Source organism: Nelumbo nucifera, chromosome 4, assembly GCF_055504915.1.
Source record: "Nelumbo nucifera cultivar China Antique chromosome 4, China Antique-T2T, whole genome shotgun sequence".
Taxonomy (NCBI): Eukaryota; Viridiplantae; Streptophyta; class Magnoliopsida; order Proteales; family Nelumbonaceae; genus Nelumbo; species Nelumbo nucifera.
Window position 1 is genome coordinate 16,930,598 of NC_142652.1, and position 72,089 is coordinate 17,002,686.

General features: G+C 38.1%; 2 protein-coding genes, 1 non-coding gene and 1 pseudogene across 10 annotated transcripts; 3 read left to right on the plus strand and 1 right to left on the minus strand.

Annotated features, from left to right (window-relative positions):
• Positions 1-309: 309 nt before the first annotated feature.
• MEE12 (maternal effect embryo arrest 12) lies at positions 310-24,082 on the plus strand. 7 transcript variants are annotated; one of them, XM_088903458.1, is made up of 8 exons: positions 310-1,081; positions 1,968-2,804; positions 2,946-3,079; positions 13,056-13,885; positions 15,377-15,555; positions 17,815-18,036; positions 19,175-19,505; positions 20,592-21,255. In XM_088903458.1, exons 1-4 carry the CDS (start codon positions 454-456, stop codon positions 13,674-13,676), a joined length of 2,220 nt encoding a protein of 739 aa, XP_088759584.1. In that variant the 5' UTR covers positions 310-453; the 3' UTR covers positions 13,677-13,885; positions 15,377-15,555; positions 17,815-18,036; positions 19,175-19,505; positions 20,592-21,255. The 7 variants fall into 7 exon arrangements, with proteins under 7 accessions (XP_088759584.1, XP_088759585.1, XP_010258359.1 ...); XM_088903459.1 differs by lacking the exons at positions 15,377-15,555; positions 17,815-18,036; positions 20,592-21,255 and adding exons at positions 23,336-23,603; positions 23,697-24,082; XM_010260057.3 differs by lacking the exon at positions 15,377-15,555.
• A 1,641-nt stretch (positions 24,083-25,723) lies between these two features.
• Positions 25,724-29,772, plus strand: LOC104598134 (alpha/beta-Hydrolases superfamily protein). Of its 2 annotated transcripts, none has more exons than XM_010260054.3 (4): positions 25,724-26,305; positions 26,867-27,182; positions 28,639-28,762; positions 29,088-29,772. In XM_010260054.3, the coding sequence occupies exons 1-4, from the start codon at positions 26,129-26,131 to the stop codon at positions 29,554-29,556; spliced, it is 1,086 nt and encodes a 361-aa protein (XP_010258356.1). In that variant the 5' UTR covers positions 25,724-26,128; the 3' UTR covers positions 29,557-29,772. The 2 variants fall into 2 exon arrangements, with proteins under 2 accessions (XP_010258356.1, XP_010258355.1); XM_010260053.3 differs by having other exon boundaries at positions 25,732-26,305; positions 28,603-28,762.
• A 1,415-nt stretch (positions 29,773-31,187) lies between these two features.
• Positions 31,188-31,268, plus strand: TRNAL-CAG (transfer RNA leucine (anticodon CAG)). Its single transcript has one exon. It is a non-coding gene; the product is annotated as a tRNA-Leu (tRNA).
• Positions 31,269-39,730: 8,462 nt separating this feature from the next.
• Positions 39,731-40,534, minus strand: LOC148792044 (putative histone H2A.3 pseudogene; annotated as a pseudogene).
• Positions 40,535-72,089: the final 31,555 nt, after the last annotated feature.

Genomic DNA, 72,089 nt, shown 5'->3' on the forward strand with positions numbered 1-72,089 from the left:
TATAAAGGCAAGGTTAAATTTAACAAAAATTTAAATTCAGAATACGTTATATCGGGCCTACAATAGCTTGTTGCACTTGCACCCAATGAGAAGTTGAGTTCAGATCTGGCCTATCTAGTAAATGGGCTTCAAAGTTAGGAACAAAGCTAAAAACACCCAAGCTCAGCCCACCATGGCCCATGGAACCTCTCTAATCCCGTGGAGCAGGGATTTCTTTCTCGTATACGAATACGAGACGCGATTGGAGTTTATGACCAACGAGGATACGGCGGGGAATACCTAAATAAATAAATAAATAAAACTGAACTGAAGTCTGAAGGCGCCTTGGAGAAGTAGAGTTTCGAGAGCGAGGCGGAGGAGTAGGAGTAGCAGTAGAGTAGAAGTGGAGTTTTAAATACTTCGATCGGAGTTGGAGAAGTAGGGAATAATTAACTTGGAGCTACAGATTGATTGATGGCGGAGGCCTTGATGTGCCACGCTTGTGGCAACGTGGGGTTAGACAGCTGCAATGACGGTTTCTATTACTGCCTCCGATGTGGCTCTCAAGCCGAAGACATCGTAGAGACAGGCGTCGCCGACGAAGACTTCTTGGACAAAGGCGATGCTCGTGGTGCTATTTACACAGCTGGTCACCGTCGCCATAAATTCCAACGTCAGACGGTTATCAAAGTTGAACCCTTGTCTCAGTCTCAACCCCCTTATTATCAAACCCCACACACTCAACAGTCCCAGTTTTGGAAATCTCTAGGCCTATCTGAAGAACACCCTATCCATAAGGCTGTTATCAAGAAGGAAGAACCGGATTATGAAGAAATGAGGCCCTCTGTGCCCAACGACTTTGCTTCCACTTCTAGAGGCTTGAGTCCGGAGGATTATTACTCTCAGGTTAGGGTTAGGTATGTTATGGGAATTCAGCTTATGATTCAATTCCAATGTCAGGCTCTAGTCGAGAAATTCGGTGTCAGTCCCTTGATATGCAGCTTGTCTGGTGTGATTTGGCTGCGTTTAGTTGCTGTATCTCGGGTTTTCGATGATGGGTGGGCTGATGAGGCCATGCTGGATTCTGAGGTTCAGGCAGAAGGCAATTAGTACTTTCTATATCTCCTATTTTCTTATCTTTTAAGTATATATGCATTTTTGATTTCGATTTATTCATCCACATATCTTACTATAACATTTACGTCTTCAAATAGTATTGGGCCGATTGTGATTATAATGATGATTATGGGTCTAAATGCCAGTTTGGAGTATCTATTGCCCATAACTATTTAATGAAAATTAATGTTACTAGGTACAAACCTGAGGCACATTTTGAATTTTGATGGATGGCAATACAAAAGATAACTTTATAAAAAAAAGACAACTTTTAGGATTCTGTGCTTGCCTTTTAAATTCCTCATTCCCTCTGATTTTTGATGTATTCATATTCTGTTATAGCCCAAAATACAATAGGCATATATTTCATAGCATGAATCTGATTTGTTCTTTGATGTATGTTTTTGTTATATCCATTCCAGCATGATGTTATATCAATTATTTTTGGAACTGAACTGGTTTCTTGCTAATTACCTTGTCATACTTATTTGCCCAAATTGGGAGTCAAATAATGACTCCAAGAAAATGTTTGAGGGAACTGGAATTCATGTAGAAACTTGTAAAGACTTGTTGGAAGTATTTTTTGACTATGATATTGATGACATAGTGCATCCACCTGATTTAGTTCATTGATCAGTGGGTTGATGTGTTATAGCATTTGCAATTTTGATGTCTTATGATAGAGTCCAGCGTAAGCTCCAAAAAATAAAAGAAAAGAAATTTGTCCATTTATGTGTATCATGGATGTGCTTTTGTTACTCTCTCTCTCTCTCTCTTCTCTATTTTATATACTATACCTCTTCTCCCCAAGCTATATATTGTGCTTCTAAGGTTCTTCCAATTACTCAATCCCTTTTCTAAATTGGTGGCAGCAGAACCAGAAGTTCACAAGCCTCGTGCTAAATACAGTGCGGAACCTCATAATATTCATGGTCAAAGGGCAGTAATAATATGGATTAAATCTTTGAAAAAGAAGATACCACTGTCTTGTTCTCTAGCAGTTTCTTATCTGGCTTGCCATATTGCCAGGGAGGCTATCCTACCAACAGACATATTGAGATGGACTTTAGAGGGGAAGCTTCCATATCTTGCTGCTTTTGTGGACATTGAAAAATTATTTGGACAACCATCAAGTGCATGCCCAGTAAGTTCCAGATTGATGTTTAGACCTTCTCGAGCTGTTGGATTGCAGAAACTAGAATCAATGGCAGCTTCTATTGCTCAGTCTATAGGCCTTCAAATGCCTCCAGTTAACTTCTATGCAATAGCTTACCGTTATCTCAATGAGCTCTCTCTTCCTGTGGAAAAGATTCTTCCTCATGCATCTCGCATTTATGAGTGGTTGATGCCTCCGGAATTATGGTTATCGGCAAATGAATTCAGACTTCCAACTCGTGTTTGTGTAATGTCTATAATAATGGTGGCAATAAGGATTTTATATAACATCAATGGCTTTGGGATTTGGGAAGCAAGTTTATCCAGTTCTGGTTGTTCCTCTTCCTCGTGCAACCAGGAGGGAAGATTTAAACCCATTTGCAAGTCTGCAAAGAGGAGTGACAATAAAAATGAGTGTTCTCCTTCTAGTGATTCACTTAAAATAGGTGAAGAACAGCTCAGAAGCCCATCACGTTTTCAGAAATCTGAAATGGAGTTGGCAGAATTCCTACATGATCTTGAAACAACATATGACAAGATTTGTTACTCACATGGTAGGTCTTTGCAGTGTAGTTTTGAAAAGTTGAACCTAGATCTGTGTTGGTGTTTATGTATTAAAAAAATTCTCAACCTTTGAAGGGGCAGTGTTTTGATTCTGAAGATGCTGTTTGCTACTTCCTTCTTATTGTTGACAGAGTACACAAAAGACTTGCAGACGTATCTCAGATATTGTAAGGATGTTGTCTTTGCTGGGCTAGAACCAACCATTGAGGATAATGAGGAAGAGAAGATAATAGAGCAGCTGTGGGATTTCTATGAGAAGCAAGAGGTGATTTATACTTACAGCAATTAGCTTTTTAATGGTGGATTCTTTTAACTGTCATGCTTTTGATGAATGGGGTTGTGGAAAATTTCATGATCTTTTAAGTTGGGATCTGCTAAGGCTGTGTTTGATTTGGTAGAAAATAAAAGAGAAGCAGAAAGTTGAGGGTAAGTTCTTGAGGAGTGTGAAAGTTTCTAAGAATTTTTCCTCAACTTTCTGTTTCTCTCTTGTTTTCTATCAAACCAAACATAGCGTTGAGATTTTCTAAAATAATTGACTGGCTGCTGGACCTCTTGTTATTGGACCAGTACTGTATTGCCCGGTAAATTAATTTAAATTTATTGCATAATAAAAGTTAAACAGATTACTGTAGTTTGTAACTATTCTTCTAAGCTCAAAACATGATTACCCCTTAATGCTAGCTAGTCAAAATGAGAAATTAGGAGACATGAGATATTTGGAACAATGTTTTAAAATGCGTAGGTGTGATGTGAAGCATTCCACTACCTAGAGGCGTGAGGCATAGTTTAGAATGCAAGAGGTGTAAGCCTCTTTAGCACAAGGATGTGTAAGCCTCCTTAAGATGAGGATGAGGAAGAAGAGGAAGAAAGAAGCAGAGGAAGAAAGAATTCTAGTTCTTTTTTTCCCTTCAACGAAAGATATCTTGTATTAAGAAGAACAAGGATGCACAACACCTATTCATCAAAAAAAAAAAAAAGGATGCACAACACCTTCATTTCCCTTACCTTTTGTTGTCTTTCTTTTCTTTTTTTTTTTCTTTCTTTCTATATGAGGCATATGCCTCAGTGGCATTCAGGCATCAATGCCCCTAGCATATGCTTCAGGGCATTATGAGTGTGCTTTGCCTTTAAAAAGCATTGATTTAAAATGTTCTGCTTACCTGTGTCAGTATGGTATGAGTGCTGGGCACCAGATGTCTATGCAGGGTGTAATTTTTGAGTGTCTTGTTGTACTATTGTTTATTTTATTAACCTTGTACAATAACCTTATATGCTTTATGTTTGTATCTGTATATAAGTGAAATTGTCGTAAAGTCAGCTATGCTGTATGGAGCAGAGTGTTGGACAGTCAAGAAACAACATGTCAAAAAAAATGAGTGTGGCAGAAATGTGTATTTTGAAATGGATGAGTGGAAAAAGAAATTAGAAAGGATAGAGTTATAAATGAAATCATTCAGAGGAACCTAGGAGTAGCTTCAAGAAGTAATGAAATGAGAGAAAGTGGACTAAGATGGTTTGGTTATGTGTATATAAGGCCTTGTCAACACCATAAGAAGAAGTGATCTGTTGCAAGTTGAATGGGCTAAAGAGGTAGGTGTAGATCAAAAAGGACATGGACTGAAGTAGAAAGAAATGATTTAAGTGCTAATAATTTAACAATGGATATGACATTAAACAGAATGAAATGGCGAAACAAGATTCATCATTCATGTAGCCAACCCCATATAGTTGGGATAAGTTTCGGATGATGATGGTTATAAATTTCTTTATATTGGCCTGTGATGGAAACTATGTTTTAAATTATTAGGTGTGAGGCAAAGCACTATCACCTCTAGATGCATGAGGTGTAAAGCTCATGAGTCAAGAAACATCATCTTTCTATTGAAACATTAAATAAAATGGAAGAAGTTCTGTAAATGTTCAATAAGGATATTTCTATGTTGGAAAGATACTTTTTGATCAGTACCATGTTGGAAAGATGCTTTTTGATTGGTACCATATTCAAAAGATATAGATAAAAGAGACCTATGTAGAAATAACCAGAAATCGACCCAGGTGGAAGTAGAAATAAGAGAGAAGAAAGAGAAAGAATAGAGAAGAAACTAGGGATGGAGAGCAAGAGAGATTGTACAACTGGCTCAACTGCTGCCCTCTTTCATTGATTTAATAATGGAATGATAAAGTTACAACTTAAACCCTCTTATGTTATGTAATGAAAGAAATAAAGAAGAAAAGTCACATATAACCCTGCTGACCAAACAAATGAGGACAAAGGATTTCTAACAGATTACCAGCAAATTATTACAAAAATGGAAAGTTATGCTTCAATCAAAATTAACTTTTTTCTGTTTGTTTACATATTATGATATGATGTTCTACTCTTCATGAAGAAATATGAATGAAACCCTTCATTGCCTATTAGGAAAGCTGTTAAAATAAAATTAGACCTCAATAGGGTTGTAAAAACCCTACATTTATAAGCATTATAAATAAAGCATTTGTCTAAACCAATAGAGCATATAAAATGTAATATTTAATATGTTTCAATTAATGTATGTGACATATTCATGAAAGAAAAGTGCTTCAACATGATATGTTAAAGATATTTCTATATATTAAGGGGCTGAATGTAACAGAAACAAAGTTCACCAACTAGTGAAAACCAAGTAATAGGTTATTAGTGGCATGTGATGTAAGAAACTAAATGCCAAATCTTTTCCACAGAATCCTAATACTCTAAGCCAGGCAATATTTTATTGTCATGGGCAGTAATTAAAACCACACAAGAAATATTAACTATAAAAGCCTCCAAAGATCAACCTCATATTTCAAACATTAGCCTTTTTCTCTCAGCATATGTGCTTTGAAGGAGCAAGACTGAACAAAATATGTTTATGGCTAGAAAATTCATTTGAAGTTATAATGCAATAACATAAGATATTGGCATTTGATGCAAATTATTAGGTGGTTGATTTGGTAATAGACATCCTAATGTAGCATAGGTGTAGTGTCTGTTGAAAACAGAACTGTGGTTGGTGTGGAAAGATTTTAAGGATGAAGTAGTAGGGTTTTTGTATGCTGTCTATAAACCATAGAGAAGTAAATCTGATAAGAAACTTGATTAAAGAAGTAAAAAAAGTGAGAAAGGAAGAAGAAAACAACAGAATAGAAGAAGGGGTGGAGAAGAAGAAGAGGGTTCAATAATCACCTCTCTCCCCTCACTAATCCTTTTATTAATCTTCACTAATGTGGTTAATTAGAAACCAGCCCTTAAGTGGGGTGTCCAGCTAAGAATAAACTTAAAATAACTTAAAAGAAGTTAACATGCCCATTAACATACAAAATAAATAACCTACTATTGAAACATAAAATAGACACTAGGGCCCATTCGGCCCAATCTCTCTACACTCCCCCTCAAATTGAGCGTAGATGTCAATCATGCCCAACTTGCTTATATAGTGTGTCAGCTTTCCTTTTGGAATACCTTTAGTCAAGTCATCAACCAACAACTCTTCTGAAGAAATAAATGGCAAGCAAACCTCTCCTGAAGCAATTCCTTCCCGTATAAAATGTCTATCAACCTCTATGTGCTTAGTTTTGTCATGTTGAACAGGATTATGTGCAATGTTGATAGCATCTTGGTTGTCACAGTAGAGCATCATTGACTTTTCATAGACAACACTGAACTTTTCTAGAAGTGATCTCAGGCACAGTAATTCCGACACTCCATGTGCCATTTCCCTGGAGTGCCTTTCAAATAACACAAAACTCTTTTTGTAGCAGCTAAATGTGTCTTTGGGAGAATGCATAAACTGATTAATAACACTCATTGCATAGGAAATATCTGACAGAGTCATGCAAAGATATAACAATTTTCCAAGTAGTCTCTGAAACACTCCCCTATCAGGCAACAGTTCACCATTAGTGGTAGAGAGCTTATGATTGGGATATATAGGGGTGGAAGCTGGTTTAACACCAAGTTTATTAGTCTTTGCAAGGAGGTCAAGAACATACTTGCGTTGAGAAATGAAGATACCATCATTGGATCAAACAACTTCATTTCCCAAGAAATATCTGAGATCCCTCAAATCCTTGATTTCAAATTCAAAGTTAAGAAATATTTTGAGCTTAATCACTTCCTGGGTGTCATTACTCGTGACCACAATGTCATCAACATAAACAATAAAAAAAGTCACCAAAGAGTTACTTCTTTTTAGAAACAAAGTATGGCCAGATTGGGTATGTGTCACCAAAGGATACAAGAGCAGCTCTGAATCTCTCAAACCAGACTCGAGGAGACTATTTGAGACCATAACTAGGTTTTTGCAGTTTACACACCTTTCCTTGCATTTCCTTTCCATACACCCCTGAAGGCAAATACATATAGACCTCTTCATGGAGGTCTCTATTCAAAAAGGCATTTTTAACATCAAACTGGTGAAGGGGCCGGGCCAATCAAAAGTAGCAGCTAGAGACAACAAAACTCAAATTGAAGTCATCTTGGCCACAAGAGCAAAGGTTTCAAGGTAGTCAATACCATACATCTGAGTGTAGCCTTTAGCAACCAATCAAGCCTTAAACCTCTCAAATAGTGCCATCAGAATGGTACTTAATGGTGAACACCCATTTACAACCCACTAGTTCATTCTTTTCAAGCAAATACACAATATCCCAGGTATGGTTCTTATTGCCAAGCATCAAGTTCAGTCATCATAGCATCCCTCCATTCAGGTTTGGATAGGGCTTCTGGTACAGACCTGGGAATCAAATGGGTAAAAACAGAGGCAAGAAAAAGAGTAATAGGTAGGGGATAGAAGGCTATAGGGCAGGTGTTTGGAGATATAATGTGTTGTACACTTTCACTTGCCTTTTTGAAGGGAAGTAGGAAGGTCAAGGTCTGGGAAGGTAGGTGGGTTAGAGGAGGGTTGACCTGTTACCTCAATAGTGATGGGAGGTGCAAGAAGTTCTACGGAAGGAGTGGAAACAACTTGCCCATGCCTGAATATTTGCCGTTAGTACTACCTTTGGAGCACAGGATGTGAAGGAAATGTAGGAGGATGAGCTGGAGGAGGAGGGGGAGCAAGAACATGTGGTGGAGACACAGTGGAAGGGGATGCATCAGAAGAAAATGATTCAGTAGGAGACTCAAAAGGAATTGGAAGAGGAACAGTTGGAGACATAGCAAATGGCTCTTCAGGGTGCTCCCCCTTGGGAGAAATACCAAAGAAAGGAATGGACTCAACAAATGTGACATCCCTAGAGACAAAGCGGGTGCCACGAGCCGGATCAAAACAAAAATATCCCTTTTGTGTGGAGGCATATCCTAGAAAGACACACTTATGTGCCTTAGGCTTAAATTTGTGTCTCTGATGATTATGAACATGTACATAGCAAGTGCACCCAAAGGCTCAGAGAGGAAGAGAAAAGAGATCCCCATCCGGAAAGAAAAGGTTAAACGGGGTTTTGAAACCCAGAATCTAAGAAGGCATATGGTTAATCAAGAAGGTGGCAATAAGGACAACATCCCCTCAAAATTTAATAAGAACATGAGATACAGAAAGGAGGCATCGAGCAACCTCAACCACATGGCGGTTCTTCCTTTCCGCCACTCCATTCTGTTATGGAGTGTAGGAACAGGAACTCTGATGAATAATCCCAAAGGTCTCAAAGTAGGATGAAAGATTATTCTCAAAATATTCGTTAGCATTATCAGATCGGAATATTTTGATCCGTGTATTAAACTAGGTAAGGATAAGCTCATGAAAAATTTTCATAATAGTTGGTACTTCATCCTGGGATCTAATGAGATAAATCCAAGTATAGCGAGAATAATCATCAATAAAGAGAATAAAATATCTGTAACCCCCCCATAGTAGGCAAATGATATGGCCCCCACACATCAGAGTGCACAATATGAAAAAGAGAAATGGATATTTTATTGCTTACTGAATAAGATTGTCTACAATGCTTTGCAAGTTCACAAGACTCACAATGAAGACTCGAAAAAGACACTCCCTTAAACATATCAGGAAACAAATGACTCAAGGTTGAAAAAGGTAAATGACCAAACCGCAAATGATATTACATGACTTTATCAATAGACTCTGACACAAGAGACTCCAAAGCTACTCCATTAGGTGGTCTAAGACTCTTATCAGGTGTGCCCAACAAGTATATTCCATTCGCCTCATGGTTACTCCCAATCGTCCTCTAAAATTTTAGGTCCTAAAAAACACAATGGGTAAGAAAAAAGGTTATGCTACAGTTCATGGATTTAGTCATGTTACTAATAGATAAAAGATTGGTATTAAGCGTGGGGACATGAAGAGTAGAGGATAAGACAAGTGCGTCAGAGGTGTTGGTATCTCCTTTTCCAGAGATGGGAGCAAGAGACCCCTCAGCAAGAGATATCTTCTCTCTACTAGAGAGGAGCTGATAGGAACAAAAGAGGTTAGATAAACTGGTCATATGGTCTGATGCATCGGAATCAATAATCTAAGGGATTTTATGATTATTTGAAATAGAAGCATGATTTGCAAAAGCACAAGTACCTGAGTGAGCAAATGCAAATGATGAAGTGCTACCAGAAGGGTTGGATGCTGTTACAGTGGTTTCCAAGTGATTTAGTAACCTCTCATACTTCTCAAACTTTGCTTTTATTGCTGCTAGCTGCTCCATAGCTAACTTTTCTTCACTCTCTTGTTCCTTCCTTAAGGTACTGTGGCAACATTAGTATTCTTAGGCTTTCCTGTCTGACCATTCTTCTTAAAATTGTTGTTATTATTGTTATTCCGAAACCTGTTCGAGAGAAGTTCATGATGGAGTTTCCAACAAGTGTCCTTAGTATGCCTTGGTTTCTTGCAGTATTCACATATTACTTCTTTGTCTTCGATTGGACCTTTCGGCTTTATTCCAACATGTGCAAAATGCTTTGTAGGTGGACTCTATAATTGCACATGTCGCCTACTCTCTTCACTGCTTACCATAGCATATGCCTAAGCAAGAGTGATTTCATTCTTTGCTAGAATATTTTGTCTAGTAATGTCGAACTTAGGGTTGAGTCCTGTAAGAAACTCAAACACCCTGTTTCGTTCCACTAGGTTCCTAAAAGTCTCTGCATCATCAATACTCTCCCAAACAACTATCTTCATAACATCAATTTCCTGCCATAGTGATTTTAGCATGGAATAGTAGATCGCTACACTCTTCTCCCCCTGTCTTAGATTTTTCACATCGCTTTTCAGCTTATAGACTCTTGCCACATTCAACTTCTATTAATATGTTTCTGTAACACTAACCCAAATTTCCTTGGCTGAAGACATCCAAAGATAATGCTGACTTATATGGGGCTGCGTAGAATTAACCAACCATTCAATAACAGTGTAGTTCTCCTGCATCCATTTCTCATATATAGGGTCTGTTTCTATTGGTTTTACCTTACTGCATGTGAGATATCCTACTACAGACATGAATCTGTATAGACAGTGCCCAAGCTAGACAATTGGTGCCATCTAGCTTGATTGTGGTCACTCTAGTAAAAAAGGAATCTACCAGGCCAACCTCGGATACCATCATCTGCTTCGATTCACTTTCGGAATGCTCCATTGATCAAACGAAAATAAAAAGAACCAGTTTTCCAGTCTATATAAAACTTAACTGAGGTCAATACAATACTCGGAGACTTGAAAACTAGGGTTTCACTGCACTTGGCTGTCGGGGAGGAAGAGAGAAGAGGTAACTGCTCCTACCATAGCTTTCAAACCACCTACAAGTCTCAGCTGCACACTTCTAGAGATCAAACTACACTCTACACCTCCCAAGTCCCAAGCGCCACACCCAAATCTTCTCCTTGACCTATAACTTGAAAGCTCTCTAGTTGGCTAGGGTTTTGGGCAGAAAAGTACAGTTCCATTTCTTGGCAGTTTTCGGCCAGATTCTAACTCTCCAAACCCTCTACCAACTAGGCAAAAATATTCTTTGATCTATCAGGAACTTATCTCTCCATACACACTCTTAATCAAAGGGTGTATGGGAAAAGTGAAAAGAAAAAAGAGGGAAAACCTGCTCTGATATCAAGAAGTAAATCTGATAAGAAACTTAGTTAAAGAAGTAAAAAAGTGAGAAAGGAAGAAGAAAAAAGGCAGAATAGAAGAAGGGGATGGAGAAGAAGAAGGGGAAGAAGAAGAGGGTTCAATAATCACCTCTCTCCCCTCACTAATCCTTTTATTAATCTTCACTAATGTGGTTAATTACAAATCAGCCCTTAAGTGGGGCGTCCAGCTAAGCATAAACTTAAAATAACTTAAAAGAAGTTAACAGGCCTATAAGACAGGCTCATTAGCATACAAAATAAATTACCTACTACTAAAACATAAAATAGAGACTAGGGCCCATTCGGCCTAGTCTGTCTACACATAGCAGCAGGAATACAAGCTCTGGACGAAGAGCTACATATGTAAATGTTGCATTCTAGAAATTAGAACACGAGAAACATAAGAGAGAAGAGAATCAAAATTAGGCTATTGCAACAGAAAGCATCAGAGAAAATAGAAGAGTAGAATTAGCAAATGAGACAAAGAATAGAAGAAGAGAAAGGAGGGGAGAGAAAGAAGGTCCTTTACAGATCACACAGGAAAACACAAAAATTAAGTTGTATGCTGGATTATGTAGTTCTTTTATCATATCATTCATGATATATAAGTACTTCTTGTTGTGTGTTTTACTGAGCTACCTTCTACTTTAGAATGCATAAGTACTTATTGTATACAGACTTTATATTTAGCATTGTTGTCAATAGTGCCTTGGTGCAAATGCGAAGTGTTGGCCTGCAATGGTGCTAGACAACGATAATGAAGGAACTTCAATATGGTTCTTGCTATTGGTTCCATGGTGAGTGTCATGATAATCATAAATAGTGACTATTGTAAGTGCCATATTGAAGTCCAGAAAAAGGTGTTTTTCATGTCTATACAGACAAGTTATTTGTATTGTTTGTATACAAAGAGAAAACGTTGGCTTTCCATGTTTGACAGCCTGTGCTGTTCATAGGCTCTCAATGTCACATTTTAGTCCACACAACTATGCCTCCAGAACTGTTACTGTTCCATGGAGTCTGTATGGACTAGCATGATGTCGCAGGAAGAGACCTGTGTACAGAAATTCAGGTGGTATTCATCAAAATTCATGGAGGGGTTTTGATTGGTCAAAGCCCTTCCAATATCATGCCTTTCTGTCACCATATATTTGCCCTACTGTCAAAAATAGACTGATAGGCCCTCAACTAACCATTCAGGCCTACGACAGGGGACCCAGGCCCAAGACACTCAGCGACCAGGCCCTGCACAAGAGAAGCACCTGATCACCCATGTGCAACCTCCACTGAGGTTCGTTTACATGAGGAGGTCACGCCCCTCCAGTTAGTTATCAGTCGCAGTCGAGTCCATGTGCATGAGAGGTGGAGGGGAGAGTATAAATAATTGTAAGCCCCTTCTATTCGGCAAGAAAGAAAACCCTATTATTCTCCTTCCTTCTCCTCATCTTCTTCTTCCCTTCTCTTCTTCCTCTCTTCTTCTACTCTGTTTCAGGAGGGTGAGCTCCCTCGAACCAGCTCAGAATTTCAGAATTCCAAACGGATCTATCATAGACAGCCAATTTTTTTTCCATATACAAATAATGTTTACAGTTCACTTTTTTTCATACATGTAACCTTGCATTGTCTTGAGTCTCTTAACACAGAATTATGTATGTGTGTGTATAAACCATTGGTATTGTCTTTACAAAACTATCATTGTATATGCCCTCTGACTGTTTTTCTGTTGTTGTCCTCCTTTCCTTTTCTATGCAAAAGGGCATCCCCAATAATTCTTCTTATTGTCTATTTTTTTAGTTTTTTATTTATTGTTTTTTTGGTTGATGTAAACTGCAAGGCTATTTTTTTTGGGTTCTGAAACACCATATCTCTTTCTCTCTCTGCAGCTAATTGCTTTATTCTTTACATTTTTAATGTCTATAATTTGATTTTTTTTTTACATTTTTTGTCTTTAAACATTTGCTTATGTGAGTGTCTGTGTATCAGTGCAATGCTTCAATGTGCTAAGCACCAATTTGGCACCATGGTAATAGGGGGCCCTATTTCTGTAGTGGTGCCATTGCCATTAATAACTACCTTGACCGTTAGGTATATTTGCTAACGATATAAATATGTTAATACTGGGTGCTTAAAAGTCTGTTCACAATTGTAGGATTCTGAACCATCAAAGGTAGCAGGGATAGGATGCTGTAATGGCTTGAACCATAAAAGATCTAAAGATGGAGCTGTGAGTAGTCTGCCTACAGAAAACAAGAAGCGTAGGGAAGAGGTGTGCATTAGCAGCATATCCATAGGTAACAAGAGACCTGGAGATGAAGGTTGTACTGGTGAAATATCTTCAGATAACGGAATCTCTGATGTGGACACTTTTACAAAGTGGAGTTTGGATGCCAATGATTGTTCTCTTAGTTCACAAGAGCAAAGTTCAGTACCTGAGGGTAGTTCTTCGGCTGAGACCCTTAAAGACAAAGCCCTTAGACAATTGAAAATAAATATGGAAGAAAATAGGTTCTATTACATTCCCCCAAGGGTCAACCCCAAGAGATTTGATTATATCCATTATGTTCGGAAGAATGATGGTGGGTCTCGGACTTATGTTGCACATGCAGATTATTACATCTTGCTTCGTGCCTGTGCAAGGCTTGCTCAAGTTGACCTTCGGAATATGCATGCTGGGGTACTAAAGCTGGAGAGAAGACTGGCTTGGGTTGAACATAGGATCGGCCACTGCTTGCAATTGTGGTCCTCAATGAAAGAGTCCTTAGATGGATGAATTCAAACATTAAGGGGTCTTGCACATTGAGATTATTACATGTTTCCTTTGTCTTTTCATGAAGATAAGTTTACATTTGGAATATGCGTGCCGAATTGTTGAATGTCAGGACAAGGCTGGCTTGGGTTGAGAACATCATTCATCCTTGTTGTGGTTGGGGGTACCTAATGTTTCTTGTGACTTTAGTGGGGATGTGAAGCTTCACCAAGGTATTGATTCATTTGTTTTTTAGATTCTATATTTGCAATTGAAAACTTTTTTTATTATATCTTATTAGCATCTAATTTTGCCCATTTTTCTTACAAAAGGAAGAAAACATATATGAAATGACATGCTTAATTTACTGGTTTCTCCTAGACTCCTACCAAAAAAAGTTACTGGTCTCATTTATGCATAAGAGCTTGATATTCTTGATTGTTGTTTGCTTCCACAAGACATATCATGCTCTATTACAGATTTAGTTGTAAAAAATCACAAACTGAATAGTTAACCATTGCCACAATTTCATTGTTGTCAACACCATGCAATTGTCAATCCCAACTCCCAAATCCCAGTGTTAACCTCAAGTTTGTTATTCTCATCCAAGTATGAGAAAACCTTACCTTGACCACTGGTAAAGAGATAAAGAAATGGAACCCTATATGATCTGCATCGAAGGATGGAACCGTGGAAGGATGATGCCATTGATGCTTTTGAGGTTCAAAAATAAGAAAACTACTTTATATTTCTTACTTCATTTACTTTTCTCCATGGTTTTCATTATAATCTGTGTTGGATGGACTCTTCCTACTGGTTGTAAATGTTCATGTCTGATGGCCTCCAACATTTCATGGATTCTTTAGGCACATTTCTATGTAATTACATTTTCCCTTTGTTAATTTGACACAAAAATAACAGCTAGTTTAACTGTTTTTTTTATCCTTTTGTATGGGCATAAGATGTTAGTACTCAAAATATGTTTCTTTGGCTGTACTCAAAATATGTTAAGTATTTTAATAGCATGTACATTAATTTAATGTTAAGGAAAGGCCATTGGCCAATGTTGGTACCAACTACTTGGGATCTTGGGCAGGGTAGACTACTATGGTCCTAACCTTTGACATTTTGTTTTGGTACAAAGTGGCCACCCTCAGACTCGAATCCATGTTCTCATGCATGCCATCCCGAGATTTTCCATTACACCAAGTAATTTTTTTGAAGATAAATAAAGAAAAATTTTTTATTAAAAAGAAGCAAGTACAACAAAACTAGGTGACAGGATGGAAATCGGCTTCAGTGCTCACAAGACTGCTCACACTGTCTGCACAGCCTTTTACAGCCCTACATTGGGAATATCTCTGTACATTTATGTTTTTTTTTTCATGGGGAGATATTCCCAATGCAAGGCTGTGCGAACGGTGTGAGCACAGGTCTTGTGAGCACTGAAGTCAATTTTGACAAGATGTCACCCCCACCAGAAACAAAGAGAGACAATACATAAGCCACCAAAAACACAACTTTCAGGATAAAAAAATAGACATTAGAATGCCTTTTATGAATTCAGAGAAGTCCGGAAATCAGCACCAAAATCTTCTTTCTTCAGCCCAAGAAATTTTGGAAGCAGCAACACCCAACCAATAACTGTCGAACTGATGACAGCTACCACCTCTTCCATTTTTTTCTTTTTCTCCTAAAAAATTCTTCTGTTTCTTTCCTTCCAGGTCTCCCAACAAACAGCAAAGGGAATACAGGCCCATAAAATCTTAGTTTTAACACCATCTTGGATTCTTGGCTAGCAGCTAAAGTTATCAACCGGGTCTGACATAGAGCACCTATTCACCTTGAACAGCTTGAAGAAATATGACCAGACTGAAGTTGTAAAGCTGCATTGAAGCAATAGGTGAAGAACATTTTCATCTCCAGCAAAACACAGCACACACCTACTTGGAAACCGATAACCTCTGAGCTTAATGTTGTCCTGAGTTAAAATGCACCCTCTAGCAATCAGCGAAGCAAAGGCTTCAGCCCTTGGAGGCACTGGTTTCCCCCAGACACCCCTAACTGATCAGCCTCCACCTGATTTCTGATCAGAGCCATACACATTGACTTGACTGTGAACTTCCCATCCTTACACTCTTTCCATAATCTGCTATCTGCAGCTGAGGGATTGATTTCCAAGGCCTGAAGCTTTGCCAACAGCTCCAAACACTCCACCTCCCAGTCAAAAAGGAGTCTTCTGAAGTTTGGATTCCAAACCACAACACCACAAATTACTTCATAGTATCCTGAAATAGGCACTTCCTTCTTGCCCAGATTGTATAACTTTGGGCAGATTTCACAGAATTTCCCAACCCCGACCAACCATCTTCCTAAAACCTTATAAACCATTCCCTACTTTCCATGTATAAAAAGGAATCATCAAAGAGTTAAATCTCATGATCCCTTTCCATACACTAACACCATACGAGTGTCTCACTTCCTTTGAATTCCACTCAAAGTTCACCACCCCATACTTACACACCACCACTCTCCTCCAAAGGGCCTCCCTTTCTCTCCCAAACCTCCAAATCCACTTCCCCAATAAAGCTTTGTTGAGTAATCCTACCCTTCTCACCCCTACACCTCCATCTTTTTTAGATCTGCACACCACGTCCCATTTAACCAAGTGAAACTTCTCTCTCTCAGCCCTAACATTCCACAAAAATTCCTCTGAATGCTCTCAATCTCTCCCACCGCAACAGCTGGAGCCTTTAGTAAAGATAGTAAAATGGCAGGTTTGAGAGAACACTTTTTATCAAGGTTATTTTCCCCGCACAGGACAGGAATTTCCCCTTCCAGCCCGCCAATCTTTGATCAATTCTGTCTAAAACAGGTTGCCAGGTAGATGCAGAAGCAGCCCTATCCCCAATTGGAATTCCAAGATAAGAAAAAGGAAATTCCCCAACCAGACACCCCATGGCCCTAGCACAATCTTCAGGCACCGGCTGCTCTATATCTCCCACCCCTATCCTTGTGCTCTTACTTAAATTAATCTTAAGTCCAGACAGTAATTGGAAACACTTGAGATTACTTCTTAGAGAATAGGCCTGCTCAACTGATGCACCCATGAATATTAAGGTGTCATCAGCATATTGCAAGTGCGAGATGGATGATCAAATCTTCACTTCCAACCCTGAACCCAAAAATCAGCCCCACTTCCCTTCCCTTTTATCAATCAACTTGCTCAAAACTTCCACCACCAACACAAACAGAAAAGGGGAGAGGGGATCCCCTTGCCTTAAACCCCTTGAAGAACCGAAGAACTCATTTGTTTAATATTCCCAAAGTCAATTTTTTGTCGTGCTGAGTCAGACTACTGAAAATGTGTCTGGTTCTGGTTCTCACATCCTGTTTAGGCTGACTAAGAAGTTTTTCTATCATTGTAAGTGCCATTTCCTTTTCATTCAAATTTGGTAAAATGTGTAAGGTGTAAGTCAAGTAAAGTAAATTAATATACATATTTAAAAGGTAAATCACTGTTTGTAAAACCGACCTAAAACTAGAACTGCTTTTCTGTTTGGGTGGTGGTTTAGTGGTTTAATTGTATTGCATCAAATGTGTTCATTCATTCATCCTATTTTCTAATGTTGTTCATTCTTTAGCAAAGGCAATTAAAATTATAAAATCATCTTTTTTGTGTAAGGATTAAGAATTTAAGACGCTAACACGAACTTATTTGAGCTCGCCTCAAGGGGCTTGGCCGGGGCTCCGGAGCCCCTGGCCCAGCTGCTAGGTTCAAAAAAAGAACAAAAAGTGCAAAATTTAAAAAAAAAAGGTGCATGCCTGGTCTGAAGCGCAAGGCATACCAGGCGTATGCCTTTTGAAAGTGCTGCGCCTTGGGCCTAGGCAAGTTGCATAAAACAATTCAGTAGTGAACTGGACCTTGAATTCAGGTGAGATGATGGGTTGACTGGTCCAACTGGCAGGTTCATCTGGGCTTTCCCATATTAATCAATAAAATTATATTTTTAAAAATTAAAATTTTATCTAAGTATTTATTTAAAATTGTAGAATATATATACACTATAAATATTATTTGTAATATATATATATATAGTAAAGAAGATATATGCAACCATTAGAACTAATGGAATTGGGACTCCAATGGAATTGTTGGCAGGTGATCTGGACTCCAATGGATTTGGGATCTTCTTCCAACAAAACACGTTCCAACCCTCTACCAACTTGATCTAACACCAGACATCTCACCATGAGACTAGGACCCGCCATTATGAGATGTGCGGTGTGAGATCATATTGGTAGAGAGTTGGTATGTGTTTTGTTGGCAGGTAATCCGGATTCCAAGCAATGACAGGACCTTGAGTTGACTGCTACACTAACGGTACATTTTCACTTGACCTATTTCTAGTCTCTGAAATTTGAAAACACTATTATGTTTGGTTTTTTGGACGTGATGGGCAAGACTCCCGAGGTTAAAGATTTCCTTTCTGGGGCTGATCTATTTTCCTTCTTTTCCATTGCCTTTTATAAGGTGTACATTGTGCATGATAAAAACTAATTTTCAACCATTTCTAATAATTAGCCATTTTGATTCCTCAGCATCATTTCTTCTAGGGAAGCCTTGGCTATCTCTTGTTTGGTGGTTAATTGGGTTATTAGTATGTTCCTTCAGTGTCTACTGTGGCCCCTTCCTTGCCCCCAAACCTGCTTGATACCCACCTTAGCATAACTAGAAAGATGGTTAATGAAAGACATTTGAAGGGAAAGGAGAACCACCATCAAATTAAACAATAATGAATGATCATAGTCTCTTTACATGAATTACTGACCCCTTTATAGGTCATTCCTTCAACCTGCTAAGTGGGCATTGAGTTTTTCTTGCAGAGTGGCCTTCATCTCCTTATGGCTAAGCAAGAGTTCTTCCTAATTCCTATGACACCTTGACCTATCCACTATTCCACATTTCCACTATCTCAACCAATAATCCTTATTTGACACATAAACTCAATTCTAAAACAGACATTGACACAAACTCTATAACTCTAGTTAGAACAACTACCATCTTGCATGTATATGTGTTGGTTGCATGTTAACATGGAGCCCATGATGCTAGTTATTACTTACAAGTTATTTTCTGTTCTGCTCCTCAATGGACTTGAGGGTTCTCACCTTATTTGCTTTATATCTTCAATCCACTCAAATTGACATAGCTCTGCAGAACTGTGTACCATTTCCAACCAACTAAGTACTGGATAAATGGTAATTAATCCTACTACACCTTTGTGAACCTCATACTGTTCTTGTCTCATTGTTTGTCATTGTACATGCTGTGATTGTTGAATGGTCAAATGGGGACAAAATTCTGCATATTGCATATTGTGTATAACTATTTTGCTTTCTAGGTTTTGAACCATCATCAAGTCTTTGTGTAGGTATTATTTAAACTGAGTTGTGAGGGAAATTATAGTTCAAACATAACAGTATAAGTTATAAAGAATTACTCTGTGTACCTTTTGCAGGATCAATATATATAAGGAAATTTATCATCAGTTCTACCAACACAACCCATTTGGTGCAGTTTGGTGTTAATTTGAATGGGCACACACCAGTTGGCTGATCTCATCAAATGAATTCATTATGATCCTACTTTTTATCTGTCTTGTCATTCAATATTATTGGTTGCTAATCTGGTTCTGCTGTTGTCATCCCTGAGAAGAAACCTGCCATAACTGGCATAGATCTGTTAAATGACAGGTTCAGAATTTTCATTGCTCAAAATCTCTCTGATCCATATGAAGCCACTGGAAGACATATGGTTCCCATCAATGGCATCAATACAATCTCATTCAGGTAAATCAAAACCGAATCAATTCATGAACATCTTTGTTTCTTCCATTTGTTGGACAATTACTGATTGGATTATTTGGACAAAAACCTACAAAAAACCAATGTGGAACTTAGCAAGTCAATTAAGTGGCCTTGTTATTATTCCAGCCTGTACGTTTTTGGTGTTCTGGGGCAAAAAGAACAACTATTCATCATGCCCGGAACATCAGAAGCATTACTGGCAGAGTTACCAGATAATGTCTTAGTGATTCAGTGTGAACCAGTGCACACCGAAACAAAAAATTGGTTGACTTGGCTAGGACCAGGATTTAAGAAATGACAAATGAGTCAGTGACTCACCTGGTCTGACATCAGTCTTCCAGTGAAATACTGCAGGTTCTATTTCACAGGATTCGGAGGCAGGTTTCGCTTGATAATCATTGAAATTGAACATCCATGATGAGACCAAATAGTTTTGCCTAATAAGTAACTTAAGGGAAGATGGTGCTTAAATTTCAGGGTTGCAGTCTCAACCCTCAGGCTCAGTTTGGGAAGAGTGCAAATACAAGGTTTAGAAATACTATATATAGGGTTTTCCAGTGTACATATTTGTATTTGTACTCTTTCCAAACTGAGCATCAGTTTGGGAAATACAATATATATATATATATATATATATATATATATATATTCCCAAACTGTTCCCAATTCTCTGTCACTCTGCTACAACTAGCCAGATAACTAGCCACTATTTATATTCTCTGATATATATTCTCAAACTGATCCCAATTCTCTGGCACTCTGCTACAACTAGCCAGATAACTAGCCACTATCAGTTGAAGTTTGGAGTGTACTTAAATGCAGGTGCCCACTTTCAGATGCTTCTTGATACAATTAGTTCAAGGAAATTTTGACATTTAAGTACAATAAGTTTCATTTCATTTGTTGGTCTTTAAAGATCCTTATATTGTTGATTACAATGATGGTTTCTTATGCACTTGACCAATATGCTAAAAGTCTTAGGATTGTTGGAATGTGTAAAGCCAAGCTAATTAGACTGAAATATATACCATACCTCCATAGCTGAAAGCCCCACTCTTACTCTGGCAGTTTTAAGGGTCATTTGGGAGGGCTGATCTGAGGAATCCGCTAAGCTGGTTCAGCTGCTTTGTAGCAGTCCATATAAGCTATTCAAAGAGGCTTTGGATTGACGTTGGGTATGCTTCTAATGATCTTGCTTAACTTCTAGCACTGGGTTACAGGTACATCATCCTGGATTCCGACTCTATCAATGGTTACTGCCATCAAGGAGCTGAGATGTTTATCATGGAGAAGTGAATACTTGTTTATATATTAGATCGTGACTGGGTTGTTCAAGTGTAGCATTGTTATGAAGGATGTGCTGGTATACCAGCTAATATGGCTATAGGTCAAGTAGGTAGTTTAAGACTTCAAGTACTATGCTTCTCTTCCTAGTGATGCCGTTCAGAATCTTATGTATGACTGGGGAAATGGTTTTGTAGTTCTTATCTGTTGTTAGTTATCTTCTGAATATTATAAAAAAGAAGAGACTAAAGCGGACAGCCCTTCAAATTGCCTATTGGCAGCCATTTGTCTTATTCTGAAATTTTCACCATATAGTGCTCGTTTGGAAGGGCTTTCATGCAATGGTTTCTTTCTTCACACATGTTCTGGACTCAAATATGTGTATTTTCACATATAGTCACCATATAGTGCCTGTAAAGCTCAAATATGTGTATTTTCTGCTAAGAAATCGACTTTCCTGTGAAGCTAGTTTTAGTGGTTTCTTCAAATCGGCTTAATCAATGTTCAAAGCTTAAGCCCTCTCAAACCTGCTTATAGGCTGTCTGTGTGGGGGCCACCTCAGAAAGCCAAGGGCACTTTGGTTGAATGGTTGCAAGTAGTTCTTTCTCTGGGGGTCTCACTCTAATAGATACCCATCCGACAATGGACCTTTTCCTTTCCCTTTGGTGGCTCTCACTTAGGTTCGAATCACAAAAATGATGATTGTCAATACCTAAAGTTTGATACCATTTGTTCTATACTGGGCCAATACGTCAACAGTTCAAGAACCATTGGGACACGTAAAGCCAAGTTGTTCAGGCGTTAAGCATCTTTAAGATCATACATGCTTTCTGAAAATAATTTTTATTTTTAAAGAGGCAAGCTTTTTAAATTACCCCTACTGTTTAGTAATTGAATTCTTACTGTTTAATTATTGTTTTAAACCATTCTTACTGTTTTTAATAATTGATTAGCTCTACCCTGTCGTTAACATTCATACACACGTGGAATCATGTGACATAATTTTTTTAAAACCTAATATTACCCTTTGTCCTTTTGTAAGTCGGGTAAAAGCAATATTTTCGAACCATCGTTGACCTGGATGGTTGGACTGTTCGGACTGGAAACCGTTCAGGCGACTGGTTCCGTTTTACTTCAAATCCGATCTCTGGTAAAAAACCATTAAATTAGTCAACAAACTGTTGACCCAGATGGTTTGACCGTTGAACTGTTTGACCTGGAGAATGGTTTGTGGTTTATTAACCTGTAACAAGAAAATGAAAAGGGAAGATCTCTCAGATCTGAGATCTACTGAGAGGAATGTGTGAGACAGAGAGATCTCACATTTAGATATCTGGGAGAGAAGTTTAGAGTCTTTAGACTCTAGATGACAGATCTGAGAGAGAGAGAGAGAGAGAGATTTAAACAGAGAAATCTCAGATCTATTCCCGTTTTTCACCATCGTCGCTGCTATTGCAGCCATCGCCATCGCCTCTGTAAGTCACTGCCGCCGTCGCCGTCGCCGCTGCAGCCTTCAAGCCCTCCTCTTCCTTCTTTTTCTTCTAAACTCTTTTAGCCGACAACTTCTCAAATACCTCTCATTCCATTTTTATTTTCTCTTTATATTTATATGCATCTTACCCTAATATTCTAATCTAATATGTAAAATGATATATCACTGTTAAAATACTCAAATCGTCCGAACTGTTTGACCCGGATGGTTGAACTGCTGACCTGGAAACCAGTGACTAGAACGGTTCCGTTTCTGGGTGGGATTTTAAAACCTTGGGTAAAAGTCGCCGTTTGTGAGCGGGATTTTTACACTGGTTTTCAGATCCAATGTTTCTATAAGCTTAGCAGGGTTCCAGGAAGTGCTGAATTTCTTTCTGTTTATCTTTTTTTCAAGGTAATTCAGTGCTTTATGTTTCTTTGCTTTTAACTAAAATCCTGCATCTCTTTCTCTCTGGCAAAGCAACTGTCATTCTTGCACATGGGTATGGAGGACATCAGTCTGTTTGGGACAGAATTCATACCTGGCTCAACGTTGCCGTGTCTTAGTCTTCGATCGGTGCTTTTCCGGCGCCGTGATCCATCTGAACCTCTTCGACCCGCTCCTCTGGTACTCTGATGATTGGGTTCTCTCTCTCTGTGACAATGGAGGACCAGGAGGAGGAGACAGGTCGAAGCTGTAGCTCAGCCTGGGCCTGGGGTTTAGCCGTTCGCCTCCACTCCTGGAGGGTTTGGTGACGATGCCACCCAGAAGAGAAAATGTTGAAAGCAAGAGCTAAAAGGGAATATTGACTTAAATTGTTTTTCAGCAACTCTGATATTTGAGCTTCTGCATCAGATCTTTCTAAACCATCTCTTTGGATCAGTTTCACTGAAGGTCTTCCATTGCTTTATTAGTTTTCTTGATTTTCTCCGAGTCCACCATTACAGGGGGAAGTAATAGCCCAGATCATCTCTCCCATTGACCAACAAGTTTTCAGAATTAAAATTAGAGAAATCTTTTAGCTCTTTGGTTATTAATGTTTAATGGTTTTCTGCAGACAATGATGCTGAATGACAGAATCCAGAACCTCAATACTCTCCAGTCTGTTTTGAGTAAGGTAGAGGAATATATCTACACAGTTGCTCCAGATATGCCATATTCAGAGAGCTTGATCACAAGTTCCAGGAGCTTGGTCTGGAGTGGAGAAGGGGTGGGGTGACACTGCTGAACGTGTATTAGAGATGATAAACCAAGAAAATCCCTGTGGTCTTCAATGTTGTTATCCTTTCACCCCATGGTTACTTTGCCCAGAACGTGGAGGTCAGGTATGTTCATATAAGAGAAACATAGTTCAGTCCTTTGTTGCTTGCAGTTACAGGTCTGAGTTAATAATCCTGCTTATTAAAATTCCTCTGCAGATTGTGTATATTTTGGATCAAGTTCGTGCCTTGGAGAGTGAGATGCTTTAACGCATATGACAGCAAACTTGATATAATCCCTTGAATCTTAGAAAACGGTGATTCATTGCTCTTGCATTCGCTCTCTATTTTTTCCCTCTCGACTTCTTCGTCTTTGACAACAACCGGAAGAAACTCTTAGAGAAAGGTGATTCGAAGATTTGGAGGGTATGCGTCTCTCTCTAGCCTGTCTCTTTCGAGGGGAGAATGAACAGTGTTTTTCATGGAAGTGATTAAGGGCAAAAGGGACATTTTATCATTTTTGTTACGTGATTGTGGGAAACAATAAAGATGGTTTAAGATAATACTTAAACAATAAGGCTGAGTTTGGAAGGAGTACAGTGCAAAACCTTATATTTTGTATTATTTTGTGTTCTACATATTTGCATTTGTACTCTTTCCAAACAGAACTTAAGGCTCAGTTTGGAAGGAGTACAAATACAAATGTGTACAGTGCAAATATATACAAAATACAAGGTTTTGCACTCTACAAATTTGCATTTGTACTCCTTCCAAACTGAGCCTAAGGTACAACTTATCAGTTAACTAGCTAAAACTGCTAAACAGTAGGGGTAGTTTAAAAAATTTGCCCTTCTAAAAATCACCCTGCAGTCTTTTATTGTTCCTATTTCCTGATCTCAAAATATTTTTTTTCTTTGATAATCTAAAACGTTATAGTAATTAATAAACAATAAAAATAGTTCCATATGAAAGTATCTTCCTTGAAAACTTTCAAATTGTTGAAAATAATTTAAGTTTGAACCTGTGGGATTTGACTCCGGATCTCCTGCCCACAAGAAATCTGCCCACATCTACCCACAATACACTACCCTTGTGAATTGGGAACATTTCCCCCTACATAATACTATGTAAGAGGATGAATTGTTCTCCATGTGTGACTGCCATGTTATGTGGGTAGACGTGGGCAGGAGATCCGGACTTTGGAATTCAACCATCTCATTAGGGTACGGGGAAGGGTAAACTAAAACAGTGGTTTTTGAAAACGGACTTAAATATATTAGATTCCCAAATTCAGAATCTGAAACCCCATAGAGGTCTATGATTTTGTTCTAACAGCAACTGATTGGTGGTGCAACTCGCATCGGATGGGGCATTAGAATGAAATTTGTAGTTAACCATATCTTGTACCCCACATGCACATTTCAGTGCATTGGGAACATCTCCGGTACTTGGGAGATGTTCCCAATACACGGTTGGGATGTGTTGTGGGATGTTTTTGGGGAGCATTTTGTGGGGCATAGATGTGAATTGGTTTATAACTTTGTAGAGAGTAGAGATGATTCCGGTGAGGAGTTCAAATCACCTACTAACAAAATATGTTCCAACCCTATACCAACAAGATCTTACACTGACCATAAAAACAAGTAGTATGATCTAAGATGTTGGGTGGGAGCAAGGTTTAGCTTAGGGATGACTATTTCTACCATACTCAGTGGGTATATCTGCCCCTACCTTCCTTGATGGACGGGTTTGTTGCTTACATGATGGGTTTTAGGTTGGGTACGGGTTTTGAGATTCTACAACCGGTACGAGTACAGGTAGAGTATGGTATTTGGCTAAATCCAATCCTCCATGACTTACATATTGTTAGAAAGCATACAAGTTTTATGTAATAGGTGTTGAATTTAATAATATTTTGAATTTTATGTGAAGGATAATTGATAATTTATGGATTTCCAACATGTCTTACTCAAATAATTAGAAATCTTGATGTTTATTTGTGTTATTTTACTTAGTTATTGCTTATATATGACAAGAAATAATAAGAAATTAGATGTGAGTTTTAAATCCAACCCACCCCTACTTGAATGTGGGGAGGGTAGGGTTGGAGAGAGTTTATGAGGGTTTGGATTCTCAAAATCCAACCCACTATGGATTTTGCTATTTTGGGGCAGAAACGGATTAGGAAGTTTAGGGAGGCAAGTGGAGTTTGAAATTTACAAAACCGTCTCCCCACCTACTTTGTTGGCATCCCTAGTTTGGTTGAATGTTTTAACTGTGTAGCAGGCTGTGGAACCAATGATAAGGTTCGTCCTGCACCTATAGCTCATGAATGTATTACTGTTGTCGAAGCGTTCAAGTAATCCGAATTCGGGTGGATATGTCACAACAGCCGACCCGACCGTCAATTGTTAACGGTACCGCTCGGAAATGTCAAACAGTACCCATTTTTTCCTCTGGCGCACGTTAGCCACAGTCTTTGAATTGGTGGTTATGGACTTTGTGGGTTTAGGTGGAGAAGGCTCCTCCCGACGTCCAGGCGTGGAAAAATATCAGCAGAAATATAAGAAATAAAAAAAAATGCATTCAAAGCCTGACTGACACTTCTTCAGCGCTGACCCTAACCCTAGATCCGCTCCCCTTCCACAGCTATGGCATCCTCTGCAACATTATACCTCTCCCCATCCACTACCCGCTTTTCCAGTAAAAATTATCCATCTTCTCTTTCTCGGTTTCCACAGTTCCGACAATTCTTAGCAATCAAAGCCTCAGCCACTTTATATGATTCCAAGGTTTCCACCGCCGATAAATCCTCGATCCCATTGAAGGTATGACAGACTCGTCTTCTTAATTGTCTTGCTAGTTGGTCTCCCTGATTTCTTCTTTCATATGTTTTTATGAAATACAAATGCTTTGCTGATTTTCTTTTCCCATGGTATGATGGTATCGTTTTAAATTCAGAATTGACACTTTATGAATTGTCGGAACACTTAAACCCCTACTACCGGAAACAAGATTGAACCTTTCTTGCTAAATTTTTAGTCAATTATCCGTCAATTGTGCTTGAAAGTAGCTCTCCATAGAAAAGATTTAGAACATGATCTTAGTCAAAAGAACTAGGCCGACATTTTTATGTGTTCTAGAACTTGAATCCACTTAATGAAATAACACCCCCCTCCCTACAAGCTAGTAAAACTCAAATTAACACTCCACAGGTTTTTACAAATAAGATGTCAACTAAACCAGTTTCAGGATTTTACCTGGTTATGAATGCCATGCTAATCTTTTTTTCCCTTTCTGTTTCTTTTCTTATACTAACTCTATTATGAATAAGCTTTATCAGGCAACAAATGGTTGTCTTACTTCTTATTGCTTGTGGTTTTTCTCAGACCGGTATTTGGCAGTGGAAGTTCAACGACAATTCTGTTAAAATTTATTATGAAGAACATAATAGGGAGAATTCGGAGCCTTGTAAGAATATCCTTATGATACCCACCATTTCTGATGTCAGTACTGTTGAAGAATGGAGATCAGTGGCAAAAGATATTGTTGCCAGAAATGGGAAAGTTAATTGGCGGGCTACCATCGTTGATTGGCCTGGTCTCGGTTACTCTGATAGGCCAAAGTTCGAATACAATGCAGATGTCATGGAGAAATTCCTGGTTGAGTTTATGAATGCACCTGATAGTCCAATAAGCTACTCAGGTACATTGTCTCTTATTGTGTCAACTATACATTGATGATAATTCTGAATGGCTTCAATGTTGCTGTTTTCTAATAAGTTCTTTCAATTGGCATATTCTGAATACTTTTCAAATTAGCACTCTATAGCATAGAAGGTGTTTGTCTTTGACCAATCTGTCTTGTTAGAGGGATTTTGTTTTGTTTTGTTGTTTTCTTTGATAAACATGTCAAGGATTCAATGGGATTTTGTTATAAGTCTGTATGAGGAATCCTTCTACTATTTTGGCACAAGGACTTTATTGGCTAATTTAGTAAACTAATATCCAAGCAGAGAATAGCGTTAGCCATACCTCCATTTATTGTTCAGAAATTTGTTATTGTCATCCAGATACCTGAGAGTCTTGACTCAGCTGCACCAACTACTTACTCATTGAGCCAATGGAACTACAAATGACTATTTAAGTATGGTAAAAAACCATGTCTGGACTCTGGATCTGTTTGATTTCATAAAAGACATGCTATTGTTGAATCACCAGGGCTTTTCTTTGATTCCAAGTTCAGATTTGAAATCATCTATGTGAATTGCAAATAACATGCATTCCTTACTTCCCTGATAAGTCAATTAGACCTTGCTTGCTTGAAAATCCTGTAATCATTAACAGGGTGTTAGGAAGTAATTGTTTGTGTTTGTAGTTTCAAGGTCATTCTTTCTTATGAGAGATTTTAACCCAGTTTAGTGTGCTTTAATGTTTAAACATGTTCTGGACTCTGGAGTTTATTTTCTTTGTATATTTTTTCCTTGTAGCAAAAACTGTTTACAGATTTTAGATGATGCCAGTGGCTTGGCAATTTATAATTCGAACTTTTACTTTTCTTGTGCATCTTATATTCTTGTTGTTGGGGCCCTGTTTCTCTTTGTATCTCTTAACCTTTTGGAAGAATTCATGAAGACTGTTGGATAGTGGGGTGGAAGTGGAAAATCCACACAGATTCTGTTTGTGATAAAGGGAATGAATGACTAGCCCCCCCCCCCCCCCCCCCCCCCCCCCCCCCCCCCCCCCCCTTATCAGTCAATCATTGAACTGACAAGAAACATGGCTAAAATTCCACCATTCTCTGAAAACCACTTGGCTCTTTTTTCAGAGCTAAATGGGAAAAGTAGATCCCATGAATTTTCTACCACATGTTTTTCACTTCTGCCCCAATCAAAACAAAATTTAATAGACCTAAAAGGAGGTATTTAGTTGTCACTTTTTTTTTTTTTTCCTTTTTATACATTCTATACTCTTGTTGCATTTTATTGTCTTTGTTAGAACACATGTACATGTCTTATTAATGCAGTTTCTCCTCCTCTTCCTCCCACCAAAAGAAAACAAAAACAAATGAGAAAAAAAGGTAATAACTCTAATGTGTCACTAATGTATCATTTTATGTATACCAGATAATGAATTAGTAATTTTCGGTGGTGGGCATGCAGCCACAATAGTCCTTCGAGCTGCAAAAAGGAATTTAGTGAAGCCATCAGCTGTTGCTGCTGTTGCACCGACCTGGGCTGGTCCTCTTCCTATAGTCTTTGGTCGAGATTCCAATATGGAATCAAGGTAATATGAACTACATCTCCCTTTCTTGAAGGATGGCTTGTGAGGTGGATTTGAAATGTTAATGAATGTTTCCCATCCATTACATGCTTCTTGTTCTTCTTTCCCCAGGGTTATTGGGGGAATAAAGAGTGGCCATAAATAGGAAAGAAAGAGAGAAAATTATACTGCTTGGAACATCATTTAGTAGGAAACCGAACATGAGCTGATCCTAATCAATGATTATTTCATTATTTTGGATATTTAAAACACTGTATTTATTTAGATTCTCCCAAGGAAAGATAAATTCCGAACAGTGAGCACCATTTTCCTTTGTTGCGGTCTACAGGTATGGGCTATTGCGGGACACGCTAAGGGCCCCTGCAGTAGGTTGGATGATGTACAATGTGCTTGTCAGCAATGAGAAAGCTATTCAATCCCAGTACGAATCACACGTCTATGCTGATTCCAAGAACGTGACCCCGGGTATCATTGAGAGTAGGTATGCATTGACAAAAAGGAAAGGAGCACGCTATGTGCCCGCTGCCTTCTTAACAGGACTGCTTGACCCCGTGAAATCCCGGGAAGAATTCCTGGAAATCTTTGCAGCTTTAGAGGGGAAGATTCCGATACTAGTCATGTCAACTGCAAACTCGCCCAAGAGATCAAAAGCTGAAATGGATGCTCTCAAGGGAGCCAAAGGAGTCAGCAAATTTGTTGAGGTGCCGGGGGCTCTTCTCCCACAAGAAGAATTTCCTTCTAGTGTTGCAGAGGAGCTTTACAGATTCTTGCAGGAGAACTTTGAGACACAGTGCTAACAGTGTTGTTGCTTGGCTTTCTTGTTTGTAAGAGATGAAAGTAACGACACTGTTGATAATGGCATACGTTCCATAAAACAAATTTAAGTTGATACTATCTCTACCTTTTTTTTCCGCGTGTGTTTGTGCTGTTATAAAGGACTCCGAGGATTTTTTGTAAGTTTTCAAGAACCAAATGATTAAAAAAAAAAATGCATGTAGATCTTTTTTTTTTAATTTTTTGGTAAGCAAGAAACTTAATTAAACAAGAACCAAGCAACCAGGACAACAGTATGCAATAAGAAAGACAGATAAAAGCTACAACACCTAAAAAAGAGACACAAAACACCTAAACAACAAAGTCGCCCGAATCTGGAAATATGGTAGCCCATAAGTTAGTTAGGAAAGGGCTGAAGGAATCTAGGTTTTTTAGCTAACCAAGATTTGGTTAGTTCTGAACTGCTGTTTTTCTTTTTCTTCTGTTTATCTGGGATTGCTTTTTAATAAAAAAAAAAAAAAAAAAAGTCGCCCGAATCAACTAAAACCTTCTGAACCCAGCTGGAAATCTGGGAGAAGAAAAGTTCATTTGATATGGGATCCTTGACAAGTTGACAGCAAAACCATGGGCACCCGCAGCCTTGTTTTGAGTTCTGCAATGAGTGAGGGTTTTAAGTTGAGTCTAGTCTACCTTTTTGCATCTTTGATAAAAAAAACAGCTCAGAAGTCAGAGGGCACTTCGAAACTTAAGCTTGCAATTGTTGTGACTAGATTTTTACAATCACTCTCAACTTCAACTTGAATCTGGGCCGCTTCTACAGACCTCAAATGCTTAATGCCTTCCAAAAGAGCTAACGTTCTCAGCATGTAAAGGCGATTTTGCGTGGAACCTACCACAGGAACCAGCAATGCATCTTCCCCTGCAATTTCTGATGACCACACCGAAAGAAACTTTATTTCTGCCAAAACAACCTCCATCAATATTTACCTTTATCCACCCTGAGCCCGGAGGAGATAAAAAAAGATACCACTGCATCACTTCTTTTAGATGTCAGACATGCCTGTGGATTGACCGGCAAGCATGTCAACCTCTTCTGCACTTCTCTGTTACTACAATTTATAGAAACAAGAGGGTCTAAGTCAAGGATTAGGATAGTATAGGAATCGGTTCTGATCCCTAACTTACCACCAAACCATATGCTTTTTGCAAAGGAAATTGTTTCATCTTTCTCTGTGGATTAACCGCTGAAGCTCTATTTACACACTTCCATTCCAAAAGGACTTGACTTTCTACTCTACGGGTAGCTTCCAGATAGTGTGCTAGATTTTTTTTTTTTTCTAGAGGACTTAACTTTCCATCTATATTAATGCATCTTATATTCTTAAACAAGAAGCTGAATTGGAAATTGGAATTCAAACCGGTAAGGTCATGCATTATGTGACTTGACCGCATGAAACTGTTTTGTATGAAGCAATCAATGATGGGTGAGGCCATGCTCACCGCATACTTCCGTAGTTCTTAAACTTAAACTATAACCTTCGGTTAGTTGGCACTTCGGCAGCGCTGTTACTGGCCAGCGATCATCTGTTTTGTTGTTATTCATTGTGTTACAGTATTTAACAAAAAGCTTGTTTTGTCAATTCCAACAAGCACAGTCAAGATGGCCGAGTTGGTCTAAGGCGCCAGTTTCAGGTACTGGTCCGAAAGGGCATGGGTTCGAATCCCATTCTTGACAATTTTTGATATATTTACAAGTTTTATTTCCTTGGTTAAGAATACGTTATTCATTCAACAAAACAGCCACTAATCCAACAAAAAGATAACTGAAAAGTGAAAACCATTCCCCACTACCCAGAAACCCCTGTAGCAAGGGCGTACCATACACTTCAAATGTGAATTCAAAGCAGTAGTTTCCAAATAATATTAATTTTAATATTTTGTTATTTAATGTTAGATTTTTATTATTTGAATAATATTTAGATTGAATAATCCAGAAAATTATTATTTATATTGTTTGTACATAATTTCGTCATGAATTTTATAAAAAATATATAATTATTAATAATATGAATATTATTAAATCGATTATAATTATTTTTTGTCTTTTTAATAAATATTTTAAAGTTATTATATAATTTTGTTAGAATATCTAAAAGATTCTCAAATTTTTAAATTCAAACTTTCTTTACATTGACTTGGTTGGCAAAATAACTTGCATTGAACTGAATCAATCCTTGAACACTCCTAATTTCAGTTAAATTTATAGTCTAATATCTAATAAATAACAATAGTGTAATCTCCGATAATTATTAAAAATTTATAGCAGAAGTACAAAATCGTTGAAACTAAATTTATAATGAAAATATAATAGATATCTAATAAAAATACAATAATTACAAAAATATAATAAATACTAAAAATATACTAAATTAGTCAATAAATAGTGTAGTCTCAAATAATAGTTTAATCTCTAATAAATATTAATCTATAAATTATAAAAAATTATATAGTTACTAAAAATAAATTTATAACAAAGATACAATAAATATGATAAATTAAATTTCAAAAGAAAAATAATAGTTGTTTAATCTCCAATAATTATTGAGAATTTTCTATTAAATAACAAAACAAAAATAGATTTATAAATAAATATTGAAAACATATTTGGATTAAGATACAATAAATAATTACTGAAAGTAAAATAAATATTAATTTTAGAATATATAAATATATAATGAATATACACTATCATTGTAAAATTATTACTAATAAATATAATTTTATTAAAAGTTATTTTCTATAATTATTATTTGATATAAGTGAAATTAGTTATTTACAATATTATTTAGTTATTGAAAATTTTAAAATATTAATTATTTATTGAATTTAATAACCATAAAATTATATTTGTACTATTATTACATAATTCATTATTAATTTTGTAAAACATTAAATTATTATTAATATGAATAATATGAAATCTATAATAATTATTTTTTACTTTTAGGAAATTTCTTAAATTTATTACATAATTTTGTTATTCTAACTACTTAAAATTTAGTCATGTTAAATATTTTGTTATTTAAATATTTAAATAATATGTAATTTATTTAAAACTTTTTGTTATTTGAGTTTTCTTTATTTTAATGTTATTTATGTAATATTAAATATTTTTATATAATTATTTAGCTATTTTTAATGTTTTGTTATTTAAAATATTTAGTTATTGAAATATTGAAATAATGTTTCATTTTTAATGCTAAATTTTTATTATTTGAATAACATTTAAATTGAATAATTCCTAAAATTATAATTTATATTGTTACTACATAATTTCTTGATGAATTTTGTATAAATATAGAATTATCAATAATATGAATATTAAATTTATTATAGTTGATTTTTTGTTTTGAATAAATATTTTAAAGTTAGTATATAATTTTGATATAATATTTAAATAATTCTGACATTTTTTAATTGAAACTTTCTTTAGATAGATATAGATAAAAAATAGGGAGATGATAGATAGGAATTAGAGATAGTTTAGGAGAGAATCTCTCTACTAAATTAGAGATAATTTAAGAGATAAATAGGAATTAGAGACGATTTAGGAGGAAGTGGGGGAAAGTGGTGCCACTTGTCTAAACATTAGAAAAGCAAATCCCTTTTTCTTTATGGTTGTTAGAAATAGTTAATCATATGTGATTTACTTATTGGTTTAATAAGTAATTATATGGAATTAAAAAATAAAAAAATAAAAAAATAAAAAAATAAAAAAATAGAAAATTAGGAAGGGGGTTTGGAGCAAGGAGATTGCATGGGGACATAGATAGATATACATTAAATGTGTTCCTTATACGTTTCAAATCGTCAAATGAATCTAACCACCATAATTTGTAGTTCAATATGGTCTAGACTTAAAATGGTTTGGTTTGGTTTCCTGAATTTTAGAAATTAAATCAAACAATGAACCTTAAACCAATATCTATCTTTATAGCGAGATGGTCCATGCCACCCCCACCTTGCATTCTTCTTGACTCTCCTCTCCACTTCCCATTAAGCCATGTCACCATTCCCAACCCAACTACCTAAAAATATTCCTAGAATCTCTCTCCTAATGTTACCCCATCAATTCCTAAAATCTCTCTCCCAATCTATATCTATTCTTTCTCATTTAAAATATTCATATTAATTGATAAAGTAGAGAATGACCCCATACTAAGTATGGGGTAACTAAATGTATGTATAATTTAGTTTGAAGTTTGCTATTTAGTTATTAGAAATTAAATAAAAAAAACTAATATGGGTCTTGCATCTTTGTAATGATAATACCTATTTTATTTGAAAATCATTATTAATTTATGTTTTTTTAATTTTATTTAAGATATTAAATGAGATCTTGTTCGTAAACAATAACCCACTTTATTTGGTATTTACTATTTATCTAATAAATCTATTTTGAGTTGTTTATTTTTAAAAGTTAAATTAGGTTGCTTCCTAAAAGTTAAATCAAGTTTGTAATTAATAAAGTATTTTCTTTTTGAAAAAAATCATTTAAAAATAAACGTGGGTTTATAGTAATCTTTTAATGGGTCTCACCATTTGTATTTAATAAACTATGGTTAAATATGCATTAAGCTAATAAATAACTGTATATTGAGAATGTTTAGAAGTGAAGCTACCCACTTTTTGAATCCAATTTCTTGAATTAATAGGATGCCGTGTATTTGAATGGTGGTAGTGGGCTGTTGGTTTTAATAGCAACTTCTCAAAAAATGCCACGTGTCTAGCTTCCCAGAAAAATGAGAAGGCCACATGTCTAAATGGTGGGGGTTATAGCCTAGTAGTGGGCTGTGGGTTTTAGTAGGAATTTCTCAAAAATTTCCACGTGCCTAGCTTTTCAAAAAAAATCAGAAGGCCATTTGTCTGAATGGTGATGTGGGTTGTGGATTTTAATAACAACTTTTCAAAAAATACCATGTGTCCAGATTTTCAGAAAATTGAGAATGCCATGTGTGAATGGTGGGAGCTGTAGCTTGAAGACCTTTCTTTAATATATATATAATTAATATTTAATTTAATCTATATTCAATAAATATTAAATAGTGTTATTCCCAACTGCAACATTACTTGACCGGATGGCATATTTTAAATGCGCTGGGCAGGTTGACTCATGTTTTAGCCCAACAAAACTAGTCCTAGTGACTGAGAAGTGGCAAATTGTTAACTCCATACAGATTTTTTGGTTCTTGACATCTTGTGGTCCAACACCAAGCCGTTCGTCATGCAGGCATTTTACTTCAAACTCTTGGTAATGGATTCATTATTCTGAGGTGGAGGTGTAGAACCACTATGGCCTACCATCCATGAAATAATTGACGATTTCCCTTGTATCATGGTTTGTGAAAAAAATCGATTAAGCATTTTTTTAAACTCAAAATGCTAGAAACATAGTTTTTAACGAGGTTTTTATGGTAAACAAGTGGAGTATTTTTGGGCCACAAACGCATGGCTAGAGCCCATATGCCCTTTTTTTAATTTATTTTTTGGTAATCAAGTAAAAGCCTATATTAGGGATGGGCTGCCCACAGAGCGTGCCCCACAGCCCATCCCACTGGTGCATTGGGAACTTGTCAGTTGAAGGGGGCATGGGCTGTGGGCAGCCCATCCCTTCTCCATATTACCGCAAACAAACAGAAAAGACCTGCAGGCCCAGATACAAAAACTCTCACTGAAAAAGCACACATCAGGGAGCAAATAAAATGCTCATAAATCAATTGTAAAATAGTTTCGGAAAGTGCCGTGAAGAGGTCACTTGGGTCCTTTTGAGTTCACTTCTGGTCTCCCGTCCCGTGGATCTAAACTTCATTTGTATGATTAACAGGTGGGGTAGAATGTACTGACCACAATATCATGATTTGAGACCTAAAGTAACTTCTGGGCTCGAAATATATATAAAGAGAGAGAGGAATATCATGATTTGAGAGAGAGTCCGGATCTTCTGCCCACGTTAATCGCAGGAAGGGTAATTTATTATGAATAGGCATCTGCAGGGTTATACTGGGGAGTCTTTTGAAAGGTACCATTGTCTTCACCAATCGCAAAGTTGATAATAACGATAAGTCCGGATGTACTGGCCACAACAATCGCTTGGTGAATGTGTTATAGTCAACAGATACGAACTCATGATGATACGATATGATATGATATATGATAAATCCCCGTCTATCATGATCCATGACACAGTACCATCTGAGTTTGAGCAGTTGCATCGCCGTGGTCTGGTCGTAGTTGTATTTAAACTGATTTCGGGCTTAGGCCGCCGGTTATGACTTCTTTTTATTTATTTATTTTTTCTGGCGGGACTTTTGCTTCAGCGTTCCATCTCTTTTGATGTCAGACTTTCGGCGTAGTTCTCTTTCGTACACGCATAAGACGCAGGGGTCCCAGTTTGCTTTGCTTTACTTTACTCCTCTCTCTTTCTCACTCAGTCACTCTCCATCGAAATTGAAGATGGACAGATTTAACCTTTTACGACAAAAAAAAAAAAAAACTAAAAATAGCTATTAAGTTTGGAACTTTGGACTTTGGTTTTTGGATGGGTGGGCCCTCCCCTCGTTTATCAATATGGGAAGAAGGAGAAGGAAGACTTGAAAGTCGTCTTAAGCTTTGCACCACTTCATCCATAACTTTAGCCACGTGTGACCCATACTTACAGTGCCGTACTTAGTTGTGTAATAAAGAGCAGACGGAATCAGACAGTGCGTTGGCCTCCGGCATCCTCCGTAGGTTTCAAATTCAAAACTACCAAACGATAATTATGGTTTATGGGTCCCTCCTCAATAGCCTATCCAAAACAAAACAAATAAAAAGTCCTAGATTGAGGTCCACGAATCGTTGCAGGTCAGGTCTTTCTTCTGTGTAGTCTAGTCTAGACTCTAGACTCTAGTAGTGCGTAGCGGAAGACGTACGAAAATGCCAATTTCCTGACTCTTTCCTGCATGCCTCACTCTCATTTGTTAATTCGGGAAAAATGAATGGATTGAGCTTCAATTGCCACTTGGCAGCCCCATGGTTGAAGGTTGATTCATTCGTAGTTTGTGATTCTTTGTTGCTTGATGAATACAACTGTACCCCACAGTCAATTCAGCATTCAAATAATAACAATCCGTTGTTTTAATGTTGTGGACTTGTGGATAAGTTCCATCAATTTCACAACATTGACTTGACAAGTTAGGGATTTCAATATGCTTAATTAAAAAAAAAAAAAGAATGCACACAAATAGTAATGGTTTTAATACTGGGTGATTTTTTAGGACAAATTTCTTAAATAACCCTTAAGTTTTAGAAAATTGATTTATTCATCCTATTATTTTAAAAATGTTAAAATTACTTTTAAATTTGTTTTGATAATTGATTAAATCTTCTTTTATCGTTAACATCTTTATCAGAAAGATAAAAAGATTATTTTATCTTTTAATTTTCTTTAAATTTTCAAAATGAAACATATATACAACCTTCCGCTATAATACTCATTTACTAAATAAAAAAATGAAATATTCATTTACTGAATTAAAAAGAAGCCTATGAAAATGATGGCTTTAGCAACACGGTTCTCAAAGCCTTTGTGAAATTCTTTCGTCACTTGCATATTTAGCAATACGCAGGAAGATAGTGACAAGCCCGAACCTCGGATAGACCCAACGGCACGCTTGTTGGGACTTGGAGGAATAGAAAGATTCAACTTTAATCAATGTCAATGGTACATGATAAGGGTGATTTGGCCCCACCTAGTAAGGAAGGGATACATGGATGTGGATGTGATTTGCCAATAGGATAATAATTCAGCAAGAAGAGCCATTTCATTGCCCATGTGCCAAGGTGACACATGTTTGATTTTAGATGCTTCCCAACGGATTCTGAACACCTCGGGATCATGCCGCGAAATCGAAAGCTTCATCCTCATCCCACCCGGATCGGAAGGTAGTGATAGACTTCATTGACTACTACGTTACTTCCCTTTCGGGGCGGACGGATCCTAACCACGCGGGCCGAGGATCCTGGAGTTGTTTCGTGAGTCTCAGCTTTGTAAGGACTTCAAACCCCAAGATCAAGGTACGTGCAATTATTTGCTCACTAGTACACTTACCATTCAACTTTCAGCTCACAATACTAACTTAAGCATCGGAGTGACCTCGCCGAGTTAACTCCCCTGGGTTCTCTGAGTTTCACTGTTTTGCAGACCGAACCAGCTCGCTACGCAGCCAAGTTCCAAATCATCATCCAATTAGGAGCATCCAGATCGCACACCATCAATATAAATGATAGACCTGTTCATCAAATCCAGCTAGGTTTAGTCTGTTCTTAGATTTCCTTTTTGTCATTTCCTACGCATTTTTTTTAATATTTTCGTTGAGGGGTTGATGAAATTGCATCTTGTGGAGTCTATTTGCGGCTGAGATCTTGGTTCTAGGGCTAGGGCTTTCTACCGGTATTCCTCAAAGAGAAGATGAGTGTCTCCACTGTAGATGCAGCCGGTGAAACCAGCCCACTTGCTTCAGATGTTGAAAATGGCGTCGGAAAGGCAGAAAACTCAAATGTCCTAGTTCAATACATAGGTTCTTCAAAGAGATTTGATCAATTCCTGGCTGCTTGGGGGCGTTGTCACACAAGGTTTCCACGCTTCTATATCGGCGATCTAGACACACCAAGACGATGCCGAGACTCACAATTATTGCAACAACTTGCCTTCTTTGGCCTTCAACTAAATGAAAGTTGTCTTCTATTTTAGTTTTAGGAACCCGCCTTTAACCTTCAATTTCTTGTATTCAATGTGGGTGTTAACTTTTATCTTGAAAACTTGAATAATAATGGATAGCAAAGTTGACCTCAAAAGGGTAATATTGAATTTTAAAAAATTTTGTATAACATGGTGTCACATGTGAACGAATTGTAACGGACGTTAACGGCAGAGGAGGATTAGTCAATTGTTAGAAAACTTAAGGCTCAGTTTGGAAGGAGTACAAATGCAAATTTATACAATGCAAAACCTTATATTTTGTATTAATTTTGTATGTATTTGCACTATACATATTTGTATTTGTACTCCCCTAAGGATATTTTAAGTCAATTTCAAAACAGTAGGGATCAATAAATCAATTTCTTATCATTTTTTTAATCACCCACTTAATTGACATTAGATAAATTTGTTTAAAAGGCCAGCGGTTAGAATATTAAAGATAAGAGGAACAGATCCCACGTTGCCAGGGCTAGGTCAAAATTGGATTGGATATCTAAATTTGATTAGATTATTAAAAGGTTAAATCTCTTAAACTATCCCTACTGTTCACAAAATTGACAAATTATATCCTTACTGTTTACCTATTATCTTAAGCTACCCTTAAATTTTCTAACAATTGACACACTGTCAAAACACTAGCGAAAAAAATGAAATATCTATTTACCCGTCGTTATTCATCAAATTTTCAAAATAAAACTCAATGAACAAATAAACCCAAAATCATATCTTGGAGGCAGCTACATTTCCCGGCCAAAATCATATTGTGGCGAGAGCCAACGTATCCAATTTGGAAGATGATGCCAGGGTTTGTGTTGCTAAGAAGACATGATGAAAATAGTAGGTCGACTAGAGCAATGATGAAAACAGAAACAAGGTTTTCCTCTATAAATGGCTGGATCGAAATCTTCTCCTCTCTTTCCTGCAATGTGCTTCACCGGCACTGTCTATATTGACTTGACTGGAGGAAGCATTCAACGCTCTAGTGTTGGAGGCATACACGATGACGGAGGCATTGCATTTGATGGATACAAATTCATTTCCTGAGGACAGTGCGCACAAGCCGGGGTCAGTTGGGAAGCCAGTAGGGCAAGAGATGGTGATATTGGATGGATACAAATCCATTGCTTGAGGACGGTGTGCACTGTTAGCGTATTTCATCAAAACTTGTATCATTATCTCCTTACTTCTAGGAGATACTTAGCTGTACCTATCTTATCTCCTTCTCTCTTATTTCTTTCCTTCTTGTATTCTACTTTTGGTCGCCGACCTAGTTTCCTGATTGTATCTCGCTCTGTTATAAATAGAGCTGCAACTTATTGAATAATACACAATACAAAAATTATTATCTTCTCCATTCGTCCTTCCTGGTTTCCTATCATGGTATCAAAGCCTCTGCTTCAGAAGCTCATCCGCCCAACCAACTGGAGCCCCACGTCATTCTGAATCGAGCACTCGACGAGCGTCTGCTCCCACTGGAGCTGCCTCCTCGAATCCCCGGAGTTGACGTGTAAGACAATTGTGTTCCCACCGGAAGCTTCATCATCGGCTTTGCCGCTAGCAGAGACACCTTTGGAAGATCTCTCCCGATCTTCTTCGGCAACAACAAATTGTGGATGATAGGCATCACACCACCATTTGCGATCGTGACCGTACCAAGCAATTTGCTGAGTTCTTCGTTGTTCCTCACCGCTAATTGAATGTACCTTGGCACGATCCTTGTCTTCTTGTTATCCCTCGCTGCGTTCCCAGCTAATTCCAACACCTCATTGCAAGACACTCAAGAACGACGGCGAGACATACTGGAGCACCGGCACCGACTCTCTGTGTATTTACGGGCTTTTAGAAACCTGGCGATCCTTCCAATGGGAAACTAAAGCCCGGCCTTGCTGCTCCTGGATACTGCCACCGACTCTCTCTGCGTATTTACCGCCTTTCAGAAACCTGGCGATCCTTCCAACGGGAAACTGAAGCCCGACCTTGTTCCTCCTGGATACTGCCTTCTTTGAAGCTCCAGCGCCTGAACTTCTTGACAAGTAACTAAGCAAAGCTCCGAGAGGGATTGATAGCTCGGGATTTTGAAGTGAGAAATAAGGAAAGGTGGTGATCTCATTCGCATACGAGACCTGCTGCGCTTAAAGGTACAGAACCTTCGTCAGCGTCTGCGTGCACCAGAATTGAGGCTGCCCCAACGAAGAAGACATTAGGGACTCTGCAAAGTTTTTTTTTTAAGGTTAGTATTTTCCCGTAATTCGTGTTGCTCCAAAGATCTGTGTTTCTCCTCATGGATTCATCCGAAGCTGCACAACATATCTCTCATCCCATCACCGTTACCTTCGATGGCTCAAACTATGATTTATGCCCAAGAGATGTGCAGTTTTCTCAAGGGACGCCTTCTATGGCGATATGTGACCGGTGAGATTCCCAAACCTACTAAAACTGTTGATGAAACAGAAGATGAATTTGCTGGGGACGAGAAAAATCATCAAATATTGACATGGTTTCGCAATACTTGTATTGCAAGCATCAAGTTAGAATTTCGCAGATATGATTCTCCTAAAGAGGTATGGGATTTCTTACAAGGCCGTTATTCTATTTCTGATGATGTGCATCAATTTCAGCTTTATAGGCGTCTTCACCGTATGAAGCAGCAACCTGAATAGACCATCCACAGTTATGTCTCTGAATTACAAGTTCTTTGGGATTAATTAGCACAGTGTGAACCTGAATGAGATAGTACTTCTACAGCTACTACTTATTCCAAGCTTCGCGATTGCCAACATGTTTGGCATCTTCTGATGACTCTCAGGGATGAGTATGAACCTATTAATGGTACTCTACTTCATCGTAGCCCATTGCCTTCTCTTGAAGTTGTGATCAAAGATTTGCGTTCTGAAGAAACTCGTCTAAGAACACTTCGAGATGAGCGATCCTTATTATCTACTGATGTTGTTCTTGCTACTCCGGGTACATCTGTTGCTCCTTCAACTAAATCTTCAAAACAGACCTTCTGCAATTACTGCAAGAAGACTGGTCATACTATTTCTGAGTGCCACCGCTTGCAAGCCAAAAAGGCGTCTGGACAGAAGTTTTCATCCATGGGTTCTCAGGCTTCGAGTTCTACTGCAGCTGTTGCCACAGAGAATTCTTCTGATAACACAACTCCAAAATTTCCTCTTAGAGAACTCCAAGCTCTTCTTTACCAACTCCAACCTAATTCTGGTATGCCTTCTAACTTAGTCTTGTCCATCACTCAAGTACTACCTCATCATGGTATTTTGATTCTGCCTGTTGCAATCATATGACATCAAATTCATCACTGTTTACTTCCAAGTCACATTCTTCTATTGCACTAATTGCTCATACTGCCGATAATTCCACCTTAACTGTCAAAAGTGTAGGCACTGTTTCATCATCTCGTTTATCACTCCCTAACACTTTTTTGGTACCTCATTATCTCTAAATATTATATTTGTTAGACAATTATGTGAACTTGGTTTTGAAATACATTTCTCAAGTCATGGTTGTACTGTGTAGGATCCACGGACAGGGAAGATCGTTGGGACAGGCCGTAAGGTTGGGAGACTGTTTGAGCTATCATTTCTTCAATTACTATCTCTTGCTGCTGCTGTCATCTCTAGTGTCTGGCATTCACGCCTTGGTCACATTTCTACCTCTAGATTAGGATCTTTAATTTCTAATGGATGTTTGGGTCTTATTAAAACAACACACTTTGATTGTGTTTCATGTCCTCTTTCAAAACATCATGCTTTGCCTTTTATTATAAGTGATTTTGTTTCTTCTGCACCTTTTGATCTTATCCATTCTGATATTTGGGGCCCATCGCCTCATAATACCATGGGTGGTTCGCATTATTTTGTGATATTCATTGATGATTTCTCTCGATATACATGAATTTATCTCATGCGTAATAAATCTGAATTACCTGCAATTTATATTCAACTTGTCGCCATGATCAAAACTCAGTTTTCCTCTATCATCAAAATTTTTCGCATTGATAATGCCATGGAATATAGAGATTCTATCCTTACCCAATTTCTTTAACAAAATGGAACTATCATTCATAGATCTTGTCTCGGTACCTCTCAACAAAATGGGCGTGCAGAACGAAAACATAGGCATATTCTTGATACTGTTCGACCTCTTTTAATCTCTTTCTCCTGTCCCGAACGTTTTTGGGGGGAAGCAGCCATCACCGCTGTTTATACCATTAATCGCATTCCTTCTCCTGTTCTTGGTAACATTTCTCCTTATGAACGATTGTATGGCCATTGCCTTGATTACTTGTCTCTTCGTGTACTTGGTTGTGCTTGTTTTGTTCTATTACAACCTCATGAACATACCAAATTGGAACCAAAAGCATGTCTATATTGTTTTCTCGGGTATGGTATTGAACATAAAGGATATCGGTGTTGGGATCCTCTTTCCCAACTACTTCACATATCTCGTCATGTTACCTTCTGGGAACACAAAATGTTCTCCAGTCTCTCCCCGTTTCAGGTTACCACGACATCTTCACATTTTTTTACTGATCCTATTATCTCGCTTTTTCCTGATGATTTACTTGCAGGTCCGACTACTTCTTCATCTAATAGCTCTAAAAGTACTGTAAAACCTATAGCCTCTCTTGATGCATCTACTTTGGCTATGGATCCTCTAGCTCTACCATCTTTTGAGCCCTTGATTCCCCCTGATGAATTAGACCCTGCTCATTCTGGTGCTTCACTTTGTCACTCTGGTAGGGTTACTAAACCTTCGGTTCTTCTTCGTGATTTTCATTGTTATTCTACCATTGTATCTTTATACGAGCCTTGTACCTATCGCGAGGCTAGTACTGACCCTCTATGGCAGAAAGCAATGGCAAAAGAAATTTAAGCTCTTACAAGCACTTATACTTGGGATTTTGTTGACCGGCCTCCAGATAAATCCGGGATTGGCTGCAAATGGGTCTACAAAATCAAGACTCGGGCAGATGGTTCAGTTGAAAGATATAAAGCTAGATTGGTAGCTAAAGGATTCACACAGGAGTATGGCATTGACTATGAGGAGACTTTTGCCCCTATAGCCCATCTCACTTTTGTTCGTAGTCTTATTGCGATTGGTGTAGCTAAGCACTGGCAGCTATTTCAGATGAATGTTAAGAATGCTTTTCTCAATGGTGAACTTTCTGAAGAGATCTATATGCAGCCCCCTCCTGGTTATGATCATCTCCCTAATCAGGTGTGTCATCTCTGTAAGGCTCTATATGGACTTAAGCAGGCACCTCGAGCATGGTTCTCCAAATTCATCCTTCCTGGTTTCCTATCACGCACTGTGGCTCCACGAACGGCTTGCTTCCATGTGTAGAGGCCATCATGCCACAATCATCAAGCTTCTGGGTTGTTCTGGTGGCAATTTGTTCTATATTAGCTTCACGAAAATCTTCAGGCATTTTGAAGAAGTTGAGAAAGGACAAAGTGCACACTCCAGATGGCAACCTCTGTTTGCACCTCTGCAACTCTTCACGAGATACCCGTTGCAACTCTTTAGGTGAGATGGTTATTTGAGTCCTCTTTACTGTTTTTTTTTTTTGGAAGAAAACAGCCCATTTAGGAAGAAAGAGAGGAGATTACGGGGGCATTTACAGCCCAATCTTCAGGCATTTACAGAGAGTTAGTTTGGTCATGACCAATTGCTTAGATTACGGGGGCATTTACACTCCAGATGGCAACCTACCAAGGACTGTTGCAACTATGAGCAAAATCAGGGATCAAAACCCGGTTTGTTTGTGTTTCATAATTCAACCAACAAGCAACGCTTTTAACCAAAAAACTTTTCAGATCTGGGAGGGTGGCAATTCAAGAACGTTCAGCTTAGCTCTGGCCTTTGTAACAGTAATGGGAGAAGGCAAGGAGACTGATATTTTGGCTAGAGATTGAGAGTATAGAGTTGAGAGAACGTATACGGTCTGATGAGAGAGCTAGCTCAGCTCAGCTCTGGCATCTGTAACGAATACAATCTCAATCTAATCACCTTTGTAACGAATACGGACTCAATGTATCTCCACCCTCAAAGGCCATTTCTCTTACATTTTCTCCCTCGTCCTCGCTGGGAAGTTCCTTTGCAGTGGCTTCTCTGATGAAGAGATCCAAGTCTAGCCTTGGTACTCATCCATACCAGCAGCTGATGTTGATGCCCAACAACTGTCTCAGACCAACAACGTGGTTGTTGTTGGCAATGGCACAGTTAAGTCTCTTGTGGTCTCTGGCGACCAACTATTCAGCGCCCACCAAGACCACAAGATCCTTTCAGTGCTAGTGCTATAGATAAATCCACACTGGCCACGTCATTAGTTAGATAACAACAATAATTTGTTATTTGTGGACTTATCAATCCTAGATAACAATTATCCTGCTATCAACTTATGATTATCATTACATTTGAATTTGAATTTCAAATTCTATATCTTCACCTATATAAACTCATGTAATTTCTACAATTCAATCAATGAGAATTAGCCACTTTCATTGACTCTCGTATGGTATTAGAGCCCTAGAAGATTAACGTCATGTCTACTCAAAGTTCTTCGATCAACTCTCAAGGTGAGTCCTCTTCCAGAAATAATGGATTGGTTACTCTGTCCAGTTTCATGAATGTCATCACTGTACGCCTAGATAGATACAACTATCTCTTATGTTCTATACAAATTCTCTCTACACTCAATGGGTATCGATTCACTGGTTATGTTGATGGATCACTACCATGTCCATCGAAATTTCTTCCTGGCACTAATGCTCAACAGATCAACCTCGAATTCATCTCCTGGTAGGAACAAGATCAGTTCATATTGAGATGGCTCCTTTCCTCTTTCACATAGCATATTCTTGCTCAAGTCGTAGGATGCAAAACTTCTAAGGAAGTATGGGACCGGCTTAGCCATTTATTTTCCTCCACTAACAAATCCAAGATCCATGATTTGAAGTTGGAGTTAGCACATATTAAAAAAGGCAATCTATCAATTGCAGATTGCATTTAGAAAATTAAAGGGATTTCTGATGCTCTTGCTGCATCTAATTACTTTATATCAGATTCAGATCTCCTTCACTATCTTCATGGTAGTTTGCCACCAGAGTATGACACTTTTATTATCACTACTACTGCTCGTTTGGATGATTTGACCATGCTAGATGTGCAGAGTTACTTCTTACTTTTGAAAAGCGCTTAGCTCGCCATGCTAATTTTGTCGATTCTTCCTCTGCTAATGTTGCAAGTAAGAAGGGGGGGGGGGGGGGGGGGGAATACCTTTGGCCACTCACAACAACATTATTCAAACAAACCTCGACAGTTCTCTTCTTCGGGCAACAAGAAACATCCCAATAATGGTTCTAAATGATCAAGTGGTAATGATACTTCTGTTGTTTGTCAGATTTGTGGATATGTTGTACACACTATTGCCACTTGCAGGAAATATCTGGAGCTTCTAGGGGTGAAGAAATTTTTAAACAAGAATGCCAATGTGGCTTCTCGCACTACCTCTTCTGTAGGGTCTTCTCGTGACTCAGTCTAGTATCCGGATTCTGGCGCCACGAATCACCTTACTACAGATCTCAATAATTTGTCCTTACATAATCCATACAATGGTTATGAGGAAATCACTGTTGGTAATGGTATGCATTTACCTATTTCTCACATTGGTTCTTCCACTATTCACACCTCATATGGATCCTTTGATTTACATAATATCTTGCATGTACCTCGGATCACTAAGAATCTGTTGCCAACGAGCCAATTATGCAAGGATAATATGTAGTGTTTATATTTGATGCTTGTGGTTTTCTTGTAAAGGATCGGATGACGGGGAAGTCTCTTTTCAGAAGACCAATTAAAGATGACTTATACAAGGTGCAATCCATTTCTTTTAGCAGTCCTACAACTTTGATTGGAGAATGCACCTCTAAGGGTGTTTGGCACTTGCGTTTGGGGCATCCCAGTCATAGGATTACTTATCACATTATTTCCAAATATGATTTACCTGTTCCAAATAAAAACTTGTCCTTCTGTACGGCCTGTCGTAGAGGGAAAACTCATTCTCTTCCTTTTTCTTCTAGTACTTTAGTCATTATTAAACCATTAGAGTTGATTTTTTCTGATTTTTGGGGATTTAAATACTATTTATCTTTTGTGAATGCTTTTAGTAAATTATTTTGGATATTTCCTATGATTGCTAAATCTCAGGCGCCATCTTTATTTCTCATTCAAAAATCATGTTGAAAATTTATTGGACTATAAAATCAAGGTTGTTTAGACTGATGAGGCAACAGAGTATAAGCCTCTTACTGATGCCTTTCATTCTTTGGGAATTTTTCATCGGCGTTCCTGTCCTCATACGCACCAACAGAATGGTGCTATAGAATGCTGACATCGTATTATTGTGGAGACAGGCCTAACTCTCTTGGCTACGGCTTCTGTTCCGCAAAACAGGTGGTATTATGCTTTTGAGGTTGCTGTTTTTCTCATAAACAGATTATCTACTCCTACTCTTTCCATGGCCTCCCCGTGGTTTCAACTATTTGAAACTGCTCCTGATTACATGTTACTTAGGGTTTTTGGTTGCTCATGTTATTCATACCTCAGACCCTACCAGCATTCTAAACTAGAATTTCGTTCTGACGAATGTGTGTTTATGTATATAGTCTTCATTGTAAAGGCTATAAGTGCCTTCATTTGCCAATTAGTCGTTTATATATATATATATATATATATATCTCGCAATGTTGTTTTTAATGAAGGGCACTTCCCGTTTGCTGATATCTTTACAGATGAGTCTGCATCTACTATCTCTGCACCGCCAATCCTTGGTCCTCCACTACTTTGGCATACTTCTCCCAGCACTACTTTAGCGACAGGTACAGCTCCATCCCCTTCTACGAGTATTACACCCCTTGCTCCTGAACCACCAGAACCTTCTGTTGCCTCTACTCCCGTGCTTCCTACTATCACCACTCATCCTATGAAGACTCATTCTCCCGTGGGCTTGGTTCACTAGGCTTCGTGATTATCTCCTCACCTTGGGCTTCATTGAATCATGGGCTGATTCCTCTCTTTTTCTTTGACATACCAAAGGGGAGACTCTTATTCTCCTAGTTTATGTCGATGACATTCTGATTACAGGCTCCAATTTTGCTTCTATTTCATCTCTCAGTGTTGATTTATCATCTCAGTTTGCCTTGAGAGACCTTGGCCCCGCACACTACTTCTTGGGAGTTGAGTTGGCTCGCTCTTCTTCTGGTATTCATTTTTCATAGCATAAGTATATATAAGATTTGTTAATATGTGCTCAGATGCATGAAGCCAAACCGTCCCCTACTCCGATGTCTGCCAGCACTAGGCTTGACTCCTCACAGGGTGAATCTCTCTCTGATCCTTCTTTCTATAGGAGCATTGTTGGTGCGCTCTAATATGTGACATTAACTTGGCCATACATTTGTTTTTCTATAAACAATGTTTGCCAATTTCTTAAAGCTCCCACCATTGTTCACTAGGCAGCAAAAAGCTATACTCCGCTATCTGAAGGGTACTATCACACATGGACTATCTCTACTTCCGTCCAAAACTCTCACTCTCACTACCTTTGCTGATGCTGATTGAGCGAGCTGCCCTGTTGATAGGCGGTCTCAAAGTGGTTACTCTATATTTTTGGGCCCCAAGCTTTTGTGTTGGAGCTTGAATAAGCAATATACTATCTCTAGGTCCAGTACGAAAGCAGAGTATTAGTGCCTTGCTTCAATTGCTGTAGAACTCTCTTGGATTACCATGCTCCTCTTTGAACTTGGCGTCCAACTCTCTCCTGCAATTGTTTGGTGTGATAATATGAGTGCTAAATACTTAGCCTACAATCTTGTCCATCATGGTTGCACAAAGCACATCAAACTTGATGTTCATTTCATTAGAGACTTGGTTGCAAAGAAATTGCTCTCCATCCATTACGTGCCCAACAGTGATCAACTCACTGACTTACTAAACCGCTTCCCTCCACATGATTTCTTCATCTCAAGAGCAAGTTGACCATTGGTCCACCCATGTCCAGCTTGAGGGGGGATGCTATAGATAAATCCACACTGGCCACATCATCAATCATGCCATCAGTTAGATAACAACAATAAATTGTTATCTGTGGACTTATCAATCCCAGATAACAGTTATCCTGTTATCAACTTATGATAATCATTATTCTGTTGTGCTCATCACTTTATCTGTACATTTAAATTTGAATTTAAAATTTTGTATCTTCACCTATGTAAAATCATGTAACTTCTGCAATTTAATCAATGAAAATTAGCCACTTTCATTGACTCTCGTATTTAGAAGTCGAAGAAGATCGATCCACTGCATTGAATCCACCGTTTGTCGCCTCCTCATCACCGCTGCTGCAACAACGGCTCTCTCTCCCCGTCCCCTTCGTTCTCTCTCTCCTCATAACTTCATTCTCTATCTCCCTCTCGCCCCTCTTTCATCATTATTGATGTAAAGTGAAGATGCCCAAGACGAAGTGACGAGCTATGACTCTCTCTTTCTCTCTCTCTCACTACAGTGGATGTGGACAAAAGAGGTCATGTTAGCTTAAGCTTGCAGACTGTTGGAGACAAAGCCGTGGGTTCTGTTGTATTGGATTCGGAATTTGGAAATCGCGGACTGCTGTTTGTACTGGATTCAGAATTGAAAACCAGTTGCCATGAAACGATACCAAAATCACTATCACTGCTGTAACTTCTGACAGCGACAGTGAACAATAAGGGAATTTTAGGAAATTTAAAATAATTACCACTCACGTGATGTCACATGTGAACGGAGTGTGAAGGAAAACTAACGGCAAGGGAGGTTTTAGACAATTGTCAAAAAATTTAAGGGTAGCTTAAGACAATAGGTAAACAGTAAGGGTGTCGTTTGTCAATTTCGTGAACAGTAGGGGTAGCTTAAGAGATTTGCCCTTATTAAAAATCGAAGTATGAATTCAATTCCAAATCTAATTGAACCTTGGGGTCTTGAATAAGGTTTACGATCATATTCAGTTTTAATCTTAGCTAACCTTGTTATATTTAAAGTAAAAAAAGATTTAAAAGATTTTTATTTTTTATTTTTTTTGAAGGCAAAACATCATATTTCATTCAACTATGAAACTTGTATGAATACAGAGTAGTGGTCAAAAACTCATAGTACCAAGCAAGAAAGTACAAAAGCATTGTATGAAAACAAAGAAGTGGTAACAATACCAAGCAAGAATACAAGTCTCTAGAAGAAACAAAATATTCACAGTGGACGAAGGAGAAAATGAAGAAACTTCTGCAACAGACCAAAGGTGAGGCAAAATCACCAATAGAAGAGATAAATGAGTGCATCTCCCACCACCGATAGAGAGGGATAAAAACAATAGCGATTCATCATAACTTTAACCATCCAAAACCATAACCGCTGGAACTTTAACGAATTGGAACTAACTAGAACTTTAAAAGTCTAGAACCATAACCGTCGGAATTGTTATCACCAAAACTATAACCAATTGGAAGTTTAACCACCCGAAAAAAGTAATTGCCAGAACTGTTGTTGCCAGAATTGGAACCAACTAGAACATTAACCACTCAGAATTGTAATTGTTAACATTAGAACTGGATCCACCCGGAACTGTAAGTTCCGGTGAAGTAAAATAAGGAAACAATCAGCAGCGATGAAATTCAAAGTAGTGATTAAGGATATCGCCCAACACTCTGCCTCCTGTATTAAAATCCCTACAAAAAAGAACAAAAGAAAAAACAAGGAAAAAGAAAAAAAAAGAGAAGAAATGAAAGTGAGTGGAGGATTGGATCGGGTTAATCAAGAAGAAGAGTGAGGAGTGAGGGAAAGGGAAAAGGGAAGAAAAAAATAGAGAAGAAAGGGAGAAAGTGGGAAGAAAAAGAACGACTGAAATGGAAAGAAGAGAAGAACCCGAGGAGAACCCCGAGATGGAGACTCTCTTAGAGAAGAGAGAGAGGGAACCTCTGAAAACTCAAAAGTGGAGACTCTCTTAAAAAATAGAGAAAGGAAACCTTGGGAAAAACCCTATAGACGCTCGGTGTCTCTCTCAGAGAAAAGACTTTCCATGTCTCGATTACTAAACCACTTTAATCTAACTTACACATTGTACAAAGTTTAATCTAACTTATACATATAGAATAAGTCTATATAAATATAAAATGTTTAATGTTACTTACACATATCTTATAAAGTTTAATGGATTTTAATGGGATTGGATAGGGTGAAATCCCATATTAATTGGATTAGGTTTCAAATTTCAATTCTTAGGCTCGGTTGATAACCTTAATTTTTAGGGTTTGAGCTCGAAGTACCCGCACTTGACCCTAATATCAGGGTCTTTTCATTGTTATTGAATCAAAATCCAAGACAATATCAGCGATGATGTTTGGTTATTGCCTTTTTTGGGTTGTTCAATAGAAACGTACGAGAAATATGTGTTATTACATTTTTTTAATATAAAGTAGAAGAGCACTACACAAAACGGGCAGTAGTGTGTCCCCGGAAGTCAGCAAAGCAAATAAGGAGGGAAGGAAAAAGAGACAAAGAATCTAAAGCTAAGATAGTCGGAGAAGAAGATTGAGCTTCATGAGCAACCCAATCAGTTGTTTGATTTGCCTCTATGAACGCATGATGGTATACCAGTCCCTGCTCGAACAAATCTCACATCCACATGCAGTTTGAAATCACGTTCCTTAGCTTCCAACGAGTCCTCATCTTGTTATTGGGACATGATATGACTAGCTTTGAATCGCCCTCAATGATAATTGATTGATTCCTAAAATTCAAAGCCATGATATGGGCTTCCCAAGCAGTCCAAGCTTTCGCTTGATTAATAATGCACAAGTCAAGCTTATAAGCTTGGAGAACTCGACCTAGATGATCATGAGCAATGCTTGCAATCGAACACTTCCTTTCATGGTTTTTAAAAATGAACCGGTGACTGAACTGGTCAGGGGTCTGGTTACCGGTTCGAACGGTCTGACCGTTCAACCTGAATGTCTTACCCGTTCTGATGAAAAAATAAAAAAAAATTTAAAAATTGAAAAACGGTCAAAATCGATCGAATAGTTCGAACGATTAACTGGCTGGTTCAGTAGTTTGCTGACCAAAATCAACGGTTTTGGAGAAAAAAGCGATTTTAGAGAAAAACGGAACTGATCAAGTAACCAGTTCCCGATTTTTCCGGTCGGTCCAGTTTTGAGAACATTGCTTCCCTTTACTATCGCAAGACACGTCAAAATTGATTTTAATAAAGTCAAATTTCGGATATTTTCACATGATAGGTTTCCAAGTCTTCTCTATAAGATCCATCACTGGGTTCTTTGACCCTTCAAAATGTTCCAAGAAGCATCGGTGGGAGGACTGTTACATAATTGAATGTCTTGAGGTTTCTATTCCTCAAACAACCCACAAAAAAAAGGCAAATTTTTCTCTCACCAAATGCCTATCATTTTCATCAATAGCGTTGTTTGTTGGTCGATGACGGGCTCTCTCTTTGTTTATTCTTTACTTATCACTTTTTTTTCTCTGTCTTTTCCATGCTAATGGTAGAAACTTTTTTATTTTTGAACATTTTTGAATGACAACTACCTTTTCAGGCTTTAAAAAAATCGATGACAATTGACAAATAGGTGTTTAGGTAATCTTTCGTTAATTGAATTGGTTTTGGGTGAGTTAAAAAACCCTACATTTAATTTTTTTATTTTTAAAAATAAAAAAAATCACAAAATTTAAAAAGGATGGGAAGTAGAGGTCGCCACGAGCTGAACTTTTCATGAGCTACTTGAGCTCGGCTCGACTTGGTTTCAACTGATCTTTGAGCCGAGCTCGAGCCCAATTTATAGGCTTGACTAATAAACAAGTTGAGCTTGAGCCTAATAGTGTTAAGCTCGTGAGGCTTGCGAGCCGGGCTCGAATATATATATATATATAATAAAATTATAGAAAATAATATATAATAAAAATATTATAATTCTTAATTTTTAAATATCAAATAAAAAATTTATATATAATTTTCTATTTTATAAAACATTTTTTCTTAAATTGAGCTCGAGCTTATGAGTTTTTGACTCGAGCCGAGCTCGAGATCAATGTTCTAGCTCGTACCGAGCTCGAGCTCAAGCTCTGGCCTTGTACAACCTTGGCGAGCCAAGCCGAGCTGAATAATGGGAAGCAATATGAGGAGACTACAGTGGACAACTGCATTTTAGAATATAGCATATGCTAATATATTAACACTAAGATTATTTGTTTCCTTCGAATTTTGGGTCCGTTTGGTTTGCAGTTGGAATCAGAGTGGTCCATTTCCATAGTCTGTTTGGTTTAGACATGAATGGAAATGAGAATTGGAATCAGCAGGAATGGGATTTCATTCCCAAGGGAGGGGCAAGGAATGGCCATTCCCTGGAATGGGGGAATGCCATTCCAGTAGGAATGGGAATGAGATTCTGATTCTGTCCAACCGAACAATTGGAATATGAATGGCCCATTTTAATTCTGATTCCAGACCCCTATTCCAGTGCCTAAAATGGGGCGTTATTTTGTTTCTTTTTGGAGTATTCCATTGCTCACTTGAAAAATAACTGTTTTTCCCCTTGCCAATTAAAAAAAAAAAAAATAATCCCTGCTAGTGCCTATATATCCCTCTTTGAGACTAAGGAGGCATTTGGTACATAGTGGTGGAGCTAAGAATTTTATCTTGGGGATCCATTTATATGTGTAGTTGGCTATGTTAGATGCGAAAACACACCAAAAACATGTGTTGGGTATTCGGTTGATCTAATTGCTTATTTGGGTAGTTCAAAATCGGATCATCGTGATCCGATCATCTTCACCCATTAACAAAAAACATATAGTTCAAAAGATGTAAACCCGGAATCAGGCCCAGGCTTAGGCTATAATCCTTATCATAGGTGGAAATCCTGATCCAGCTTTGACCCAGCTTAGACCTCACCTTATCATATTTACAAAAATTTGGAGAAAGAGGGAGATTTATGTATTTACAAACCTTTGTCTTTTGGGTTGATCAAGATGTATTTTGAATTGACCTATACAAATTTGTACTTCTACCTAAAACTTCAAATTTGATGTTTCTTATACATATTTATTTTTTAGTTAAAATGACATTCATATATGATGTAGCAATACATATTTCTCACTTATAAAATTGTATTTACCAACCACAACGCAACAACAACAATACAATGCCACTGTAATAATTCCCCAAAAAGTCTCAACATTGAACAGGCCCATTTTAGAGCCTGACGAGCTTAATTGGATGGATGGATGGATGGATGTATCAAGCAGTCTCCATGGGATAATTAGGGTCCGTTGATCAGAATTGGAATCCCTAGGAATCAGAATCCTCAAGAATCGAAATCGGAATTTGAATCACCTATTCATTATGCTTGTTTGGTTCAATCAAGAATCAGAATCAAATTCCGATTGTTATTGTTTGGTTCATTTGGATTTGAAATTGAAGTCAACTGAAAATTTTCAATTTGTATTAGTCTATTTATTATTTTATTATTATTCTATTAATATATAATTATTATTTAGTATTTATCATTAATTTATGAATAATTTATTATTTTATTAATATTAAATTATTTTTATTTGTTATTTTAAAATGAATGTATTATTAATTAATATCCGATCAAATCTATTTCGATAATATAAATTGTAGATTCAATCTAATCTGAATATCCAATCGGATCTCACAAATGTCGATTCGAATTTGGATCCATTAAGGATGTCTGGTATCCTAATTTGATCTGATCTGATTTAATTTTTGAAAGTATAATAAATTATTAAAAGGAAAAAAATAATAGTTTATATAAAGAAAAACAAAAAAAATACATGTCTTTTTCAACTATTTACATCATTTATATACATGTTTTTAAAAAAAATAAATAATATAAAAATTACAAATAATAATGCAAAATAATTTTTATTAACAAAAATGGTGATAAAAATATTCAAAAAAATGATTATTTTTATCGGATTCTTTCATAACGGATAGGGGTGATTCAAATTTGGTCCAATTTTTAATTGGATCCTACACTCCAATCTGATCCAAAAATCCAATTGAAGGGGAACGGAATCCAACAAATTAGGATTAGATTTAGGATCTGATTGGACCATGATCCGATCTATTTGCAGCCCTAAACACTGCAGATTAGTTTGTGTCATTGTTGAGTAGGGATCTACCACTAACATAACGCCCCCAATAATATCCCAACATGCCACTGCAGAGGCAAAGTGGGAACATTTCCTTGTCATCCATTCATAGGAAGAAGGAAGATGTTCCCTATGTACAACTGTAATGGCCTGTTTCGACAGCATTGGGAGTGATTGTTGGTAGCAGATCTGAACTCGTCATTGTGATGATTGGGAGTTGGGTTCCTCTGTCTTCCCCTGTCTTACATTACATATATGGTGCTTGCTAGTTGCTTACTCACTATCAAGGGGTTTATTTTTTTTTCCCACTCAGTCAATGTTAGATTATGTCTCTTGTTTAATTTCCTTCTGAGTTTCCTTTTCTTAATTAAATCTGCTTGACAGATTAATTCAAGTGTCTTAATTTTATTCATGAGGAATGGTACATCCTGATAACAGAAAAATAAATTAAATGATTACTATGTGTCAAGAGAAATAATTGATCAGATTGAGTATCACTGTTAGTATTTATTCCTCGTTAAAAAAAAAATAAAAAACTGCACAAGAAATAATAAATAAAAGGAAAAAAAAGGGAAAGTGCTTCCCTTGATGGTCGGTACTGTACAGATCAATTATTTTCTATATACGAACTTATGCTTGCAAAGATTAAACAAAAAAGAAAAATAGAAAAGATAAAAATACAGGATCCATGTGAAAAAAAAATTGAAGTATAATAAAATTAGATAGAATAGCAATAGATGGGGACCAGGGTTCCTTGGTAGTGGGTTGGACATATATACATCCTTAAAAACACTTTGGAGGATACAAATAAACTAAACTCTTAGGCTATGTTTGGTTTGAAGGAAAATGCAAGGAAAGGAAGGAAAAGGTAAGAAAATATTTACAAACCTTGCATAGGTTACCTTGTCTTTCCCTTCCTTTTCCCCTATCTTTTCCCTCAAACCAAACATAGCCTCATTCTTTCAACATCTCAACTACTAATTACAGTATACATGTATACACGTTCAAATGGGAAATTAAGACATGCAACCACCCACTAACAGTACTAAACACTCAGACTGTGAAGTATATGTAAATCAATGGACACAATCTGGGAGGATCTCACCGCCCATAACACATGTTTCTGATGTCTTTGGTTTGTCATTCTAAATAAAGTTGTGTTGGTTTATTGATGAATAGTTGTATCTTTTTGATCATTTTGTTGATGAATGGTACGCAAAACTTGCTCCATGTTCCAAATATATATGAAAATCATGGAAAGAGGTTTTATTAGTTCTTATTTAAATTATTTGTCATAAAAAAATTACTTTTTTAATTTGCAAAGATGGCACTTTAATTCACAGTTTCACTTGTAACTTTTTTTACTTTCAGAATAAATGTGAATTATTAAAGATGAAATATTCAAATTGAGATTTGGATTGTTTGAATACAATAAAATGTATAAATTTTTAAAATAAAGAAGAAAACAGGTATGATCAAATTAAGAAACAAATATTAGGTATGAATATATGATAGGAGTATGGGGCGATGGTTGAGTGGATGAGCATGCATGCAGAATATAATTAATAATCTTTAATTTTCATTTATATTCTTTTGTATTATAGAGACAAAATGTACAGGAGATACACGTAGTGCATCTAGTTCATCTTTAATTATATTCTTATAATTAAAATCTATTACAAAGCGGCCTACTGTATTATAAATAAATAAATAATATGAGAGTAGTGTTTCGAAACTTGGAGCTAAAATGGTTGACTTTTAGCTGTCCAGTTAATGTATGTCGGTGACATCAGGACTTACCACTTGACCAGTTGAGCCGAAAATATTCCATAAATAAAAGCCAGAGTTGTTGAGTTGTTTTTAAAAGTCATATATATGTTCCTCAATTCTATATAAAATGATGGAGACTGGAATTCTGCATGGCTTCAAAGTTGTCTGCCCAAGAATTTTATCACTTAATCTACATAATGTAGTAGATGATATTATTATTATTATGGGTAGAAGTTGCAGTAATGAGATCAATGCAATCAAAAACATCATTGCTGAGTTCAATAGCTGCTCGGGTCAATTTGAGTAAGTCCTCAATTCATTTAAGCTCCAATGTCCATAAGGAATTCTATCTCGGCACTCCTCTTTTCATCCAAGGAAATAAAACCAATGCCTTAAGTTGAAATCTTGGAAGTCAAATTTCTTATATCATACTGGTGGGGAAGTTTTGATCAAATCTACCATATAACAATGCTATATCCCCACTTATTTCATGGCGACTAATCCCCTCCCCCAAGTAATTTGCACCCAATTAAATGCTATGGCACGTGATTTTTGGTGGGGGTTTAATTCAAATGGGTTTCATATTTATTTACAAAACTGGAGTAAACTCTTTAGAGCAAAGAAACAAGGAGGTTTGATTCTACAATTTGGAGGAGTATGCTAAATTCAAGGGAGGTCTTATTAAGAGGCACCCACCACATTATCTTTAATGGGTGGAATACAAGCATCTATGGAGATCCTTGGATTTCAAATGCTCTTTTTTACCAAACCCAAGATCTGGCTTTACAGATAAGGTGACGTCCTTACTTAACTCTGTTAATGGTACATGGAATTCTCAGTTCATCTATTTCCACAAGATCGAGTGATATGGAAATTTACGCCACATGGTCGTTTCACTTGTGCATATGCTTATAAACTTCTTCATGATGAAGTAGCTGAAACTTCCTCAAAATCATATAGCTTGCAGTGGCTTCTCTTAGAAAGACTTTTGGAACCTTAGAGAAATCACTCGTCGAATCCAAGTTTTCATGTGGCATTGTTTTAAAGGCATTTTGCTTTTAAAAGCGTCCTTAACCAAAATCTCTAAGAAAATTGACAGATCTTGTCCTTTGTGTCTTTCTGTGGGAGAGGATGCAGATCATGTAGTCATCCACTACCAAATTGTTGGACCAGTTTGGTTTGGATCTTGATTAGCCATGCGCACAGAGGAAAAACCCGACTGGTCTCTTCTCAATTAGATATCCTTTTGGTGGGAATAGAGCAGAAATAATCCAACAGACGATCTAGGTTTAATTGCAAAATTTGCTTGTCATGTGTGTAAGATCACTAAAGGGCTGTTTAATCTCCTAAAGGACTGTTTGATTGCAGGAATCAATTGTAAAGGGCTGTTTAATCTCCTAAAGGACTGTTTGATTGCAGGAATCAATTGTAAAGGGCTGTTTAATCTCCTAAAGGACTGTTTGATTGCAGGAATCAATTGTAAAGGACTGTTTAATCTCCTAAAGGACTGTCATGTGTGTAATTGCGAAATCTGCTTGTCATGTGTGTAATTGCAAAATTGATTGCAGGAATCAATTGTAAAGGACTGTTTAATCTCCTAAAGGACTGTCATGTGTGTAATTGCAAAATCTGCTTGTCATGTGTGTAAGATCACTAAAGGGCTGTTTAATCTCCTAAAGGACTGTTTGATTGCAGGAATCAATTGTAAAGGGCTGTTTAATCTCCTAAAGGACTGTTTGATTGCAGGAATCAATTGTAAAGGACTGTCATGTGTGTAATTGCGAAATCTGCTTGTCATGTGTGTAATTGCAAAATTGATTGCAGGAATCAATTGTAAAGGACTGTTTAATCTCCTAAAGGACTGTCATGTGTGTAATTGCAAAATCTGCTTGTCATGTGTGTAATTGCAAAATTGATTGCAGGAATCAATTGTCATGTTTAATCTCCTAAAGGGCTGTTTCAAAAAAAAAAAAAAGAAAAAATCTATATAAAATGATGCTGATATATACTTGGTTTGGTTTCGCTCTCCCCCTCTTGCAGTGGCAGCACCTGTAGATGGACATTTCTATATTCAATCAGCAGTCTAAATATATAAATGATTCTATCTCTCTACTTAGCTCCTAAGATAAATACGTACATTAAATGCTGGATCTTGTTCCTCTATCCGGCCCATTCATGCATACTGCAATAGAAAAATCACACCTTATATATATGATGAAACAAATTAATTAATAACGTATATAAACACTAGAGAGAGAAACTATTTAACTAATTAAGCATACAAATACATGCGTCGTTTTCTTGTATCCCTTGCAGATGCACTGTATATAGATTTGTATCATTTCAAGCGGATCCTCCATGTATGTGGGTAATACCAGAGACAACAAGGTTCAAGATATGCAATGTATTATAGGATGGATTTATGAGGGTACGTTCCACTTCCGGGGTAAATTGAAACTGTATCCTTTGTATTTCCTATCGTTTATGCTTGTTGAAGAACTAGCTGTAGAACATAATAAAGTTAGAGTAATATCATAAATAATTGTTCTGCTCCTGTGAGAGATCGAGCTATTATTGGTTTTAAAATTGCGTTAATTCTGCTTTTCTTAAATCTGAATTCATTCCTTTATATGTAGGCTGTTTTTGGTTTGATAGAAAATGATGGTAGCGATCTGGTTGCTCTTATTTGGAGGGTAGTTCGGACTTCGGTTACTTAGTTGGTTGGTCGAATTACAAGGAAGTAGAGTTCAAAGGAACCGGGGTGGCTAACTTGGTGTGGGCACTCTGATGCTTAAGTTATTATCTTAGCATATGCGAACTGAAAGCTTGAGAGTAAGAGAGCTAGAATGCAGTAAATCGCACGTATCTTGTGCTATGGGGGTAGGTGTCCTTATATAGTTGAGCTGTCGTGGGTCTCACGAAACACCTCCAAGATCCGTGGCCCACGCTATTAGGAGTCCGTTGCGCACTAGGAGGTGGACTTCATGTTAACTGATAAGGCTTATCAAGTCTGCCAGATTCGGGTGGGATGAGGATAAGACCTACAGTCGTGCAGCGTGATCCTAAAGAGTTGGGAGACAACTAGCTTGCTTCTAGAAGTCCGTTGTATGTCACCTCGGTAGGTTGGGCCATCCCAAGCGACTTGGACCTCGGTCTTGGTTGAGGTGGTAGGAAATGCTGAGTCACTATCTAGTCATCAAGTCACATCCACATGTCTGTTGTTTATTAGGTTGGGCCAAATCACCTCGTCACTCACGGAGAGGTACAGTGTAAGTTCGTCTCCAAGCTCGGGTCGGGTTAGAACCGGTGGGGTACTTAGGTACTTCTTGAGCTCGTCAAACGCGAACTGGCATTCCTTTGACCATTCGAAGTGCTCGTTCTTTTTGATTGCCTTGAAGAAGGGTAGGCACCAACCAACCGATTTAGACATAAACCAGTTTAGGGTTGTTACCCGGCCAGTTAGCCTTTATACTTCCTTTATGTTACGGGGTGGTCTCATATCTAAGATGGCCTTTATTTTTTCTGGGTTGGCCTCGACGCCATGCCGGTTCACTATATAACCGAGGTGACCTTGAAAACACCCTTGCTCATGTTGAGCTTCATGTTAAACTTTCTTAAAATTTGAAAAACTGAGTCCAAATCATCAATTAAAGAAGGAGAAAATTGGGTCTTCACGATCATGTTATCAACATAATACTCAACTTTATTGCCTATTAAAGGCTCAAATATTTTGTTTACAAGGCGTTGAAAGGTTACTTCAGCGTTTTTCAATCCAAAGGACCTTACTTTATAGCAGTATAGCTTGAGTTTAGTTACAAAGGCAATATTGTCTTGGTCGGCTAAGTCCATCCTAATGTGGTTATAGTTGGAGTAAGCGCCCATGAAGCTTAGCAACTCGTGCCCCGACGTTGCGTCTACCGAGCAATCTATTCTAGGAAGGGGGAGACTATCATTCGGGTAGGCTCTATTGAATTCGATGTAGTCGACGCACATGCGCCATTTTCCGTTGACTTTCTTCACGAGCACAGGATTGGCCACCCGTCTCGGATACTGGACCTCTTTAACAAAGTCTACTGCGAGGAGCTTCCCGACCTCCTCATCTACTACCCTCCACCACTCTGGGGCAAGGTTCCTTTTTCATTGTGTAACTGGCCTGACTAAGGGATCCACATTCAACTTATGAGTTATAATACTAGGGTCTATGCCGGACATTTCTATTGCTGACCAATAAAAAACATCTAAATTATTGAGTAAGAAACTTACTAGTTGTCTGAAGCGGTTCGTTTAGTCTAGCATCGATCTGGAGCATCTTCGTGCTCTCGGTATCAGAGACCGAGACTTGGACTGTCTCCTCCATGGGTGTAACTCGCTCCTTGATGTGCTCGGAGGGTGGCTCCAGTTTGACATTGCCTGCCAACTTCGCCTTGCCCTTTAGTGCGGCTATGTAGCACTTTCACGACTCTATCTGGTCGCCCTGCACTACCCCTACTCCGTAGCTCATGGGGAATTTCATCGTAAGATAGTAGGTCGACACCACCGCACGTAGGTCATGCAAGATGGGTTGACCTATGATGGCGTTATAGGGGGGCGGGGTTGTGACCACCAGGAACATGTTCTCGAACCAAACTGTATTGGGCCAGGTCCCTGTTGCGACTAGAATCGTAATTCTACCGAAAGGCTTCACCACATCTTCACTGAACCTGACCAGGGGTGTATCTACTGGCTACAAGTCCTTCTGCTCGACCGTCAACTTGTCGAACACCTCCAGGAACAAGATATCTACAGAGCTATCTGAATCCACAATATCTGCTTCACCTCAAAGTCATTAACCACCATCTTGACAATGAGGGCGTCGTCTTGCGGGTATTGGATCCTATGAGCATCATCCTCGGTGAAGTAGATTAGTTCCTCCACCCAAGGGCACTTCGGCGGGTTCTCGTCTTCGTGCTCGAGCTCTTGGATTGATGCTTTCCTTGTCTCTGTACTGCATCCTGCTACAATGGACCCGCCGGTGATCATGTTGATCACCCAGTGGATCAGTTTATCCTCTGCCAGTGGCACCCAAGGTGGTTGTTGCTTGCGGTTGTTCTGCCTGCTAGACTCGGGAGCATCTCTCCGCGGCTTTGCAGGTTGGTGTTCCACTTCCTTGTTGTCGTACTTGATGAATTTCCTCAGGTACCCGTGGAGGATCAACTCTTCGATCTCATCCTTCAGATTGTGACACTTTCAATGTCGTGCTCGATGTCCTAGTGGAAGTGACAATACTAGTTTAGGTTCCTGGTGGCAAGGTCTTCTTGCATCCTGGACGACCACTTAATGTAGCCAGTGTCTTTAATGGACATCAAAATCTCACCCCTCTTGGTGTTCAAGGCGATGTAGCTGGTCCTCTGGATATGAGGAGTTCTAGATCGTCGACCTGACCTAGAACCCCGAGGTGGTGACTTGCTCTTGCTTCTTGATCTATTTCTCTTCGGCAACTTACTGTTTTGCCACTAGTGTTTGTTGTTGCTCGACTCTTCCTCCGTTTTCCTCCTCTTCCCGACCTGGTGCAGCTCTAGCCCTAACCCCAGAGCCTCTTCTGCCTTGACGAACTTGTCAACCTCCTTAAGGAACGCCTCCATAGTGCTCGGAGGGTTCAACTCAAAGTGCCAACACAGATCATGTTGGTGTACTCCCCTTGTGTCTGTGGTGAGCTGCACAGCGGTGTCGAGATTTGGTATCTGCAGCCTCTCTAAGTTGAGTCGTTTGATGTAATCTCTCAGTGACTCCTTTTCATTTCGGGTTATGTTGAGGAGTCTCGTCACCGACTTCAGTCACTTCTTGCTGGTGGCGAAGTGCACTGTAGAAAGATCAACAAATTGCTTCTAGCTCTTGATTGACCATGGAGGCAAAGTTCGGCGCCATAGTCTCGCTTCTTCCTTCAAGGTTGTAGAGAAGGCCATGCACAAACTAGCTTCGTTGGCTCCCGTGAGTAGCATTAGGGATTGGAAGCTGTCGACATGGTCCTTGGGATCCATCTTTCCTTTGTAGATCTCCAAAGTTGGGGTCTTGAAACCTTTTGGCCTCGGGGCCGAAAGGATCTTCGATGTTAGGGGAAGGCCAGCTCAACAAAATAGGAGTCGGCTATGTAGCTATTGAGCTCACTTCTTTCCGCTGTCTCTCTACTGTGGTCATCAGAGGGGCGGTGTTCTTTCCCGTGGTGCGGTGTGCTCTGTGACGGCGTCGCTTCATTGCTGCTTCTTGATTGGTGCTATTAACTTTAGTGTTGGCCAGTGTTTTGGCCTAAGTATTCTCTTTATCACGGACACTACTGTGAGGAGGGAGTTGGTCTTTGTTTCTAGCATGAGCATGAACGCAAGCTGGATCCTGATTGTTGAGGGGAATGGAGGGGTCTCGAGTTGGGTGCGTGCTTCTTATCCCAGGTTGCTGCTAGTTACTGACTTGTTGCTCTTCACGGCGGTGCTTCTGTTCGTTGCATAACTGTTGTTGTTGATCGCTATGACAACTTTGTTGTGGCTGATTTCTCTGGTTCACAACTGGTCGGGGTGGCGATGGTCGTTGTGATTCTGATTTTGATTTTGGCTCCGTTGAAGAGGTGGGAACTATTGCTGGTAATAGTAGTACTGCTAGTACTACTGAAATTGGTGGATCTGCTGCATCTGGAGCTGCATGACCCGAACACTCTACACTAGCTCATGGAACTGTTGTGCTCCGACCCTAGGAGGAACCATGGATGGCTCTGCGACTGGGATGGAAGTGCTTACATGAGGCAAGGGAGCGTTAATGGGTTGCATGTTGAAAGTCTGGTTCTGGATTGTCTGTACCCCTGGATTGGTGAGGGGGATGGTGAACTAGTCAACTGTCACTGAGGGGATCTCAGGATTCAATGTAGGCTGGTCATTCCCCCCCAGTGATAGTCATGTCGACGGTCCTTTCTGGTGTTGCTTGAGGATGCCATTGATAAAATTTTGCAGGAAAATAGAGTAGATATGAGTGAGAACTTAGCTTTTGTGGTGGTTCCCATAGATGACGCCAATTGATGGTGCATGATTTGGTTGCTCCTTGTTGGAGGGCAGCTCAAACTTCGGTTGCTTAGTTGGTTGGTCGAACTACAAGGAAGTAGATCTTAGAAGACCTGATGTGGCTAACTTGGTGTGGGCACTCCGATGCTTAAGTTAGTATCTTAGCATATGCGAGCTGAATGCTTAAGAGTAAGAAAGATAGAATGCACTAAATCGTGCGTACCTTATGCTATGGGGGTAGGTGCCCTTATATAGTTGAGTTGTCATGGGTCTCACAAAACACCTTTGAGATCCTCGGGTCGTACTGTTAGGAGTTCGTTCCGCACTAGGAGGTGGACTTTGTGCTAGTTGATAAGGCTTATCGAGTCTACCCGATTCGGGTGGGATGAGGATAAGGCCTATAGTCATGCGGCATGATCCCAAAGAGCCCGGAGACAGTTGGGTTGCTTCTAGAAGTCCGCTACGTGTCACCTCGGTAGGTTGGGCCATCCCAATCTACTCCGGCCTCGGTCTTGACCGAGGTGGCTGAGACACCTGAGATGACCTGGCCTTCTGAGGTAGTAGGAAATGTTGAGTCACTATCCAATCATCAAGTCGTATCCATATGTCCGTTGTTTACTAGGTCAGGACAAATCACCCCTCATTAGAAAATAAGGAGAGTCAGAAAGTCGAGTCAACCCCGAGATATGTTAAATTTGTGTGAAGCCATGCATATTTGGCAGGTGTTTGTTGATTTTTTTTTCAAAGGATTTTGTATGGAAGAATGATAGAGTTGTGTGTTAGTGTCTGTTTCTCCGTCTTTATAGATGGACATGTCTTTCTTTTCCATGGCTTTTTTTTTCATTCTAATAATGACCGACCTACTTTTTATATATAAAAAGAATGTGGTGGATGAGTGGAGTGGATTAATCCATACTACACCTTGTGGCAGTGTCGAATCTCCTGCACTCGCTTTTCATGTATGATGAGGTGCACTTCCATTCAAAATTTTACACGACATGCACAAACTTGAGATCTCACATGTGTGAAGTTATTATAAGGTGTGATTGCCCTTGTCCTTTTATCCTATTTTCTCATTTTTGTTTTCAAATGAAAAAGTTTGGCTACCATTCCAACGTGGACATAGGAAAAGCAAAGCAAAGGTAAAAACCTATTTGGGAAAAATCCTAACTCTTCTTCTTCGTCAGCCAGGAAAAATACCTACGTTGCAAAGGCTTAACCTATGTTTACCTCTTGACCTCAATAACCACTCTCTGTGCTGGTGCTGGAGATAATTTCCGAGGTATTGTGGGTCTTCGATTTAAACCTTGCTAGATTTTATAGGTGAATGATTAAGACACTTGGAACGGCCATGAACAGTGGATTTGAAATAGAACCTTGATTCCTTGACCACTTCAGCCCAAAAGCGCAAGGAGCTTAAGAAATTGGATTTGGATTATAAGGACATATTGCTCGGTAAAGATTTTGTTACTTTAAGACACGAGGGATGCGGCAGCCGTACTGGTTTCTATGGTGTTGTGGGTTGGGGCTGAGATGGTCTTTGTTTTGAGTTTCCCTACATTAAAGCAAGCTCTCTACCTTAAGATTTGGGCATCCTAGAAATTCATGGAAAGTGTCTTCTCATTTTTTGTAGAGTAAAACTCTACAATAGCAGATGATAGTTTTGAAGCACCTCTATTCCAATTGATAAGATACTAAGATCTAAAAACTCGACTCAACTTATTAAAGCTTTTTCATAATTTGTCTTTCCACTCAAGTTTCTTGGTAAGATTTCCGTTCGTGTTCCTGCCCCTACTGAAGAAGAAGAAGAAAGGGTTTCTCTACAATCATTTTCCTTTGTTTTTATTGTTTATTGAAATGGGTGGATAGATTGTATTTTTTTCAATTTTACTTTTATTTTTATATTTAAAAATAAGAAAATAGGAATTGAGAGAAGACACGACCATGTCGTCCGTTAAATAACTTTGCACATGTGAAGATTTGAATTTGTGTTGGTTGATGTGTAAAATCTTGAATGGAAGAGCACCCCCGCACACACCAATGTGAGTGCAGGAGATCCAGGCTCTTCACACCACATAACTATTTGCAATTATTTTGAACTATGGATTAAAATGTGTGGACAGAAACTATTCATACCCATGGGGGCATTCTATAGGTGTAAACCAGTGCATACTACATCTATTGATTCCATGCATCTCACATATAGCTTGTGAAATAATTTATACATTCAATCATAAATGAAAAATTCTTATATTTTAAGCTCCAAATAATTTGGAATAATAATACAAAAATAATAATGGATAAAATAAAACATTAATACATAATTACCAATAAATATAAAAAAACATATTTGTCATTAGGGATGGCAACAAAGCGGGTTTGGGGAGAGTTTTGTAAATTCTAGGTCCTACTCGCTTCCTCCCTAGACCTCCTTACCCGTACCCTCCCCAAACCTGTAACGGGTTGAATTTTCAGAATACAAACTCTCTTTGCACATGAAAATGCAAAACCATGCCCGCATTTGAGGGTGGGTTGGGTTTAGAACCCACATCTAATTTTTTATTGCATATAAGTAATACACAAGTAAAATAGCACGAACAAACATAAAAAATTTTAATTATTCAATTATTTTATTAAACAGGTAAAAACACATAAGTTATCTATTATTCTTCACATAAAGTTCAAAATATTATTACATTTAACACCTAGTAAATAAGTTCATATGCCTTCCAACAATATGTGAGTCGGGGAGAATCAAGTTTAGCCTAATACCTTTCCCTAGTCCCTAGCCATACCTGTACGAGTAGGGGTGCAAGTTAGGTTGGCCCGAATTAGTAGTTTAGATTATTTCAAGCTCAGGCTTTGGGTTGGGCCCTTTGGAATTTTGACAAAATTCCAACCCTAACTAGAAAAAGTTGCACTCGTACATATGGATTGTGAAGTCCCAAAACCCGTTCCTGTTTGAAAATCCATTTTTCAATGAAAAAACACTCCTATTGGGCGAGTAGGGTAAAATGTATAAAATAATATTTATTAACAAAAATAATGATAAAAATATTCAGAAAATGAAATAGTGGTTACTGATGCTATTTATTGCGGCCCATCACAAAATTGTGTCAATCATCTTCTTTGATAAGTATGTAATTGAGCAGATATTAGGATATAGGGATTTTTGGACTGCAATCGCCCTTAGAAATTGTATTTGCAGCCCCCTCCTAGTCTAATAGTAGCCCCCCCTATAAATCACATCCTGCCCGTGAATTTGGCATCAATCCACGGGCAGGATTCAGTCCACCCCTAGTTTAATAGTAGCTCCACCTAGGAGTGGACTGAATGGTAAAAACACCGAGGATATATTGTAATAAATATGGAGAAGTACGAACAGATCCAATGCAGATTTCTAATTTCCACTAAAGAACCATAAACATTCAAAATTTAAAAACCCACACTCTATGCATATCCGCCAATGAATTGACATCAAATGTACTTTCAGCCCCACAAATTATGACCCTGGGGCTGAATCGTCATTCTCCCGAATTACCGTGGGCTAAAAATTAATGCTATCCCAATTTAGCTTTAACTGTCAAAGTTGAGCTTCATCAACCTATCCTATCCTATCCTGTTACAAGCATTTCAAGGTCCAGTCAAAATGTTCATTTCGTCTAGAAGCTACTATTTCTTTCCCCTGGGCCATGGCAATAAAACTGATATTTTTAATATTTATTATAAATTGAATCGAACCAATAATATATCAAACGAAATTAGCTTATTTGGTTTGATTCGTTTGGATAGCCAAATTTGAACAAACCTTTTTTCCTTTCAAGCACGATGAATGTTAGTGTTTTTAAACCATGGTTGCTCTGGTGATTGAATTTTTCAGGGTTAATTACTCGGCAACCTAATGCAGAATTCTTCTCTTTCAAATCTTTCTTAGATCTAAGGAATAGGTTACCAAATACTCGAAATAGACACATGGCATGGCAACTCGCTCGCCTTGTTCGTGGGTTCCAGACACGACTAAGCGTCGCCGTCGCATACTTGTATCTCCAGACTCCAGAGTATGTGATATGTGTAGTTGGTTTGTCTTCTCCTTCCGGGTTCTCTTCTGACAATCTGACTGTCAATGTCAGGGACGCAGTGGATAAACCTTATCTAGCGAGCTAGCTACTCTATTTATATATATATATGTATCCCTTAGCGGGCGCTGACTGTAGCTGTGTAAGTGTCTGCCTAGTGCCCAGAGTAGGTTCCAATCCGTCGGTTTCTAGCTGGCTAATATTTCTTCGTCCTCCTGCGATGGAGGAGCGGCTTGAGTTGTTGAGATCAGAAAATTTAGGAGTGAAAAAAGCTTGTTAGCATAGCAGCAATTGGAGCAAAACAACCCAAGAAAACGCTAAAGTCGGCAAGACTGGGGGTGGGGGTGGGGGTGGGGGTGGGGATGGGGATGGGGATGGGGATGGGGTCCACTGGTCATGACAGAGTAATAAATCTATCTGGGGCCCATTTTGACGGTGCACTGCCCTCCCCCGGCCCCCAACTCCCAAGTCGTGAATTTGGTACTTGAGATGGGAACTATATATAATTATTAATTTATTATTTCATGTCCACCAATTGTCCATATCTCCGTCTCCTCCAAACTAAGCGGGAAAGCCTCCGAGCCCCTTGATTTCATCATTAATATTTGATTTGATCAGTTCAGTTGCCTTGCCTTTGCCTGCTGCTCTGCTCGTCTGCTACGTGGGTGGGTGCGTCATGGGTCGAGACAGAGTAAAGTTAAGGACCACAGGAAAGAAATGTAGACTGTGTACGTACGACTAACCTTCCACAGTATTATTCCGTGTCTACGACTACCAGGCTTTGATAATCGTAAACACCTATGATCTAAGCTAAGGCCAAGCAGATAGATTATAATACGAGTCTGGCTTCTTCCGCACTGAATACATTATACATTCCCAGTTGGGCTTCTAGAAGTTAAAGAAAAAAAAAAGCGTTTCCTGTTATCTTTGGCCACCGTACAAATATACCTAATCTATCGACTCATGTCAAACACATAAGTCACATTACATTGATTCACTTGTCAGAGAGTAGGGACCACCAACGGTAATTCAGCACGTGGCAAACATTTCAGGAGATTGGATGTATATGTATCTCCATCCCATTAGTCAGCCAGCTAGCTATATACTCGCTGCCCATCCATTAGTTAATCCCGTTTAAACTCTGAATCTGAAGACAGACCGTCATGATCACTTGACGGACGGGTGTCATATTTCTGTCAATCAACCGAACTCGAGGCCCGAGCGGGTATTGATAATTGATAAAGGAGAGAGAGAGAGAGAGAGAGAAGTGAGGAACACTCTTAAATTAATTGAGACTCCGGCCGCCGAGACCGTTTCCTGTAGTCATCTTTAAGACGTGTAAGTTACGGTGGGTCCAAGCCCATTGTTTATATATTGAATTCTTAAAGTACCTCTACCGTCTATAATAATTGTCTAAAATTTTCCTTATAATTAATTTTCCGTTATCTAACATAATATCATTAATAATTTTTTTAAAATCTCTAAAATATCCTTATTTTTTTTTATCTTCACTTAGGGTTTATGTGTTACCTCTTAAATCTTATCTCTTAAGAAGATTTTTTTAACTTAAAAAAAAAAATAGTTATTCATTCCCTCTTATCTTTTATCTTTTAAAGTGTAATCATACAACTTCTTTTCCAATGATACCTTAAAAAGACAAATAAAATCTTTCATATATGGGGTCAAAATGGATATTTGATAATTTTTCAGAATTCATAACAACATTCTTTGCATTCAGAGTTCAAAGGAAAAAAAAGTTCACCAATACCTATATACCTCTTAATGTAATTATTGCACTTTCAGATACCTGACTTCAGAGCAAACGAACAAGCCCTTAGACTTAAACCAAACCACTTCTCTGGTTCTCTCAAGCTTCAATTTGACACAAAGTATAAGAAGGAGCAAAGTCATCGATCTGATCATACACTTGGACAGAGGATCCAAACCCGTTTTGTTGTTGCTCTATCCAGTGCACTGCGACCTTTGCTTCTCTACTCCTTGCTTCGATTGTAACAACCACACTTGTGGTTTGTCCTCAGAAAACACTGTCACCGGCACTATCACAAGTGCCTCACACCGACCTTACAGGCACATCCCTCGTGCATCGGGAACATCTTCCGTACTTTTGTGTTATTAGTTATGGGAGATGTTCCCAATACATGATGGGATATGTCTATGAAATTGTTGTGAAGCGCTCTATGTGAGGAGCAGGTCCCAATTCCATGTGAAGAATCCATATCTGGCTCTACATGCGTGATCAGATGTTTTTGGACTATCCAATCTATCTATGAAACTTTAAAATAGTTCAAGTGGAATTTCAATATTTGTTTACATGACATAGGATTTTAATAAAAATAAAAACTGATTTCCTTTTGTAATTTTACTTTTTTTTTTCGTTCTCTTATTATATGTATGAAGCATTGGAGGAGACGAATATGATCCCATGGATGTCGTCGAGTGTTTGATGCCTAAAACTCTCGGTGGAGATGCTGACACTACTTGCTTGGAGAATCTGATCAATGATTTAGAAACTGTGAAGGAAGAAACTAGGTTGATGGCGGAAGAAGAAGAAGAGACCAAAAAGAAAGTTGAGGCATTGGGTAACGAGAAAGAAGAGTCGTCAATCAAGAAAGAAATTGAAATTGTAGTTAGAAGATAAGGAGTCTAGCAAAAAAAGCAGGATTGGAGAATCTTCATGGGAAAGAAAAAGCGATCAACCAAAAATTTTTATTAATTGGGTTTTATTTTAAAAATTTGAAGAATAATAAAGGATAAATTTGATGTTTTATTTTTTCTATTAACATTTAACGGTAATGTCAGTATTGGGAAACAATATGGTATTTTAAAACAATACATAAACAAAAGATAAAGTTAAGTCAATTAAGTAAACTATAACGATAATTTAATAAAATTGTCCTAAAATTAAAACTACATGTCCTCTGTGGTGGGCTCAGGAAACACGGCAGGCCCAATCATGGTAGATTGGTAGGTACCCTTCCCTTGGGGCTTGGGTTGCAGGTTACTTGCTCCGCATGTCTCCTCGCAGGAGCGCCATGAGCGAATTAATATGCTGCCAGTTGTACATGATCCTTTTGGTCACACATGTCATCTTTCCACGCGTATAGCCAGGGGTGGCCAAAGGCCCACACGTGACTTCTACCGATACTCATGTGTTGGACAGCTGGTTGGTTCTTGAATTTGATCCATAAACGATCAACTCTTTATTTATTTCTTTTCTGACCCATAAACTCCTTGAATTCTTGCATATGCTATTTATCATTAAGAGATAAATACGCATTATTATTATTTATAAAGAAGAAAAGAAGATATTATCATATTGATGAATAATAATAAATAAAAAAATGAAGAGAGAAATAAAAGATAGGGTGTCATGTAATGTTATAAATGTGGGTAAGGGTGAACAATGGTGAGGTGACGCGAGGGTTAGACGTTTATTACAGTTCTGGCAAGGTCCATCCATGTACAGGGGCGAATTCAGGGGGACCCAGGGGAGTCATGGCCCCCTTATCGCCTAAAAATCCCCAATTTTCCTCTCTCTCATTTTCCACTTCAATGGGTTGCCCTCCATATTTGTTCCCCCTCATCCCCCCAATCCCCAATCCACCTTAGGTTTTGGGCATTCTCATGAAAATTTCGTAGCTCTGCCCTTGTCTATTTAATAAATTAGGATACATAAATCCGATATCCCTCGATCGATTTAATTAAAATAGAGAGAAAGAATAAGTCAAATCTCGTATTTAACAGAAGCTTGTGGAGGGTGGGGAATCTTCGATAAAAAGGCGGACTGAGTTATATTTTTAATTTTTTATCGTATGGATGATTTCTTCTTTTATTCTAAGCTATCAATAAGTTGAATACTTAACGATATGCTTTGTACCCTATTCCAATTTACAGGCCATATTAAATCCCCAAAATTCAATTACTCTACCTACCAAAAGATATCTCTCTCTCTCTCTCGATCTTTTTCTCTCTGCTGATGAAAATGATCCATATATACGTACATACGTACGTGTATGGTTGAAAGGTTATGTATGAGACGTCATAGAGCGTCCAATCCTCCATGAGAGGCCACATAGCACATGAAGACATGAGAAACCATAGGCGAATTTGCCTTGCCAATACCATAATAATGTCTCGCCTTTCCACATAAAAACAAAAAATACTCTCTTTCTCTCTCTCTCTCACCCATCATCATCCACTCATAAATCATAATGTAGATCTAGACGTTTTATTTTTATTATTTATAGAAGGAGCCACAGTACAAAACTTTTTCACACAGATGATGAGTAATAGTATAAAAGGAAAGTGACAACCATGCTCGATCGATCTTAGTCCCAATCTGAACCCAAAGAAAACAAGGGGTCACGAGAACTATCAGTCGATACACTTGACGGCGACTTGCTAAAAGGGTGAATTTCAATCTCGTCTTTCTGCTGTACTCATCTTGAAACAAATTCTCTTTTTATTTAATTCATACCACATGCATCATATGTTATGATCACCCTAAAGACAAAGAAATATTTCATGCAAATTAAGCCAAAGTTTTATATTTTGGCAGCAACTAATATAAGCTGAAGGTAGACCAATTTTAACATTTTAAATTATATGTCAAGTATAACAAG

Coding starts and splice junctions, on each gene's coding strand:
- MEE12 (XM_088903459.1), top strand. CDS start 454: ATGGCGGAGGCCTTGATGTGCCACGCTTGTGGCAACGTGGGGTTAGAC. Junction 1,082..1,967: donor TTCTGAGGTTCAGGCAGAAG/GCAATTAGTACT, acceptor AATTGGTGGCAG/CAGAACCAGAAGTTCACAAG. Junction 2,805..2,945: donor CAAGATTTGTTACTCACATG/GTAGGTCTTTGC, acceptor TATTGTTGACAG/AGTACACAAAAGACTTGCAG.
- LOC104598134 (XM_010260053.3), top strand. CDS start 26,129: ATGGCATCCTCTGCAACATTATACCTCTCCCCATCCACTACCCGCTTT. Junction 26,306..26,866: donor AATCCTCGATCCCATTGAAG/GTATGACAGACT, acceptor GGTTTTTCTCAG/ACCGGTATTTGGCAGTGGAA. Junction 28,763..29,087: donor GATTCCAATATGGAATCAAG/GTAATATGAACT, acceptor TGCGGTCTACAG/GTATGGGCTATTGCGGGACA.